This window comes from Drosophila pseudoobscura, chromosome 3 (assembly GCF_009870125.1).
Source record: "Drosophila pseudoobscura strain MV-25-SWS-2005 chromosome 3, UCI_Dpse_MV25, whole genome shotgun sequence".
NCBI classification, from domain to species: Eukaryota; Metazoa; Arthropoda; class Insecta; order Diptera; family Drosophilidae; genus Drosophila; species Drosophila pseudoobscura.
This window is the reverse complement of record NC_046680.1, coordinates 3633688-3688046: the sequence shown is the minus strand read 5'-3', so window position 1 is coordinate 3688046 and position 54359 is coordinate 3633688. Positions and strand designations below refer to the sequence as shown.

General features: G+C 44.7%; 5 protein-coding genes across 5 annotated transcripts; 3 read left to right on the top strand and 2 right to left on the bottom strand.

Annotated features, from left to right (window-relative positions):
* The first annotated feature begins 15396 nt into the window (after nucleotides 1–15396).
* On the top strand, nucleotides 15397–18366 carry LOC6899342 (probable protein phosphatase CG10417). Its single transcript, XM_002136151.3, has 5 exons — nucleotides 15397–15510; nucleotides 15923–16056; nucleotides 16122–17204; nucleotides 17258–17791; nucleotides 17851–18366. The coding sequence occupies exons 2-5, from the start codon at nucleotides 15946–15948 to the stop codon at nucleotides 18253–18255; spliced, it is 2133 nt and encodes a 710-aa protein (XP_002136187.1). The 5' UTR covers nucleotides 15397–15510; nucleotides 15923–15945; the 3' UTR covers nucleotides 18256–18366.
* Nucleotides 18367–21494: 3128 nt separating this feature from the next.
* LOC117183710 (uncharacterized) lies at nucleotides 21495–27923 on the bottom strand. The gene is made up of 2 exons (XM_033378563.1): nucleotides 27401–27923; nucleotides 21495–22450 (listed from the first exon to the last, which is right to left on the bottom strand). Exon 2 carries the CDS (start codon nucleotides 22375–22377, stop codon nucleotides 21709–21711), a length of 669 nt encoding a protein of 222 aa, XP_033234454.1. The 5' UTR covers nucleotides 22378–22450; nucleotides 27401–27923; the 3' UTR covers nucleotides 21495–21708.
* Nucleotides 27924–30564: 2641 nt separating this feature from the next.
* On the top strand, nucleotides 30565–32214 carry LOC4803330 (BTB/POZ domain-containing adapter for CUL3-mediated RhoA degradation protein 3). Its single transcript, XM_033378151.1, has 2 exons — nucleotides 30565–31067; nucleotides 31125–32214. The coding sequence occupies exons 1-2, from the start codon at nucleotides 30899–30901 to the stop codon at nucleotides 31847–31849; spliced, it is 894 nt and encodes a 297-aa protein (XP_033234042.1). The 5' UTR covers nucleotides 30565–30898; the 3' UTR covers nucleotides 31850–32214.
* Nucleotides 32215–38060: 5846 nt separating this feature from the next.
* On the top strand, nucleotides 38061–39271 carry IFT20 (intraflagellar transport 20). The gene has a single exon (XM_001357478.4). The coding sequence runs from the start codon at nucleotides 38776–38778 to the stop codon at nucleotides 39244–39246; it is 471 nt and encodes a 156-aa protein (XP_001357514.2). The 5' UTR covers nucleotides 38061–38775; the 3' UTR covers nucleotides 39247–39271.
* LOC4803332 (INO80 complex subunit B) lies at nucleotides 39217–40389 on the bottom strand. The gene is made up of 2 exons (XM_001357477.4): nucleotides 40247–40389; nucleotides 39217–40189 (listed from the first exon to the last, which is right to left on the bottom strand). Exons 1-2 carry the CDS (start codon nucleotides 40299–40301, stop codon nucleotides 39267–39269), a joined length of 978 nt encoding a protein of 325 aa, XP_001357513.3. The 5' UTR covers nucleotides 40302–40389; the 3' UTR covers nucleotides 39217–39266.
* Between the last annotated feature and the right edge of the window lie 13970 nt (nucleotides 40390–54359).

Here is a 54359-nt window from a genome sequence, read left to right as displayed (position 1 = left end):
TGGACCAACCAAATATTAAAAATATAGTATTAATAATTAATAATAAGTATTAATATTAAGATGACTTTGAAACTATAATACAAAAGCATAGAGGCTGTATGCAGAAAAGAATTCTAAGCTCAATTTATTTGTAATAACCTTATATATATAAACATTTCGTTCGTTCTCTTTCGTAGTGATCAGACGCGTTTTTGTTTTGCGCTCCGCATTTTTTCCTTTTGTTTTGAATAAACAGCCGGTGTTTTCTTAAATAAACTTTAATTAACTTCCTAACCAGCCAACAATCTGGAAACCTATTCGTTTGCGCGAGTGCATGCCTTTTGATTTGTGTTAAAACATTATTTAATTTTTTATTTTTCGGCGTCGGCTTGTCGTGTTTGTGTTATTGCAGTGAGTTAGTACGCATTACATTGCATTGCAGTCGGCTCTCGTCTGGTAGCTTTTGTTGTGTTATCACTCTCTCCCTATCACCTAAACTTAAATAACTGTTCTTTCTCTCTCGCTCTCGTAACTTTCTGTTCAGTAGATCTCTCTCTCTCATTAGCTGCTGCTGCAACTGTTCTCCTCTCCTCCTATTAGCGTTTGTCTGGCACACTGGTTTGATAGCCATTTGTTTTGAAATATTAATTGATTTTAATTTTAATTTTGTTCAAATTTTGTAATATGGAGTTTTCTGTTGTATGTGCCAAAAAATCATGCAATAAGCAGATCACCCAAGATCAGCCGATTATCCCCTGATGGCTCTGTGACAGCGTAGTGTACGCAAAATGCGCTGGATTTTCTGGCCTTGTGAGTGATGCCATTTCAAAGCGTAATGGTTTGCACTACAGTTGCGAGGCATGCCGTGCTGTGGAGAAAGACATGGTAGCTTTTATGAGGCAGACGCGGAGGGGCTTTAAGGAGCTGACCGTTGGTTTTAAAAACCAATACGATCGGCTCCTAGCCAAGGAGTCTCAGTTTAGCTGTTTAAAACTGGTGAATGAGTCTCCGAGGCGCAAAAAGGTCACTCCGCGGGATCTGCAAGTGCCAACCGTCACTCAGCCGTGCGCCGCCGAAAAACTGACTGCGACTCCAAGTGTGCAGCAGTTGATCTCGTTTGCCACTCCAAGGGCAACAACAGCTGCTGGCGATGCAGATTCGGTAGCCGAATTCATCGCCTCGGAGAATGTGTAGCCAAGTACGTTCGCTAGTAGTCCCGTCTATCGCGATCCCACCAGTAAATAGACGTTCCGGACCCCTGGATATTGCCACCACAGGTACTAGGCTGTGGTGACTAAACCACTGGTGGGAGTCCCACCAAAACGACAAGTTTTTGTTTCACGGCTGGCCCCTGAGCTCACATCTAATTATGTAATTGGTTTTATTCAAAGCAAAATAAAAGCAGTGTGCTTAAAGGAGGAGAAATTTAACTTCTCTTATGCCAAGGAGATAGCCTCGTTTAAGATAAGCATCTCCCCAACTCAATTTGACACCATTTGCTCCGCCTAATTTTGGCCGGAGCATTTGGTGGTGAAGGAGTTTAAGGCTAAGAAGAAGTATAGGCCCCCATATCCCTTACAAATCTTTCCAGTGTGCCACCCTCAACCTCTTATAAAGAGGTGGTCAAAGGAATTTGACGACCCCTATATAACAAAGACTCTCTATACCTCGCTTGTTCGTCTGATCTTAGAATACGGCTCCTGTGTATGGTGCCCTCAGTACAAAGTACACCAGGACCGTATAGAATCAGTACAGAAAAACTTTTTACTCTTTGCTCTGCGGGGCCTTAACTGGGATGCGGGTTAAGACTCCCATCTTACTCGAGAAGACTACTATTAGTAAACCTCCCATCCTTAGTTAACCGTAGAAAAATGCTTGGTGTGATATTTATGCACAACTTGATCAGGGATGACATAGACAGCCCTGATCTGTTGAGCCGCATAAGCTTCACGATTCCTATTAGACTGACTAGAAATTTTATACCGTTGTTCCTTCCACTTTGTAGATCGAATTATTCCTTTCATGAACCGTTTAGGGTCTTATGCTCGGACTATAATTCCCTCTACCATATTATATCCAACACTAATTCTCTTCCTCTTATTAAATTACTAATCCTTACACACCTTTCTAGTAATTAGTAATTGTAGTGGTATTTGTATTTTGATTGCATGCTTAGTTTCTTAGTAAGTTTAGTGCTAATTTTCCTCGAATGTTAGTCTAATATCTATCTTTCTTGCATGTTCACGTTCGGTTCGGCTACGTACCGTCGGTCGGTTGGGTGGGAGGAGGGCTGCGTTTTGCCTGGGATCCGCGCGTAACAGCCTTCTGCTGGTTTCACAGGGGCCACTTGACGGTGCAGTAAATGCATCGCCTCTTGCATGTCAACGTCCAAGATAATACAAAAATGAAGATCTCAAATAATGTGTTCGGGCCAGCCGCTAAATAATAACCGTAACTTTAACATTATTATTGTATGAGCAGAGAGAGCCGCCTATGTTGTAAAGCGTTGACTTTCTGCAGAGCTGCTGCGCTCTCCCGCTAAAGGGGCTCTCTGCCGCCGCCACTTCGGCAATTACTTTGATGTGCTGCCGCCACTTCGGCAATCACTTTGATCTAACGCCGTCGTCTATAGTTTAGTTCTATGCTAACCCCTCTGCGCATTGGTTGCATATCGATCTCGCATAAAGTTTATCTGGCAATAGCAAGCAGATATTCCGCTAAGCCACCAGGATTAAATACGAATTATAAAGTTTAGCCCAAAATCTCTTTTCATTTTTGAAATACATAGGTGCCAAAAAAGCTTGGCATCTCAAACATTGGTGACCCCGACGTGATATAAAACCATTTCTTAATCGCGTTCCGTTAAAACACTTATTAATTATACAATATTGTGTTGTTGGGTAGTTTAACTACCAAAAAATACATTTGGGTGCACGTTGAAAAACAGTTTAAAGTGCAAATTCAGTGAGAGTGCGGCTGGAATATTAATAGACAAAGCGTCGAATCTGTCATTCTCTGCAGCTGCAGCCGCGGTTCTTGACTTTTCGTGTCTTGCATTGTCGCTCTCGCGTCTATACATCGTCGCTTAAGCGGTATTTCATTTTCCGTTGCTGTGTCGAATTGCACAACGGTTAACATGGACAACGATCCAAATACAGGCGCGGGCGGAAATATTGTGGTGGCTGATTCCAGACTGAGTCTGTATAAGCGTAAAAGTCAGTCATTATATGATCGATTGCACAGGCTTGGCGAATCCTTCGCGGGGAATAAAATCGACAAGCTGACCGCCGCGGAAGTCGAGGTGCGCCTTGATATGTTGGCAGAAATTCGAGCGGAATTTAATAAGGCCCATAATGAGTTGGAGGCTCTCGATCAAAACGCGATTGGGAGTGAGCTGCGCGAAATCTTCGATACTCTTTTCATATCGTTGAAAGCTGAGTTTCTGGCTGCTGTTGAAGTAAGCCAGTCACACGCCGCTGCCCATTCTACGACTCTGCCAAGCCATTCCGGACATAGTACCATCATCATGGCTCACAAGCAGCGACTTCCTGAGCTGAAGGTGCCGAAGTTTTCTGGTGGATACGTCGAGTTCTCGAATTTTATAGCAATGTTCAAATCGGTGATTGAAGCGGATGCGGATCTCAGTGACATCGAGAAATTCCAGCACCTTCGCTCTTGCCTCGCTGATGCGGCTTTGGATTCGGTTCGATCGTTGGAGCTCTCCAGTGGCTCTGGATATACTTAATAAACGCTTTAATAACAAAAGACTTGTTGCTCTTGCCTCGCTGATGCGGCTTTGGATTCGGTTCGATCGTTGGAGCTCTCCAGTGCCAATTATCGTGTGTCTCTGGATATACTTAATAAACGCTTTTATAACAAAAGACTTGTTTTCCAGGCACACATCAAGAAGATTCTTGGGCTAAAGAGGGTAGACTCGCCTTCTGCTAAAAGGCTTCGGGAGTTTTCGGATGCAGTCAATTTACACATGCGAGCGTTGCAGACATTGGGAACTGCTGAGGAGATTTCAGGATTCATGGTCATCAACATGCTGCTGCAGAAGTTGGATTCGAAGACGCAAACCAAATGGGAGGAGCACACATCGTCGGATGCTATACCTACCGCATAGGAATTCTTCGAATTCTTGCAGCAACGCTGCCAGAAAATGGAGCGATTGGAATATGCTACAGCGACACACGCTAGTAGCGATCAGGTGGGAAAAACCCATTCCTATACGCATGTTAAGAAAACGTTTGTAGCTTCCAACTCTTCCGCCGACCCGTCTGTATGCGTCTTTTGCCACTCAGCGGGCCATGGAATATACTCGTGCAAGATATTCGGAAATCTCTCACCGTTGCTGCGCCACAAAGAAGTGAAGAAGCTTTCCCTATGCTTCAATTGCCTAAAATCGGGGCACCGGACCCGCGCATGCAATAGTGGAAAATGTCGAGTATGCGGCGGTAAGCATCATAGTTTGTTGCACTTCGATAGTATACAGCCCACAACACAAGGCTGCGCAGGTATTACTCCTCCCGATCTGGCCGTTCAACCGGACACTCTTTCCGTTGCTCAAAATTCTGCTAGCAGCTCGTCTCTACCTTCGTCTACCTCTCTTGCTGCCCAAGGTCTTCACTCTGATGTCGTGCTTCTGGCTACAGCCGTGGTTCTCGTGAAGAATCGGTCTGGCGTTTTAGTTCCTTGTCGTGCCATCTTAGATTCAGGATCGCAGCTGCATCTCGTCACATCCAGGTTCGCCCAGCAGCTTCAGCTTAGGAGAACTCAATCGTCTGCACTTGTGTTTGGGCTGGGCGATACCAGCGTTTCTACTGAGGGATCCACCATAAGCATTTGTATGCATTCTCGCACCTCTGCTTACACAACTACGCTTACTGCTCTCATCGCCCCCACGATTACCGATTCTCAACCAAGTACGGCAGTAAATGTATCCGATTGGCGTATTCCATCTAACATTCAGCTCGCTGATCCCGCATTTTTCAATCCTCAACGGGTTGATCTTCTCATTGGTGCGAGCGTTTTTTATGAACTCCTCTGCGTAGGGCAAATCAAACTCACCGATGGACTGCCTCTTCTGCAGAAGACCCGGCTTGGGTGGATCGTATCTGGCGGTGGACAGAAGGTATCAAGCTCGGCGCTTTTGGCCACGCACCAGATTCGATAGCTGAGATGGAAGCAAGGTTGGATAAAACTCTTCGTATGTTTTGGGAAGTCGAGGATTGTGTGGAGGCTGGGTTGAATACCAAAGAAGAAGACGATTGTGAAGCACATTTCGTAAGCCACCTTTCACGGTTGCCATCCGGGGAGTATGCAGTTCGTCTGCCGCTAAATAACAATACTGATCGTTTAGGAGAATCTTATGCTCAGGCTTATCGACGGTTCATCAGTCTGGAGCGAAAACTGGAGCGTAATCCTACACTCAAGGAGCGGTATTCCGCCTTTATGAGGGAGTACATTGATTTTCATCATATGCACCAAGTCAACCCTGATTACCGTAGCCTCTGCAAGTATTTCTTGCCTCATCACTGTGTCCTAAAGGAGGACAGTACGACGACAAAACTCCGTGTCGTTTTCGATGGATCCGCAGCTACATCAACTGGATATTCTCTAAATGATGTGATGATGACAGGCCCTGTTATTCAGCCTGCATTGTTTAACATATTGATTCGCTTTCGAACATATCCAGTCGCTCTCACTGGGGACATTTGTAAAATGTACCGCTGCGTACGAGTGTCTCCACCCGACAATTTGTATCAATGCATCCTATGGCGAGATTCCATCGAGTCCGAGGTTCAAGTCTACACATTAGACACCGTCACATACGGGACGAGGGCTGCATCATTTTTAGCGGTCCGCGCAATGCACCAGATGGCCATCGACGACGGTGAGTCCTACCCTCTTGGCTCAGCTGCTCTGCGGCAGGAGTTTTACGTGGATGATCTTATTTCGGGCGGTAATTCGGTCGCAGAGGTCATGGACAAGATGCATCAAACATCAGCTTTACTGTCCCGTGGTAATTTTAGACTTAGGAAATGGTGCTCCCGTCACCAGGAAGTACTTGAGGGAACACCTGAAGATGACATAGAGAAGTTCTTAAAGTTTAATGATGGAATAATAATTGGCTTCTAGCTCTTGCTTAAGCCGGTTGTGTTTTTTTTTCTTGCACCCGCGATCTCCGCCCTTTGCCTAAATATCATACAACATTGTTGTGACTTTGTTTTGATATATTATCGCATCTCTTTAATTTGATTCTACTTTGTGTTAACCACCAGTGTTTTGTTTGTAAACAAGTGTTTAATATAAATTCAATATTGCAATCGTAACGCATCGGACTCGTGCAGACAATTTGTTATTGTTTTTTGCTCAGTCTGCTTTTCGTTATCGCTTCTTCGGTGTGCACTGTTCTCGCGCATCAGCGTTTGCATCGCCCACACTCTCTCGTGAGCATAAGCGGGCTGCTCGTATTGTTGCTATCACTCTCTCTGGATTGCCTATACTCTCCCTCACTGTGGACTTTTCTTTTGTGTCTCTGCTTTGGTGAGTTTACTGCTCGTTTTCTGCACTTCGTTGGATCATCTGCTTTGAATTATTGCTGCTGCAGCTGATTGTCTGGCTCGCTCTGCTGTCTGCTCTCCTACTTTACCTGCGATCTCACTCCGTTCTTTTATTCTTCGTGCACAGTGATTCTATTGCTGTCAATAATGGCAATCGTTTGTAGTGCAAAGAAATGTGAATTCGGTGGTGTTATCATTGGTGATTCATTTCTTAGCTGCTGGCTGTGCGACAATTTTGCCCACATAAAATGTGCTGGTGGTGGAAATTTTGGCCGGCTGAATGATCTGATCTCGAAACGCATGGGCCTGTCTTGGTCTGGCTTGTCGGGAGATTGAGGCCGAAATGCGCACATTTATGAGACAGACTCGAACTGGGTTTCTGGATGTCCGGAAACAATTTGTGGCTCTCAACGAGAATTTTCTTGCCCTTGAATCACAGTTTCTTGGGCTCAAACTCTTGAGCGAATCGCCTAGACGGAAAATTCCGCATAATGATACCAATCTCTTGCAACCTAATCCGATTGGTACGCCTGCCTCCCACCTTCATCCATCGGCAGCAATTCCGCCAACGGTGGCTCCGGAGTTCTTTACACCGAGCAATGTGGCCGTCACTTCTGACGCGGTGAGTGCTCCTAGTGCGGGTGTGCTGGTTGCTGACGACGTCTTGCCAATTCCTGCTCCAATTCCTGCTCCAATTCCTGCCCCATTTCCTACTCCGATTCCTGCTACAACCATTGCTGCCAATTCCTCTGCCCTTGGACCTAGATCTCTTTTAGGAGTGGCTCCACCATCTCGATCTCGCTCGGGACTTCAACTTAGAGCAGTGGTCCCTCGGAAAGCAATATTTGTTTCTCGTCTTATTCCTGAGGCTACAACAGAGGATGTTAAACAACATCTTTCCTCTAAACTTAACACTTCGCCTGTTGATATAGTTGTGACTAAATTTACATTTAAACATAAGCGGAACATATCATCATTTAAAATTCTTCTCCCTGATTCCTTACTATCCCGTTCTCTAGAACCGTCAATATGGCCTGAGCATACAATTGTGCATGAGTTCCTTCTCAAAGATTCAAACTCGAATCCAAGAATTACCGAACATGCTCCAAAAAACTGATGTACTATTTTTCCATGCACTATCAGACGTTCGCAGTTTGCTGGGAAAATTGCGTCAAATTCATACTAATAGCGCGTCCTTTGATTTCGATGCCATCGCGTTTACCGAATCCTGGCTTAACTCCTCTGTCAATGATCATGAAATTTTCATTGATAGTTACACTATTTATAGAATGGACCGCCCATCTTTTGAAGGTGGGGTTCTGATTGCAGTTAAATCTGTTTTCTCATCTGAGTTATTCCCATTTAATAACATTCACGGAATTGAATTTGTTGCAGTCAAAGTTCGTGTTGGCTCCGCATTTTTCTATTTAACCTGCTCTTACATTCCTCCCAGGTCTGATGATGAGCTTTACTTACACCACCTCTCAGCAATTAATATTGTTGTTTCTGCATTAGGGTGCAATGATCGAATTATTGTCATGGGGGACTTTAACCTCCCATTTCTTTCTTGGCTGCCTTGTGATGACGCCAACCTGTTGTTTCCCAATTGTCATAACGACTTTATCAATGGGCTAACGGATATTTCCCTTGTCCAAATTAATGCCGTTAAAAACATTAGGGACAGACTTCTTGACCTCGTTTTTGTTAACGATGGTTCTCTTGCTACGGTATCAAGAGCAAGCCCAATATCTCTCCCTGAAGATCCTTACCATCCAACTTTGTTGATATCACTGGAGTGTACACAATCTGGAGGTGCTGACGGTTCCATGGCTCCTTGTCACATAAAGTGTTTTCGCAAAACAAACTTTATCGATTTAGATCTTCATCTCTCGCGTGTTTATTGGTCGTTTCTTTATTCATTACCGAACATAGATGCAACTGTTAACTCGTTTTATAGTTCTATTTACTCCGCCCTAAATAAGTTTGTTCCAGATATCACTGTACCTGTATCGTCCAAGCCTCCCTGGATCTCGAAGTATTTGTCATAATTAAAAAAAAATAAATCCCGGCTCTATAAAAAGTACCAGAAGTCGGGCTCCTCGTCGGCCTTAGCTCTATACTCCTCCGCTCACTCTCTCTTCCTTGCCGTCAATAGTCAGTGTTAGAATCATTACCTTTCACAATGTAGTAGTAACTTTCGTAGTGATCCTAAAAAATTCTATTCGTTCGTTAACTCTAAGCGCAAGACAAACGCTTTTCCTCCGTCCCTTCATTACCAGAACAAAACAGAAGCTTCTGCTGTTGGTATTGCAAATTTATTCGCTAACTTTTTCCAAACAACGTACTCGTCTCATATTTACAACGCATCCACTCCGTATCCGTACCAGCTACCTCAAGCTAACAGCATTTTTCTGCCCTTTTTCGAGGAAAGCGTTGTGCTGGAAGGTTTGTCATCTATGGACATATCGTTTTCTGCGGGTCCAGATAAGGTACCAAGTTGCATCTTAAAACACTGTGCCCAGTCCCTTTGCAAACCCTTGACCTTTCTCTTCAACCTCTCCTTGGAACAGTCTTGTCTCCCAGTAATTTGGAATGAGTCCTATATCATTCCGCTTCACAAGAAAGGTTCAAGATCAAACATTGAAAACTATCGTGGTATCGCAAAGCTTTCCGCCATCCCGAAGCTTCTTGAGTTCCTAGTCACCCGGCAACTGCAACATCTTTGTTGCAGCTTGATATCTCCGTCGCAACACGGTTTTTTCAGACATCGTTCAACATCGACTAACCTTCTTGAGTTTTCCAACCTAATCCACCGTGGTTTTCAAATTGGTTCGCAGACGGATGTAGTTTTTACTGACTTCAGCAAGGCATTCGATTCTGTGAACCATGCTCTGCTTATTCACAAGCTCTTTATTAGGGTTCCCAACGAATCTTCTAGATTGGATTTTGTCCTATTTTGTCTCTAACCGTACTCAACGTGTTTTGTTTTCTAACGTGTTGTCAAATACTGTAAATGTTACTTCAGGTGTGCCATAGGGAAGTCATCTGGGCCCGCTTCTGTTCATTTTATTTGTGAATGACCTTCCTCAAGTTATAACATACTCTACTACACTAATGTATGCTGATGATGTCAAAATCTGTCTTTCTTACTCTGATTGGTATTTGCACACACGCCTTCAACTTGATCTAAGTGAACTACTATTGTGGTGTTCAACTAATCTTCTTTTTCTGAACCTTTCCAAATGCAAACTTATGACATTTTAGCGTCGCGCTCCTCATTTTGTCCCATATGTTCTAGGAAATCATGTCCTTGAGCGAATTTCGAGTTCAAATGACCTTGGAGTCCTTTTTGATCATAAGATGTGTTTTAACACCCATATAGCTGCAACTGTAAATAAAGCTAAGGGTGTTTTAGCGTTCATCAAGCGTTGGTCCAAGGAGTTTGACGACCCGTACGTTACGAAACAACTGTACATCTCGTTAGTACGTCCTATATTGGAGTATTGTTCTTGTGTGTGGAGCCCGCAGTATAAAGTACAGCAGGCTGTTATTGAATCCGTGCAAAAGCAATTTTTAATTTTTGCCCTTCGGAACTTTAACTGGGACTCAGGTAGAATCTTGCCACCCTACCGGTCTAGGCTAAATCTTATTGACCTGCCGTCGTTGCACCATCGCAGAATATGCAATGGCGTAATGTTCGTGCACAAGCTCCTTCTTGGGACTGTTGACTCCCAAACTCTCTTGGGTCAGATTGACTTGGCCGTTCCATCTAGACCTACCCGTACTTTTAGGCCTATCCGTTTACCCATATGTAGGTCTAATTATGCTGATTAGGGTTTAATTATAACTAATTAACTAATTATAACATAATTATAACTCCCTCTGTCAAACCCTATCCCCTGAACTGTCTCTTAAACTAATTGCATGCAATATTTATAATCATTTAAATTTAGCTAACTTTTAAGTTATCTTTTTCCGCCTTTAGTAACTAAGTACCATTATTAACAGATAATTTTTAATTTAATAATAAATAAATAAGCGACATAGCCAAAACTCTCGGCTTAGCGTGGGACCCTGCTTCGGATCAGCTGCTTTTTGCCTTGTCCGCACTGGACACAACCTCAAAGCCATCAAAGCGGTCGGTTTTATCTACGATTGCGCGGTTCTACGACCCTCTTGGATTGATAAATCCAGTCATTGTCAGGTGCAAAATCTTCCTTCAGCAGCTTTGGAGAGAAAATTTGGATTGGGATGAAAGCCTACCCTCAGCGTTGCATTCAACTTGGATGGACTTGAGAAATAGTTTGGCAAGCATTTCTCGGATCTCATTTCCTCGCTTGGTTCTTCGTTCTAGTGTGGCCACAGAAGTTCACGGATTCTGTAATGCCAGCTTAGAAGCATATGGCGCTTGCGTGTATGTCGTGTCCAGGGAAGCCCAGTCTTCGAGCCACGTTTTGTGCTCAAAGTCGCGAGTGGCGCCGCTAAAGACTATATCGATTCCTAAGCTGGAATTAAGTGGAGCCCATTTGCTTGCGAAAATCATGCAGAATGTAAAGGACATGGGAATCTTTACAGGTCGGTTCTATTGCTGGTCGGATTCGTTAACAGCATTATCTTGGATTAGGGACGAGCCAGCTAAATTTCAAGTTTTTGTGGCAAATCGAGTGGCATCAATTCAGGAGTTGACGGCAGCCATGGAATGGCGCTATGTTCCCACATCTTTAAATCCTGCTGATATTATCTCGAGAGGCTCGCTTCCCAACCATCTTATCCAGTCAGAGCTATGGTTTCACGGCCCATCTTTTTTGCTAGGCTCCAAGGATAAGTGGCCTGTATCTCCATCTAACAACATAGCAACTTTGGAGCTTCGCAAGAGAGGATTGCTAATCACGTCTCCACATGCCGATCTCACGTCCGGATGCAAATTTGCGAATTCATTCTTTCGCATGCAGCGCACATTCGCCTACATGCATAAATTTATACAACGTCTTAGGCATCCAGGACTCACCGTTTCTGATATTCGGCAAGGAACGCATCTTCTAATTCGACACATTCAGCTGGCAAATTTGTGGATGGACATAAAGGAGATTCGGCGCAATGGTCAAGTCATGAAATCCAGTTCTATTAGTTCGCTCAACCCGTTCATCGATCATTCTGGACTACTTAGAGTTGAAGGTCGTCTTGGCAACTCATCGCTAGGATTTGACGCTCAGCACCCGCTCATTCTGCCAAAGGGACATTCCATTACCTTTGCGCTGATAAGATATTATCATGAAAGAAACCTCCATGCCGGACCTCGCGCCTTGCTATCCAAAATTCGGCTGGAATACTGGCCCATTGGAGGTGTTAAGGCAGTGTCAAGGGTCGTCAGCAGATGTGTGAGATGCTTCAGGACTAGGCCGCACATGGTTGAACACATCATGGGAGACCTACCTAAGGAACGTTTGGAGGGATCTCGAGCTTTTGAAGTCACTGGAGTAGATTACTGTGGACCTTTTTTCTACCGATCAGAAATCCGCACAAGGCCTCCGATCAAGTGCTACATTAGCGTATTCATCTGCTTCACTTCTAAGGCTATACACATGGAGCTCGTAAAGGATTTGACCACCGCATCGTTTCTAGGTGCACTAAAGCGTTTTACTTCCACTCGAGGAAGGCCAAGTCAAATTTGGTCGGACAATGCGACCAACTTCGTTGGGGCCAAGAACGAGCTTCTGGAGCTAAAGAAGCTTTGTCTGAGCGAACCGCATATGAAGGAGGTCCACGAATACTGCTTGGCTGACTCGATCGACAGGCGTTTCATCCCACCTCGCTCTCCGCATTTTGGCGGGTTGTGGGAAGCGGCCGTGAAGACCGCAAAATATCACCTGTACCGCTCAGTTGGACCATCTGTGCTTAGCTTCGACGAGTTGCGCACTCTGATCTGTCAGATCACTGCAATTGTTAACTCTCGCCCTTTGCTCTCGCTTTCAGAAAATCATGATGATTTAGACGTTTTGACTCCTGCTCATCTGCTCCCCATGAGCAAATCCTCGAGCCTGACCTAACGAAGCTGAACTACAATCATCTGGATGGCTAGCAGCGGGTCACCCAACTACAACAAATATTTTGGAGCCGTTGGCGCGAAGAGTATCTCACTCTTTTGCAAGAGCGCGCGAAGTGGCGTACCCCCGCGCAAAACATCTGCAAGAACGACCTCGTTCTGGTGAAGGACGAAAATCTTCCTCCAATGCGTTGGCCACTGGCTAGAGTGGTCGATGTCGTTTTCGGCAAGGACGGAGTGTGTCGTGTCGCTGACCTGAAGACATCCTCAGGAAACATCAGGAGGGCCGTCACTCGGCTATGTTTGCTGCCCCTTAAGGAATCTGTTGAGAGACTAGCTCCCAACGGAGGGAGTATGTTCGGGCCAGCCGCTGAATAATAACCGTAACTTTAACATTATTATTGTATGAGCAGAGAGAGCCGCCTATGTTGTAAAGCGTTGACTTTCTGCAGAGCTGCTGCGCTCTCCCGCTAAAGGGGCTCTCTGCCGCCGCCACTTCGGCAATCACTTTGATCTAACGCCGTCGTCTATAGCTTAGTTCTATGCTAACCCCTCTGCGCATTGGTTGCATATCGATCTCGCATAAAGTTTATCTGGCAATAGCAAGCAATCGGCTTCCGCTAAGCCACCAAGATTAAATACGAATTATAAAGTTTAACCCAAAATCTCTTTTCATTTTTGAAATACATAGGTGCCAAAAAATAGAATTTTTTAATCTCAGGTCATCCGAATTGAAGAAGCTCAAAGAAATTAAAAGCCAGTTAAAACTTCCCAACCTTAAAATGACACAAGATGTTCCTACACGTTGGAACTCAACATACAAAATGTTTCAGCGCTTTTCTATTTTAAAAGATTAACAGCTGAAATTTCAGCAGCGTATAATGTCACCTTATCAAAGGCCACTGTGCTGCAGTAATCCATAGCCAATGATATTTCAAAAGATGATTTTCTACGGGCAGTCGTATGGTGCATGGTGCCCACGTCGGTGCCATGTGAGTGCCTATTTTCTGCAGCAGGAGAAATAGTCCGGAAAAGACAAACGCTTTTAACGCCCAATAAGGTGGAAAGCCTTAAGTTTTTACATAATATTATGTGAAATACTTAAGAAAGGTGTGTATTTTTAAAATTACAATGGACAACATAAGTAAAATTGATTATTGTTTTTCAGCATCGACTTCTTATACAAAAAAATACAAAAAATCGAAGATGAGATAATTGAAACTATTGGTTGTCTATCGATGACGATATCAAGTAGTAAGTTCAAATTAAAATAAATTTAAGAAGTTAAAACGTCAATGAATTGTAGTGCAGTATTTACAAAAACAATTATTAAGTTGAACCACTAACCATACAGTATATAACCTGTATCACTAACCATACAGTATACTGTATGGTTAGTGCCTGTATCCAACCATACATACCGATATCTTTCGGATTCAACATCCCTCAAAAATAATATTATTTACCTCAGCATCCTTTATTGAGAATTATGTGAACTAATAGTCTGAAACCTAGGATTTCGTTAATGCGTTTTTCCGTAAACGCATTTTTTGTTGACATAGGTGAACCATATGTGCATGCTTAGTAGTGCACACTGGGCGTATATCCCAAATAAGTGGAATTCCCAGTAGTGCAGTGGCAAAAATATCCGATTATTTATGCCTTAGAGACAACAAAAAACAGCTGATCCAAAAATAATATGTTTGCGGGTAAACATGTATAGCTGAGAGAGAAACAAATATTTTAGATCAATCGTAGCATTTTAAAAGAGATTTGAGTGAATTCCTATGGCCATACAGACGCTTCTAAGTTTGTGTTAGGAGAACATCGATAGATTTTTTGATGCGAGTAAAAACTCACACATATGCAAACATAGGGAAAATAAAATTATGAATACGCATCTAGTCGATTTAGTCCATTTTCCTTTATTTGTTCAGCTGTTACCATAATGTAATAACGCACATTATGTTAATGGAAACTCCTATACTTCTATATTATGTTAATACGATGCGGCAGTATGCTGTTTACATGGCATGAGTGAAACGGGGCTTACTTTTGCGTATTAGGCTGTCAACAAAATCGGTACGAAAGATTTTCTAACCAAAATTTTTCTTGCTCTGATCAATTAATCTAAGCCACAAAAGCGAAGCTTTTAGTTACGCTTCAAACTAAACAGACCTCTTCTGATAGATCTGTAGTTAGGTAAAAACATTAATTATGAAAGAAAGTTTTTGAGGAAGTGAAAACCGAAACTCACCCGAAGACTTTTTTCTATTCAACTAAAAGTTATATTGTACCCAAGGCGCGTTCAGGATATCTACAAATACTATTCCACATATACATATATATTAATTTTTATATTTGAAAATGTACAAAACTGGAAGCATATTATAGAATTATTGTTGGTATATCTTGCGGATTTAGGTTTACGTAATGGTATAGACATTTGACATTCTCTTTTGGTTTGTATTTTCATAACTTTGCTGCGAAGAGATAGCATGAGAAACAAAACGCAGAATGAGTGTTCTTAGCCGTCTCCAGACACGTCATCAGACGGCTATCATTAATTTATTATTATTTAATTTATTTTCATTTATTATAAACTTTATAAGAAAATGAGAAAATAAAACTTATTTTAAAATCTTGAGTTTCAAACAGTGTTATTTCAAAACCGTGTAAAAACAGACTTAGGTGCCCATCGAAAACATCGATGCCTACCAGCAGCTCTACTAAAAATATGAAAGGTATCAATGTATTAAATTTTTCCGCTCAATACTATCGATGTTGAACCTAATCAATCGATGGTTGGCTAGTTTTGCAACCATCGATAGCGCTATCGATTTGTTGGCAACCCTAGCTACGCTACTACAGGACAAATATTGCAAGTTGCAAAAGTAGCATACATATACATAGCATCATTTTGTAAGAATTGGAAAAAAAGCAGATTTGTTTGTGTTAATAGAAAAATCAAACAATTAGAAAAATTATCTGAATTAAGTGTTAAATTTAGAAAAAAGCGGCCAAAAAAACACGGGCATCGCATATAAAATAAAACCATTTCTTTCCATTTAAAAACAGTTAAATTATGAGATTTACAAAGAAATATATTTACCAACTTCATTAAAAACAAAACAAAAATCGTGAATTCTACTCAGTGAAATTGTTTTTACCGGCGGCGCGAAAAATAATATTTAGACAAAGCACGCGTGCTCTGGCTACGCATCGATTTTCCGCATAGCGCATTAGGCATATGAAATAGCTCAGGAGATATCCGACTTGCCTTTCTTTGCGCCTTGTAAACCAATTCTAACATTGTTTTTCATTTTGTAAGCAGAAAAAAATATTTTATTACTCAAAATGGGTGCTTATTTGTCACATCCGAAGACGGAAAAATCGTCTACGGATGAATTGAACGATTTGCTGGTAGTAGGTGCCAGCTCGATGCAGGGCTGGCGCAACAGTCAAGAGGTAAGAGTGTGAGACATTTATGAATTTATTAAGTGCTAAGAATTTGACAATTACTGATATTACAGGATGCTCACAATTGTATTTTAAATTTTGATATCAATACGTCATTTTTTGCTGTTTATGATGGCCACGGTGGAGCCGAGGTGGCCCAGTACTGTGCAGACAAGTTGCCAGAATTCCTCAAAAACCTAGATGCGTACAAAAAAGGTCAGTTCGGACTGGCGCTGAAAGATGCTTTTTTGGGATTCGACAAAACATTGCTAGATCCACCAGTAGTAACCATACTAAAAATACTGGCCGGCGAGCATAATTTTGTTGATGGAGAAGATGCCGAAGTGTACGAGGAAGATGAGGACGAAGATTTAGCTGAGTTACACGAGGAGAGCAATTTACCATTGAACGAAGTACTAGAAAAATACAAAGGACTTCCGCAAACACACAAAATGGACAGGCTAAAAACCGAGGCGGAGGAACATTTTAAATTGCAAGCGCCTTGTTTGCGTGGTCGTCGCGCTGCAGCAGTGGCTGCCGAAGCTGCTAATAAGGCTGTAATGGATCCAACAGCTAAGCCAGAAGGCTCTTCAACCTCAGCTGCAGCAGCAGCTGCTGCATTTTCGGAGATCCCCGGTCCGAGTTCCAGCCATTCCAAGGCAGCAAAACCTGAAGATGAATCAGCAGTGACTAGTAGTAGCAGTTCCAGCGGCAACAAAAATAAAAATGATTTAATAAACAGTGAAACTGTCACTGATACAACTGATAAAACTAATGGGAGCGGTTCAACTATAAAGATTCCAACTGATCAGAATGGAAGAGTAACTTCATCTGAGGTTATAGAGGCTGGCGACGCTTTATCCGAAGAATCTATAGTGTCTGGGTCTACAGACATCGGTGACGCGAAAAAAAATGGTAGTTTGGTCAGTTCAACAGGAACAAAACTTGACGGCTCCTTTATTTCATCGACCAGCAAGGAATCTGAAAAAAATGCAAAGAAACTTAATACTGCACAAGACGATGAATCCACGGACGATGACGCTGACTACGATGAAAATGGTATAATCGAGGAATCGGAAGTAGCCACTGCAGATAGCTCTGAAGAAGACATAGACGATGGGGCTGAAAACGACGACGACGATGATGACGAAGACGACGTAAGTTCTTAATTATTCTTTTTTTTACCTGTACCTAACTAACATATCCCTAGGACGACGATATAAGTGACGAAGAGGAAGCAGATGAGGATCAGCTAGCCAATGATCAGTTTTGCGCTAATATGATTGAAGAGCCTGGCAAAGATAGTGGATGTACTGCTGTTGTCTGTTTGTTGCATGGCCGTGATCTGTATGTGGCGAACGCCGGCGACTCACGTTGTGTTATATCCCGCAATGGTAAAACTATTGAAATGAGTCTTGACCACAAGCCTGAAGACGATGAGGAGGCCACGCGGATCGTTAAAGCAGGTGGACGTGTAACCCTTGATGGTCGTGTCAATGGTGGCCTAAATCTATCTCGAGCCCTTGGCGATCATGCTTATAAAACAAATTTGGAACTTCCAGCTGAGGCACAAATGATATCCGCTCTACCAGACGTAAAGAAATTAATTATTACGCCTGCCGACGAGTTTATGGTCCTGGCATGCGATGGTATTTGGAACTATATGTCTAGTGAGGAAGTCGTGGATTTTGTCCGACTTCGACTAAAAGATGAAAATAAGAAGCTATCTAACATCTGCGAAGAGGTAACATAATAAAATATTTATACTGTCCTTGCATTATCAATAACAATCTGAACCCTTAGCTTTTTGACAACTGTTTGGCGCCAAATACTATGGGCGACGGAACTGGTTGTGATAACATGACCGCGGTAATTGTCAAATTTCAGTCTAAACTTCAACAACTGCCGACTACTATTAATCCAGCAGAAACGGAAGATGTGTTATATAACACCAGCAAAGCAAATGAACAATCTGCAAATGTCAAAAATTATGAAAACGTGCTCAAACGCAGTGCTTCGCCAGATACCGCGCAAGAAGTTGATCTGGATAAAACAGCCAATAAATCGAAACGTTTAAAGACTGAAAGTGAATTGGATTCGGTGGAATCTCCCGCCGACAAAATTAGTGGCCCACCATCAGTTATGGAACAGAAGGAATGCGTCAGCATCAAGGGGGACAGCGAATCGAATGTCGTCTCATCGTCGTAAACACTATTATTGGATTCAAGCAGTAGAAAGTTCACGTAAATTATGATTATAAATAAAAAATAATAACTTTTTAATTTTTTTTCACTCAAACCCAAGCTCTTAGAGCTAGAGCTAAATAACACTTGTGGAGCAACATTTAAAGATTTTTAACTGCAAATGTATACAAAGAAATTATTTATTTGTACACATATGTACGTATATTTTACTTACACTTAACGATCAACCTTGTAATTTTTTTGTATCCTGTAACATCATACACAAATTCATTAATTTCCTTAAAATGAACCATCCAATATTAATTCATATTCATAAATATATTCATAAAAACAAACAACCATTTTTCAAATTCTTTCTTTCGTTCGGTCTAAATCCTCGTTCTCAGATCAGACCAATTTTTGTCAGCGTTTCGTGATGAAATCTTGCAGTACTTAGGCAGATCAATAAAATAACTAAGAATTCGTAAATATTCAAATTGGCAGAAACCAAAAAGGGAGGAAAGCAAGCCAGCCGGCCAGTAAAATTCAATAATGAAGATAAATTTAAACTTGTCCGAGTAATAGGCTTTAATGCCAATGAGCAGAAAAAATGAAAGCTGAGAAATGCAATATGATCCTCCCTCCGTAAAAGATGTGCTACTTTTCATCATCCTTATCATGCCGATTTGCAAGGCTTTTTACTTTGCTGTTTTGTCGGCTTTGAGTCTCTACAAGATAATGAAATAATATAAACTTTCGACAAATATCTTTCAAAACCATAATCAAATTAGTTCCATATGGATTATGTATGTATTTCAGCTGAGAACTGCATGCAGGCAATCTTGAGCGACAAACAGAAAAATCTTTTTTCGTTTCAAATTTATGTATGTTACAATACCAAAAGATGTAAGAAGTCAAGAAGTTTTTCTGATCAAACACAAAAATATGACAAGTTAAGACAAGACAAGTTCCAAGACAAGTATTGGAAGCGAAATTGTATCTGTGAAAATAAAACGTGTCTAAACGTAGCCACTGCAAATTGATTTGTCCTTTTCGCTATAAAACTGATCCGATCTGATCCAGATTCGGAAATCTGGTAGATGTGGTCATTCTTTATTATTGTGCGTTTTTAGTTTTCTCGTAATTTCAATATTGTCGATGTCACAGACTTTCGTCATTTGTGGGGGCGGATCGAAATTTTGAAATACACGTAATAATGAGATCTAACATGAGTATGGATACAAAATTTGATTGATTTTCAACATAAAGGGTTGGGGCTAAATTTTAAAATAAACTTGTGCAGGTTCGATATCACAGGAGTGCGGTTTTCAAATTTGGTTGCTCTAGCTCTTATAGGGAACGTATGACTGCGCTGCACCTTATTTAGCTTAGTTTGCAGAGCTTCCTATCCATGGTCGGTCATATTTGCCAAGTTATGCGACATCGTGGCACTAATTGCCAAATAATCTTCTGTTAATCTTTGCTCTTTTATGATAAGCTTACAGGTGGCAATTGGCATATGAATATCCTCCTTGTCTTGGAGAAAGGGGATTGTGGTTGCCCTCAATATCCCAGTAGCCCGGGACCCATAGAAGGTTAATAGCAAATCGCTGAGAAATTTAGTGATTCGATCGCATCTGAGCTGTCGCTATAAATGTTTATCCAAGTTGTTATAACGGTTTCTGCTTGAAGTTCAGCGCTTCCTGATTGATATGACTACAGTGATCTGTGTATGGCCTGTATGGCCCCATCTGGGCCTGGATGTCAGTCGAGCCATTTGTCTCTGTGAGGAATAAATGTATTGAAGGGGGTATCTGTGTACTCTTTTGGAACTCGGTAGAATGTTTTTAAACGGACGATATTGCTATTAATTAAAATGGATGAGTGACCTATGTGCTGTGGTGCCTGGAGGAGTCGGTTGGTCGGAGTCTCTCAGAAGTACTGCCATGCCTGCCCGCTCCTTTCCTGCAAGGTCAAGTCTTTGGGGGGCATAAGATAGCATTTAGCGCATCATTTGGGGTGGAGTTCTACTGATGCATAGGCCGGCAATTCGTTGAACTTGCCCAGTTTTTTCGGGGTCCTTTTCAATTGCTCCGGTCACCACGCAGTAACTCCGTAGTGTAGTATTGGCCTAACTATTGCTAGGGTTGGTGCCCCTTTTTACAAAAATGGATTTTGTACATGTATAGAGCGCTGTCGTGGCCTTCGTCACTTTATTTTTGACGTTCAGGTTTATGTTTAATGTTCAGAGCTCAACTATGGACAGTTAAACTTTGTAAAAATAAGAATGTACAAATCATAAAATTAAATTAAATTCTTCATTAAAGAAGATTTTACTTTGGAAGCACAAGTATCAAAGGAAAAAAATATAAACAAATTTATTGTAGCAAAGGCTACGGAAAGATTCATGGTCAGAGTAGTTCGAAGCACAGGAAGACGCAGAGGATAGTAATGCCTAGTCGGGCGGGATGGGACAGCAATATTGATAAGGCTAATGAGGGCCGAAGATTCAACGTCGCCTAGGAGAAGTTTGTGGAGAAACAGAATTCCAAGTCCTACGGCTTTCAAGAGAGTGCAAGTTCATGAGACGCAGCCGACTCTCATAAGAAGGAAGATGAGAGTCGAGAGGGGTACCACTTAAGTCCGCGCAGGGCAAAGATAAGGAATTGTTTTTGAACGGACTCGAGCATATCTTGATATTTTTGGTAATGGGGAGACCAGATACAGGAACCATATTCCAAGATAGGTATAGAATAGTTTAGTGGTTTGGTTTCAGAAAATTCCTTCGACCATCTTTTGATAAAGACAAGGACTCCTTTGGCTTTATTCGAAATATATTTATATGGGAACTAAAACATAAGTTATGTACGAAAATAATGGCTAAGTCATTAACTTTGTATAGGCGTTCCAAGGAAATGTTATGAATTGTGAAGTCAAAAAGGTAAGACTTGTTGCGATGGAGGGTCATGGCGTTAAATTTGGAAATTTTAAGAGGAAGAGCATTAATAATCTACCAATTGTTGAGAGCGTCGAGATCTGATTGAAGGTTACCAGATCGCTGTAGGAAAAACATAGCTTGACATCATCAGCATACATTAGGAGTCGTGAATTAGTTAAAACTTTGGGAAGATAACTTATCAATGATAAGGAGGTTAAATAGTTCCTGGTTGTGCAAATTAGCCTGCCGTTAGGCACGATTTCTGAAGGTTTAATTATACACTGGAATCAGACAGACCGACAGATCAACTTGTGCACTTAATCGACTTTCAATTATAAGTGAGTTTATTCTAAAGCGGCGCCCTCTTCATGAGCGGCTGCTGCTTGCATAGGCTCCGTTCGCAACATGGTATAAGAGCGCATGACATTACAATTTAAGAGCGTGATTTCATACATGTCTCTTAGGTATAATTATAGCTATATATATATATGCAGGCAACTGATTTGCCTTAACATCGGCCGCGTTGACAGCCTATAGGCTTCAATCCAATGGAATAGGCGCCAAACGATGGATCGATCGCTTGTAGACCCCGGCCTTCGTCCTAATCACGGCCACGCGAACCTTCCCGTCCGCTCCTGGGATTGCCTCCTCCACTATTCCGGTGAGCCACATTTGAAGTGGCACGTTGTCCTTGTGAATTGCCACCACTCTGCCTGGCTCCAAGTTGGCGACCTCCTCGGACCACTTCCCTCGCTGTTGAAGGCTGAGAAGATAGTCTCTGGACCAATCTCTCCAAAATCTTTGCTTGATGGCAGACACGAGCTGCCATCGTTGCAGATATGAGAGGCTGCTGTCTGGTCTGGGCAGCTCTGATTCGGGTGGCAGCGAAACTAGCGTTCTGCCGACTAGTAGATGCGCTGGAGTCACCACCTCCCCTTCGTTGGGGCTGCCGCTGTCGACCACCAGTGGTCTGGAATTGAGCACGGCCTCGACGTCCACGAGAACCGTATGCAGCTCGTCCTCCTTGAGCACTGCGCTGCCCACAGCCCTGAGCAGCAGATTCTTGGCGGACTTCATTGCCGACTCCCACAGGCCTCCAATGTGCGGGGCTCGCGGGGGAATGAATTCCACCGGAAAACTGTGAGCCGGAGCATACGCCTTGAGGTCTTCGTCCTTGGCATTGAATGCATCCATGCGCTCCTTGAGCATGCGAGCTGCACCAACAAAATTCGTGGCGTTGTCGCAATAGAGTTTGACAAGAGGCCCACGACGTCCAACAAACCTGGATAAGCACAAAATAAATGTATTAGAGGTCAAGTCTTTTACAATATCTAGGTGTACGGCCTTAGATGCAAAGCAGACAAACACTGCTATGTACATCTTAAGAGGCTGCTTGCCACGAATCCCAAGCGATACACGAACCGGTCCAAACAAATCAACTCCGCTAATCTCGAAGGGTCGATTCCCACGCAATCGATCAGCGGGAAGATTTCCCATGATTTGTGAGAGAAGCTTCGGCTTGTAGTGGAAACAGTGTACGCATTTCCGGACAATGGTACTGCACTCTCTTCGTGCATTTATCAGCCACATGGACTGTCTTAGGAATCCCACTAGTGCCCGGGTCCAGCGTGACAATTGGCTCGATGCAAATAGCTAAGATAGAGGGTAACAAATCTAAAATTTTTTGGCATTAACAGTGGAAATTTTGCGTTATGGGCTAGAGGAGCGTTTAATAGGCGACCACCTACTCGAACCAACGAAAACGAGCATGAGCCCACTTGTTCTTCCGAAATGAAGGGAGTTAGTTTTTGAAGTGATGCCTGCAACTTTGATGACTTTTTTATTTTGTCAATCTCCTGCGAGAATGCGTCTCTTTGAACAGCTTCAACTGCTGCTAGAAACGCTGCGCCGAGCTCTTCTGATGACGGAAAAGTACTACTCCAAATTACTCCTTTCCTTTTGTTTATGAACCGGCGGATATATGCAATTGTGCCTACCACTTTCATATATGATGATGAGTTTTCTATTAGGGTGAGGATGGGATCGTGTTCGCCATCGGCCGCGACAAGCGAAGTGGCTACCTTCTTCTTCTCTAATGACGCGTCCGCTTCTGTCAAACGTAAATGACGATTTTGAGGCCAATCCATGGAATTTTGTTGCAGGAATGACGGGCCGTTAAACCAAAATAGTGAATCTAAGTCTGCTACTGATGATCCCCGAGATACTGGATCTGCAGGATTTTCTTCGGTGGGTACATGTCTCCATGAGGCAGTCGAAGTGATTTCCTGTATCTCTGCAACTCGATTTGAAACAAATGTTGTTAACTGGGAGGGATGAGTTTGCAGCCAATGTAGAACCACTTCCGAATCTGACCACAATATAACCTTCTCTACGGGGCAATCAATAATAGATCGAACTTCCTCCCACAACTTTGCCAACAGATGAGCGGCACATAGCTCCAATCTTGGGATTGTTTTTGTCTTTAAGGGTGCCACCCTTGACTTTACCGTTAATAAGTTAACGGACACTCCATTTGAATGGGACACACGAGCGTAGATGCAGCAGCCGTATGCTCGCGTGGACGCATCTGCAAACCCATGTATTTGACATCGAGTGCTTGTGCTAGCTCCTACAAAACGTGGAATGGTGACTTCATGCAACCTTTGCATGTCCGAAACCATCGACTCCCATCTTTGTTGCAACTTTAAGGGAATGGGATCGTCCCAACCAAGGCTCAAAAGCCAAATTTCCTGCAAGAAGATTTTTGCATTAGTAAACTATTCACCATGTCCATTGATTCATCTTGCTTCCCCCCAATCTGGAAGGAATCGTTTATAATTCCTCTCCATAAAAAAGGTAGTAAGTCTGATGTAAAAAATTATAGAGGTATAGCAAAGTTATCCGCTATTCCCAAATTGTTTGAGAAGGTTTTAACTCCGCACTTGCAACATCTCTGCAAGTCACTTATATCTCCAACTCAGCATGGATTTATAAGGCGGCGATCAACCACCACGAACTTGTTAGAGTTTACCTCTTTCATTATTAAAGGCTTTCAAGGTAACTTACAAACGGATGTTATTTACACCGACTTTAGTAAAGCATTCGACTCTGTAAACCATTCCCTTTTAGCACATAAACTTGACCTTTTAGGGTTTCCGCCCAACCTCCTGAGATGGATTTCTAGCTATCTTTGTTCTAGGTCTCAAAGAGTCCTCTTCAAAAACTCCCTCTCTTTACCAGTAAAGGTTTCTTCGGGAGTACCACAGGGCAGCCATCTAGGCCCCTTACTCTTCACACTCTTTATTAATGACTTGCCTTCAGTAATAACATACTCTCGAGTACTTATGTATGCGGATGATGTTAAACTCTGTGTCCAGTACAAGGACATTTCATTTCATTCTCGCTTGCAATCCGATCTCAATAGCTTTCAGTCATGGTGTTGTGCAAACTTGTTACACCTTAATGCCTCGAAATGCAAAGTTATGACATTTCATCGTTCTAACCCTTTGTTGGCTCCCTACACCCTATTTGGGGGTTCTCTTGAGAGAATTACCCTGGTGGATGATCTGGGTGTTATGTTAGATCCCAAGTTAAAGTTTTCCGAACACATTTCTACCATGGTAAATAAGGCCATGGGCGTGCTTGGGTTTATAAAGAGGTGGTCAAAGGAATTTGACGACCCCTATATAACAAAGACTCTCTATACCTCGCTTGTTCGTCCGATCTTAGAATACGGCTCCTGTGTATGGTGCCCTCAGTACAAAGTACACCAGGACCGTATAGAATCAGTACAGAAAAACTTTTTACTCTTTGCTCTGCGGCGCCTTAACTGGGATGCGGGTGTAAGACTCCCATCTTACTCTAGTAGACTATTATTAGTAAACCTCCCATCCTTAGTTAACCGTAGAAAAATGCTTGGTGTGATATTTATGCACAACTTGATCAGGGGTGACATAGACAGCCCTGATCTGTTGAGCCGCATAAACTTCACGATTCCTATTAGACTGACTAGAAACTTTATACCGTTGTTCCTTCCACTTTGTAGATCGAATTATTCCTTGCATGAACCGTTTAGGGTCTTATGCTCGGACTATAATTCCCTCTACCATATTATATCCTCCACTAATTCTCTTCCTCTTATTAAATTACTAATCCTTACACACCTTTCTAGTAATTAGTAATTGTAGTGGTATTTGTATTTTGTATTTTATTGCATGCTTAATTTCTTAATAAGTTTAGTGCTAATTTTCCTCGAAGGTTAGTCTAATATCTATCTTTCTTGCATGCTCGCGTTTGGTTCGGCTACGCACCGCGCGTCATGCGGCAGCGCCCCTCGGTCGGTTGGGCGGGAGGAGGGCTGCGTTTTGCCTGGGATCCGCGCGTAACAGCCTTCTGCTGGTGTCACACGGGCCACTTGACGGTGCAGTAATTGCATCGCCTCTTGTTAGATGCAGTCATTGCATGTCAACGTCCAATATCTAAATCACCGGACATAGCAGACCCAAGGGATCGAAAAGACTGGCTATGACGGATAACATTACTCTCTTGGTTGTGGTTTCGGACGAGACTATTGGTTTCAGACAGTACTTGAAAATGTCTGCCTGTGGGTTCCACATCAGTCCAAGAGTTTTGCAATCTTGCTGATCTCTACTCGAAATAACCAGATTCTCTTTCTGACTGTCACCTAGTTGACAATTAGCAGTCCACTTCGTCAGCACAAATCCGGCTGGCTCTAGGATTTCAACTAACTGTTGACGCAATATCCGTAGTTCGGATTTCGTGTCTGCGCCTGTAAGAAGATCGTCAACATAGAAATCGGAAGCAAGAGACTTTGAGCCAAGTGGATGCGAATTGAAATGAGTTTCGCTTAGATACTTCAAGCACCTGACAGCAAGAAATGGTGCGCTGGCCGTGCCATAAGTTACCGTATTTAGATGAAACACTTGCAAGGGATCCGAACTTGCACGTCTCCAAATAATTAATTGGAATTTGCGATGCGCCTCATCAAGTTCGACTTGACGGTACATTTTTGTAATGTCTGCTGTAAGAGCGAATTTGCGACACCGAAATCTTAACAACGTTGCGTATAGGCACGGCTGGATGGTTGCTCCCACCATGAGTAAATCATTAAGCGAGACTTGACTCGTTGTTTTGCACGACGCATCGAACACTACTTTAAGCTTTGTGGTCGTTCCACGCATTGATACGGGATGAAACAATGCGGCTCTGCCGGGATCGAGTTTTCCAGCTTGAGAAGCCGAGCCGAGCTTCTCAAGCTCGGCTCGAGAAGCTAAATCTGGGTTGACATCCTCAATTTCTACTTGGAATTGGAAAGCCCGTTCAATGTATGACTCTAATATTTCCATGCGGCACTCCAATTGTGCCTTTGAAAAGGAAGACTGTTTATCTTTAAGAAGGCTCCATGTACGATTGATATCTTTCTTAACTGCACTCAGCTTGCGAAGAGTGTCTAACGACTCCACATCGTCAACCTCTGCCGATTGTCTAGACATTCCTCGCCGTTTTCCAGGCATTTTAGTTCTATAAAATTTTTGTTTCTCAAAAATGGCACTTGTCCCACTGTCACACTCAGCAATTACACTCACAAATTTTTTCTGCCTGCTAACAGCCCAATGCTGTTACCGTGCTAGAGACTACGAGAGAGAGAGAGAGAGAGATGATCGCCAAAATGCCTACAAGCCAACGCTTTCGATTTCGAGTCGAGCTTGTAGTTCACCGAAACGCAACTTAAATGCGCGTATATGCGTATGCTGCTTTAGCGACCGACCGACTAAACCACAAGTAATGGTATGTGTAATGTATGTGAGTGCTACATGGAGACAAGGAGAGAACACGAAACGATAAAGAGCAAGCGAGCGCTGAATGAGAGAGCTCAAAAGTGCAGCTGCACTGTAAAACGAAGAGCGTCCAGCAAGAACCGTTCGCGCAATGCAGAAACGAAAATTTATGACGAAGACGGGCGAGGGGGGAATGATGCGCAGCGGTTAGAGCTTGCGCGCGAAACTATTGCCGTTTCTCCTTTGCTTGTCGGCTCTTTTTGGAAATGTCGTTGACCACAAGTACAGTGATCACTCACTGTATAATCAAATAACTTTGAATGTGTGTACGTACAGATACCTGGCCGAATCACTTTTGAATAATTTATTCACAGGCCTTTTTTATACGTAGTTATTTATATTTTTTGATGAAACAATTGGGCACTTTGATTTACCTGTGGCACTGGTTGAGGGTTGTTTGAACACCGATGCATTCCCTCCCACAAGTTCATACCAACCAGGAATACCCACGAGCAGCTCTCAAGAGTAGCTAAGTTTGAAGTCCAGCGGGCCACCAATGACAACTGCAGGAACAGCAACAGCAACGAGCGAGGGATGATATCCAATGGGGATATCCAACGAAGCGCCAAGATTAATCCAATCCAACTTCTGTCCAATCCAGAAAATCAGTGTCCACCCGGGGGCGCCAAAAATGGTTGTGCAAATTAGCCTGCCGTTAGGCACGATTTCTGAAGGTTTAATTAGACACTGGAATCAGACAGACCGACAGATCAATTTGTGCACTCAATCGACTTTCAATTATAAGTGAGTTTATTCTAAAGCGGCGCCCTCTTCATGAGCGGCTGCTGCTTGCATAGGCTCCGTTCGCAACATGGTATAAGAGCGCATGACATTACAATTTAAGAGCGTGATTTCATACATGTCTCTTAGGTATAATTATAGCTATATATATATATACAGGCAACTGATTTGCCTTAACAGTTCCAATTCAACTTTTTGCCAATTACCAACCATAAGTAAATGCCACTGTTGCTGAAGGATATCCTGCATCAATTTAATATGGGGGTGTTAGGATAGGGATCTTCTATTTATTTGTGAATACTGTCAGTCCGCTCGATACTGTCCATTCGACAGTCCCGCAAGCTTTGCGGTCTTTAAGTAGTGGAGTGTTTGGAGGTATTTCCCCAAGAAAATAATTGCAACTTTGCATGTGGATGTGATCCATCGAAGTTACCGCTCCCTCTCTAGGGAGGTATGCCGGTTCGATGGTTGTACACCCGGGAGAAATGCGTGTCTAATAAAATGGTTAGGGACTCCTCACTGGAGTTAGTGGGTAGTTTTCGCGGGGATCTTGCGTAGCCCTGCGGGCTCTGATGTTTCCTCTATTTCTGATTTTATAGCATGTATGTGGCCTCGGGTTTTCCGTAGTGATATTTTAATCCAGGACGCCAGATCTTATTATAATTAGGAGCTTGTGCACGAACATAACGCCATTGCATATTCTGCGATGGTGTGACGACGGCAGGTCAATAAGATTTAGCCGAGACCGGTAGGGTGGCAAGATTCTACCCGAGTCCCAGTTAAAGTTACGAAGGGCAAAAATTAAAATTGCTTTTGCACAGATTCAATAACAACCTGCTGCTCTTTACACTGCGGGCTCCACACACAAGAACAATATAGGACGTACTAACGCGATATACAGTTGTTTCGCCACGTACAGGTCGCCAAACTCCTTGGACCAACGCTTAATGAACGCTAAAACACCCTTAGCTTTATTTACTGTTGCGGCTATATGGCTGATAAAACACAACTTATGATCAAGTAGGACTCCTCGGTCATTTAAACAACCAGGGTATGATTTCCTAGAACTTATGAGGCAAAATGTGGAGCGCGACGGTAAAATGTCATGGTTGCTGGACTAGGACTACGTCCGCTCCGCTATCGTCTAAGCCGAGTATTACTATGGTGCATAATAATAATAATAATAATATCGTAATAATACGAACAACAAGCAAAAAAAAGCGCTTCTAGTTGATACGGTAGCTAATATCAAACTATTTTATTAATTTGTTTACTTAACTTCCGTTTGATAGCCCTGGAAAGGTTTATATTGAAAATCGCGTTGCTGATTTGATATATATGTTACCTAAAACCATTCGGTATGACTGGGTGATATGTCAACATTTTTGTGTAAAATACAAACCAAGAGAGCATTTTTACATACATTTTTTTACACGATACTCAAAATGAGTATTGGGGTATATTAGATTTGTGGTGAAAGTGGATGTGTGTAACGTCCAGAAGGAATCGTTTCCGACCCCATAAAGTATATATATTCTGGATCAGCATCAATAGCCGAGTCGATTGAGCCCTGTCTGTCTGTCCGTCCGTCCGTCTGTCCGTCCGTCTGTCCGTCCCCTTCAGCGCCTAGTGCTCAAAGACTATAAGAGCTAGAGCAACGATGTTTTGGATCCAGAATTGTGTGATATGTCACTGCTACATTTTTAAAGATACGATAAAACCAGAATCGTAGAGAAAGACCATAACTTTTAGACTGCAGAATCTGAATTGGATCGTATTATTTTTATAGCCAGCATCAAGAAAACAATTTCATTTTTTCTCGCCCTGTCTCTCTCTAACACACACGTAGCATAGGCGGCTTTGGTTAGAGTAAAACATTAGCGCCTAGATCTCAGAGACTATAAAAGCTAGTGCAACCAAATTTGGTATCCACACTCCTAATATATCGGGGAATCTGGGGATATTCACAAATCTCAGAGACTATTAAAGCTAGAGTAACCAAATTTAGTATCCGCACTTCTGTTAGATCTCACTATAAAACGTTTATCTCAAAATTTCGCCCTACCCCCTTCCGCCCCCACAAAGGACGAAAATCTGTGGCATCCACAATATTGCAGTTTCGAGAAAACTAAAAACGCAGAATCATAGATAACGACCATATCTATCAGATTGCTGAATCTGGATCAGATCAGATCATTTTTATAGCCAAAAGGAACAAATAAATTTGCAGTGGCTACGCAGCGCCCGACGTCACGCTCAGACTGATTTTCTGTCTCTCTCGCACGCACTCTTTGTCGTGTCGTTTAATATTAGCGGCGTCTGCCGGAGGAGAGCCATACTGACTAAGTATCGGGTATAACTGTAGAGTTGCGGTGTCCGCAGCAACTCACAACGTTCCCCCTCGTTCTTTTTAAAATTAATTTTTTCTTTACTTTATTCAAAATGAACGAAGAAGCTTAACAAAATTGATATTTAGAAAAAAATGTTGTTTCTTCGTAAATAACTGTGATAATAACAAATGAGTATGTACTTTTGTTTGAAATTAAATTGATTTAGCAACAAAAAAAAATATTTTAAATTAGACAAATAGATGAACATTTGTGAAAACTAGAGAAGTCACAAATGCATGACATTTTAGAGTGCGCCTTTTTTTCCCCATGTGTATATATGGCAAACTGTCAAATAAAATATATAATTAAATTATTCAAAATTCATAACAGGAAATTCACTATATTGCGCTAGACAAAATATTCCGATGCCAGGGATGAAAATAAAGAAAGTATCGGAAAAATAACTTGTTATCGATATATAGTTTTATTGACTGTCCGTTTTGATGTAGAGATAATTTTGCAAACTGATTTTCTTTGTAATCAAATTGGATTTAGTTTTTCATCGTGGCTAATACATTCGTCAAAATTGATCCCTTAGCGCTTGAGGATTGTGCGAGCGCAAGCAACGCAAAAGATAGCGTTTGCCAAAGCTCCAAACAAAAGGGCGTTGGTGTCATAGGTGCACCAAAAGAAATAGCTTGCTGTATTGAAGACCTGGGTTCCGCTCTACAAGACAAAGTGATTTTGGCACCTGCAGAAAGTAGCCACCAACTTGTGCTTCATGCCAAGCAGTCTGAAGCCATGTCCGGTGATCAGAAAGTGCTGTTAAAAGGGCATTCGTCTCAGTATGTCAAGCTAAATGTTGGTGGTCGCTTATATTATACTACAATCGGAACACTGACGAAGCATAATGATACAATGCTAAGCGCTATGTTTAGTGGTCGCATGGAGGTGCTAACTGATTCAGAAGGTAATTAATTTACATTGAAATTATTCTGTAATATGTATGCAAAAATTCACGTTGCAGGTTGGATACTAATAGATCGCTGTGGAAACCATTTTGGAATCATACTGAACTTCTTGCGCGATGGCAGTGTCCCATTACCCGAAACTAACAAAGAAATAGCTGAGCTACTTGCAGAATCAAAATACTACTGCATTACCGAGCTTGCATTGTCATGTGAACGGGCACTATATGCACACATTGAGCCAAAACCTATTTGCCGCATTCCATTGATAACTTCGCAAAAAGAGGAACAACTTCTAATCAGCGCGTCTTCGAAACCGGCTGTTATTTTAGTGGTGCAGCGACAAAACAACAAGTATTCATACACAAGCACATCCGATGACAATTTATTAAAAAATATTGAACTTTTCGACAAGCTTTCTCTGCGTTTCAACGAACGCATTTTATTCATCAAAGATGTTATAGGACCAAGTGAAATATGCTGCTGGTCCTTTTATGGGCACGGAAAAAAGGTTGCTGAAGTGTGTTGTACTTCTATAGTTTATGCAACTGATCGAAAACATACTAAAGTGGAATTTCCTGAGGCACGTATTTACGAAGAAACACTTCAAGTGTTGCTATACGAGAATCGAAACGCCCCTGACCAAGATCTAATGCAGGCCACATCTTCTGTACGTGTGGGGGGTGTTAGCGGAACAAGCATGCATCAGTATACAAGCGACGAAGAGGAAGAGCGAACTGGACTAGCGCGGTTGCGATCAAACAAACGGAACAACCCCACATGACACGCATAGGTTTTTTATAAACTTAGTTTTGATGGCGTTGCCTATCTACAAGTTCAACTCGTTGCTGACTTCTAGCGTCAGTAAATGTATAAAACGCGATCGGATGTATAGTTCATTAATATAATTTTTTAAATAAAAATTAACCCTATCTGAAACTGTTTACAAATAAAATTAAAAGAACTGTCGCATAACCTTGCAAATATTTATGGATACATACATATATGTTTCGTTTTCCAGTATAAATATACATAGTAGAAACCAACACTGATATGAAATCTTAGCAAGTAAACAAAATAATGTAAATTCTATGTTAAAAAAACGTTTGCTCATTTTTATAAAACGGTCTTCAAGGGTCTAAAAATGAAAGGTAAAGAATAGCTTTCTACGTCTAGCAACCTTCAAACTTCCGAAAATGTTGGTGTCTTGATTATATTGGTTAAAAAAATAACATCAAAATAAATTAATGACAGACCAAAAAGAAAATATATACCTTCAAACGGAGGGTGACCCCATAAAGAAATGGGCCAGCTATCACAGCCATCAAGTCATCTAAATACGTGCGGATCCACCTGGACAACCACACTAACTTGGAATAACTTAAAAAGTTATATCCTGTAGCTGTAAAATGATTCTGTCGCCTTTGATCAAAACCGCACCCCAAGCAAAGCTGTAGCTTCCTTTATAGTGTAAATATATATACATTTTGGTAAATATTAATTTTTTTATTGTTATCCTTGGTAGGAATCTCTTCATATTGATTTGACCTCGCTTTAGGAAACCAAAACTTTATTGGTTTTGTTTTAGCTTTTTTTCTCAAGCAATTAAATATATAGAAGAATAGAAAAAATAACAGATTTAAATAAACAAGATTTTTTCCTTGTAACATTTACATCTCTACTCTCGCTTTCGGTCTGGACAAATTCCATCCTGGTATCAAAACCTATGTACAAATTTCAGTGTCCTAACAGATCCAACTAGATTACCAATCACCACTCCACACACGAAGACAGCAGTCAAAATACCACTTATCACGCTTTATCAAAGCAAGCTAATGTATTTATGTACGAGGGTGGTCTGATAAGTACTTAGCCTCACTGCCCGATGGTGCAAAAGAAGATTTACTCTCGTGTAGCTCAATCTTTTAGACGGCTACTGTCAACATTTCAGCCGAATCAGACTCGTACTTTTTTTTTGTGACCACGGGTGAAAGCGGGCTTGTCCGCCGATTTTATACAAATGGAAAATGAGTAATATCGGGCTATGAATCGATTCTCATTTTTGGATGGGAAATCGCGGAGCGAAATTAAAGAGCGCTTGGATGCTGTAGCGAAAATGGCTTCAACGGAGGACAACATAACAAAAACCCTCGATCTCGTATTGGCAAACCGCCGATCAAAGGTGCGTGAGATAGCTACATCAATAAGCCTCTCAAAAGAACACGTAGGTCAAATCGTGCATGTGATTTTTGGCATGAGAAAGCTGTCGGCGTAATGGGTGCAGCGTTTTCTCACTCCGGACAAAAAGCGCAACAGTGAAACCACTTCAGAGCAGTGTTTTGACGCTGTTTAAGAGCAATCCGAAGGAGTTTCTGTGTCGTTCTGAAACATAAATCCAATGGTAGACACCAGAGACCAAGGAACAGGCGAAAAAGTCGACTTTACCCGGTGTACATGCTCCGAAGAAGGCGAAGACTGTAATCGGCTCACACCACCGCCGTCGCCACGGCCACATTGGTCGAATTGCACTGCGTACTGCCCCATCCGCCGAAATCTCCAGTCTTGGCCCTGACTGAAAAAAGTCACTTACCGGACATACATTTGAGAATGAGAAGGGCGTCGCCGCCACGACGGCCTACGTTACAGACCTCTAGAAAACGTATTTTTCAGATGGGTTACAAAATTTGGAGCATCGGTGGTTCAAGTATATCGACCTAAAAGGAGACTATATTGAGAAATAAATCGCCACTTTTCCAAAATTTTGGTTTTTTGTTTTGTAGGCCAAGTACTTATCAGACCACCCTCGTTATTCATAAAACAAAACCTTATTTTCAAGAACCAACTAGAAACATAATATCAATCCCTTATAAGGCTTCCAGGACACAGCCAAAGTAAAAGATACAGTTAAATTACAGGTAATGAACACATCAAATATTTCCTTCTGACTTTTGCGAACTTTCCTTTAATAAATGAGAGAAATTCTAAGTCCGCAGACTCGAAAAACATGCGGGAATTGTGAGTCGCAGCTACGGTCGCGGCTATACATATGTATACACCCGATACTCAGTCAGTATGGCACCCCTCCGCCACATTGAACGACAAATAGTGTGTGAGAGAGAGACAGAAAATGAGTAAGCGCGTGACTACGCTATCGAAGACAATGTAATATCATTTGTTCCTTCTGGCTATCTATCCGATCTGATTTAGCATCCTGGAAGGTATGGGCATTCTCTACGATTCTGCGTTTTCGGCTTTCGCAAATTTTCAAAATTGTGGGTGCCACATATTTTTGTCCTTGGTAGTGACGGAAGGGGGTGGGGCGAAATTTTGAAATACGCTTGTACCAGCACAAGAGTCTGGGATACAACAATTGGATTCTCTAAGAGCTAGAGCTAGAGTCTCAGAGATCTGAGATCGAGACGGACAGAAATACATTCTATATCGACTCTGCTATTGATGCTGATCAAGAATATATATACTACTTCATGGAGTCGGAAACTTCCTTCCAAAAATATAATATAAAAATGAATCGCTTCTTGTTTTACAAAGTACAAATCTAGGGAGCAGCTGAACCGATTGCGCTAATTCTTTTTATTCCAGATACTCAAAATGAGTATTGGGGTATATTAGATTTGTGGTGAAAGTGGATGTGTGTAACGTCCAGAAGGAATCGTTTCCGACCCCATAAAGTATATATATTCTTGATCAGCATCAATAGCCGAGTCGATTGAGCCATGTCTGTCTGTCCGTCCGTCTGTCTGTCCGTCCCCTTCAGCGCCTAATGCTCAAAGACTATAAGAGCTAGAGCAACGATGTTTTGGATCCAGACTTCTGTGATATGTCACTGCTACAAAAATATTTCAAAACTTTGCCCCGCCCACTTCCGCCCCCACAAAGGGCGAAAATCTGTGGCATCCACAATTTTAAAGATAAGAGAAAACAAAAAACGCAGAATCGTAGAGAATGACCATATCTTTTAGACTGCAGAATCTGAATTGGATCGTATTACTATTATAGCCAGCATCAAGAAAACAATTTCATTTTTTCTCGCCCTGTCTCTCTCTAACACACACGTAGCATAGGCGGCTTTGCTTAGAGTAAAACATTAGCGCCTAGATCTCAGAGACTATAAAAGCTTGAGCAACCAAATTTGGTATCCACACTCCTAATATATCGGACCGAGACGAGTTTGTTTCAAAATTTCGCCACACCCCCTTCCGCCCCCGCAAAGGATCCAAATCTGGGGATATTCACAAATCTCAGAGACTATTAAAGCTAGAGTAACCAAATTTGGTATCCGCACTTCTGTTAGATCTCACTATAAAACGTATATCTCAAAATTTCGCCCCACCCCCTTCCGCCCACACAAAGGACGAAAATCTGTTGCATCCACAATATTGCAGATTTGCGAAAACTAAAAACGCAGAATCATAGATAACGACCATATCTATCAGATTGCTGAATCTGGATCAGATCAGGTCATTTTTATAGCCAAAAGGAACAAACCAATTTGCACTGGCTACGCAGCGCCTGACGTCACGCTCAAACTGATTTTCTGTCTCTCTCGCTCACACTCTTTGTCGTGTCGCTTAATATTAGCGCCATCTGCCGGAGGAGAGCCATACTGACTTAGTATCGGGTATAACTGTAGAGTTGCGGTGTCCGCAGCAACTCAGAACGTTCCCCCTCGTTTTTATAATATTCCTTGATGTACAAAAATTTTTCGTACGGAGAGAAAATTTAAAAAAATTAAAATCTTAATTTACAAAATGGTGAAGAAATTTATAATCAGGCATTGATTTCCATTGATTCCATATGTGCTTGATGATGTCAAACAAGCTATTATACCAATTGGGGATGGTCGCGCCTAATCGCCCAATGCACGATGCTTTTCATTAAGAGTTACAACGTGAAAAGTCGTATGATTTCAATACTTTGAAAGAACCGATTCAAATAAATCTTCCACTATAGAACAAAGAATAAAAATAATGTATTTTATAGTCTTAGGAAAGTAATAAATGATGGAGCTGCAGGGATTTACTTCTTCGACTTCTAATTCGCTCAAAAAATGAAATTGCTCTAGTTATTGCTTCGTCAGGCATTTCAGCAACTTTGATTAAAGGCGGTCGAATAGCCCATTCAGCTCTAAAATTGCCATTGAATATGCAATGCAACGAAATTCCAACCTGTAACATTTCCAAGAATTCGGCAATGGCAAAGCTTTTGCAGCAATGTTCACTAATAGTATGGGATGAATGCACGGTGGCGCAAAAAAAATCTTTAGGGTCTTTAGATCTTTAGATCTACGGAACGAACAGAATCAACTTGCTGTCGCAGGAGTACCGGAAGGCAGCGAGTTTGGGCCGACACTGCACTGCTTATTCATCCACGACATGCCAAATCCCTTTACTGTCCGAAGGCAAATAGGGCAGGCCCTCAAGGTGGTAACATTTGCTGACGACACAGTAGTACAGAGTACTTTAAGAATGGACTCTAGCCCTGGTGTCTTCTTGGTTGGGAAACTCGTGGAGCTGCATAAGAATCACACATACCTCAGAGTTACACTGGATGCACGTGTAACTTTCGACAGTCACATCCGTAGCGTAACCAGAAAATGTTCTAGCTACTTAAACAAAGTAACAAGCTCAATTTTAATAACAAAGTCATGATCTACAAAGCCATACCTGACCCTGCCTAACCTTGCGAGGATCATGACATTCCAGAGTAAATTTCTGCGTAGGATCTCCGGAGCTGAGTGGAATATCCGTAAAATCAAGCGAAGAGCCATTTTAAGCTCAGAAGCCACCTCAATGTACTGGCGAGGCGTCTTGCGATATCCAGATACTGGCGTACGCTGGCCAGAAAACACCCAGTCGACCTGCGCAACAGGATGATCTATGAGGAGCTCTATCCTAGAAACCTGGACCTCTAAATTCTTCGACCTTGAGGACACGCATGTTTTTAATTTTTTTTTGTGACTTTTTTCCTGTGACTTTTTTAACGGTAACAGCAAACAACATAATTTGAATAATTCATATTATTTTATAATCAAAAATACAAAATACAATCCAAATTATAATAAAATTAACAGAAATAAACAGCAAATAATCAGGAGATTTTCGGAAAACATTGCCAGTGGTTCCACATTCAATGCAAAGTGATGAAGTGAATGCAATCTTTAAAGTCCTCCATTTGTAGAAACATTTCAAGGTATTACATTTAAACAAGAATATGAGTGTCATCTTGCAAAATGATCAATCTGGAGACATATTTTCTAAGCAATGGTAATGGCCAATTTCCTATAGATGTGAATACTGGCTGCATCTCTTTTCGTGAGTGTTTTTGTAAGTTAACGCAATCAAAAGCTGAATTCATTCAAAAAGTGTTTCCAAATGTTGCTCAAAACTATTTGTTCCATGATTGGTTGAGCGAATGAGCTATACTAGCTGCGAAAAACAATGATGTAAATTAATTAAATTTCAAAATTCATGATGACATTCCTGGCGAAATGAGGACGTATGAATCAGTTGATACGGTTACTAATAAACATGATGTCGTGAACTATCCACCGGAATATTTTAAACTCACTTTATGTGCCAGGATTGCCGCCTCACAATCTTCAATTGAAGGTTGTATCTGTAGTTATAATGTTGCGAAATATTAACTAACCGAAACTTTGTAACCGCACACGAAAACCGATTCAAAAAATTAAGCAATCATATTGAAAGGAAAGTATGAAGGAGAAGACGTTTTGGTACCCTGCCTCCCAATGATGCCGACTGATGTAACATAGAATAAGTACAAAAAAAATGAAATATAATAAGTAGCTATCATGATAAGAAATCTGAAATTATTATTTTCATTGTGATTTATTAGTGATTATGGCTGGCAAAAACTCTCTAGCTGAAGCCTACACGAGGGTGTCGGCTGGGCAATGGACACTGCATTACCCCGGACAGAGCAAGCGACAGTGCATTACCCTCGCCCGGGATAATGCAGTGTCTAGCTAAGACAATGGTCCAGCGTCTTCCCGAGTCGGGGGAACTGAACCAGGGCCATGGCTAGAGGTGCCTGGCGGCCAGGTGCCAATTAACTATCGAATAACTAACTAACTCCAGATATGATAAATCACAAAGAAAGCTTGTATTTTTGTAACATTTTTGCTTTGAAAACTTGGCAAAAGTCGAAAAAATTAATTTCTTATGTTGGTTGTTTGTTTTTTACTGACACCGAATTAATGTATCTATGCAACAAAAACACAAGGAATGCATTTACTTCACCTTTTCCAGAGTTTTCAAAGTTGAAATTTTTTAAAAATATACCACAAAAATGATACATTTTGAATGTTAAATATTTTTCAGCTTAAGCTAGGTTAGGATTTAAAGCTGCATTTATCTGCTTTTTAGAATTGCAAAGTTCAATACAACCAGATGCAATATATGTACTTAAGTTATGTGAAAAAAGGACTACCTCTGGCAAAAAGAGTAAAAAAAAATAAATACCAAACTAAAAAACTGCACCCAGAAAAAACTCATTAAACAGTTTTAAGACCCCAAATCCTTAAAAAATGTCGGTTTGGTTCACATCGGAAATGTGGTGTTTCATAGTGTCATCTGTGTAGCTGTAACAAATATGTACATACATACATATGTACGTATGACTGTTCGTTGTCTGTGACAACGAAGGCTTGCCATAACAGGAAATGTTTATATGGCAGAGTGCTTGGATGTGGGGTTATACTCAAACAAAAATCTATTGTTTTTGTTAATATTTCCTACAATAGTCGAAATGGAGGAATTGAAAAAATTTGGATTGTTCATAGACGATATCTACAGACTGCGAGTTCAGGATCCCAGCATTGCCACTCAAAAAATAGAGCTGAGACATGAATGCCTGGAGTATTCAAGAAACCTTCAACAGTTCAAAAGATTAATTCATGACTTCTATAAAATATCAAATACTTTTGCTAAAGACGTCGAAGTGGAAAAGCTCCGTGCAATTGGGACACAAAACCAACTTAAATCAATGTCGCAGCAGCGACAAGCTGAGCAGCAAGTCTGTCAGAGCAAGATTTTGGAACAGACAGTCAAACTAGAGCGTTTGAAAAGCGAGTACCAGTACTTGCAACGTACAGAAACGGAGCAGCAGGAAATCATAAATAATTTTTTATTGAATCAATAAAAACAGCTGTATAAAAACATTTAAACAATACGGTTTGGATTTTTTTGTTCTAGTTTTGCGGCTGTTAGATGCTTACGGTAGCAAACTAGACTACAAAGGGGAACATTGGTTTTGGAGCAGGAATATGCCTTACGATTTTTGCAATCACTAATGCAGCAAAACTGAGCTGGTGGCGGAGGGCGTGATACTTTTGCTTCCATGGGAAACTCATGACCTGGAGGTACCAAGATGTAGGAACCTTCAATAGTATTCATATATGTAAGTTTTGGGTGCGAAGGCTTTTGTGTTTGCTTGTTACGAACGCCGGAGCGTTGTTTACTGCTCTCCTGTTTCTTCAGCAAGCGATCCATGGTTTTTTGTTTATCTTTTTCGCGACGTTCATCCGCCTGTTGCTTACGTTTTTGTGACTTTAAAGCTGCTTTTTGGATTTCTTCCGCAGTTTGAGGTTTTTCCTTTTCCTTATATCCACTGGGTAGTGCAATCAGTTCTTCAACAAATCCAATCATATTAGTATCAGCATCTTGTGTCCGTTCATACATAGCTCGTTGACGAGCTGTCATTAATTTGGGGTCTTTAATTTTTTTTAACTCTTCATCGACATCGTCTAGCTTCCCAGTTTCAATGGCATTAAGCCAGCGTTCTTCATCACTAGAAGTATCACTGTTTCGTCGTCGTTTAATCTTCTTCATTGCATTACTAGGCGATGTTGAGGCCTGCACCGTTTTTTTTGTGTTCGCCGGTCTTGTGCGATTATTTACAAAATCAATGATATTCACATTTCGAGTCTGGGCCTCCCTTTTTATAGAATGTTCCACAGGCGGGAAAGATTTTTGAATCTCTTGAGCGAGGTTTGGCGGTGGCTCGTTATTGGTTGCCACAGATGAATCTGTAGGAGAAGCAAATCTGGCTGGCTTTTGGCGTTTTGAGCGTTTTGAGCGTCGATCTTAAATATTAAAATTTATAATAGCTACATAATGAAATATAAAATTATTAATACTACCTTCAACTTTCCCCATAATTTCAAGATAATTTCGGCTTTCAAAAATCATAAACATTAATCATCTTTTAGAGAAATTGCGGATGGAAGATAATTGCGATACCATAAACTGCACGATAGTTGAGAAATCAGTCCACATCGGTGTAGAAAATAATCATTTTGATACTTTTTGCGTTCGAGTAAGGGCACTCCCATAAATGTTCAGACACTGAGCTAATTCAATAATGTTTCCACTAGACCATTTGAAACAATTCGTAGGCTGTAGCTACCAGCAATAACGAGCGGGAGGGATGAGAACCGTGTCTGGGGCCGCAACTCTACATTTATACCCGATAGGAGGAATGAGTAAGAGCTTGAAAGGCGTTGCGTAGCCACTGTAATTTAATTTTATTTCTGCTGGCTACAATATTAATCTGATATGCGTTTTTGGTTTTCTCGTATCTTTAAAATGATAGACGCAACAAATTTTTGTCCCTGATGGTGGCGGGGACCGGGGCTAAATTTTTAAATACACTTGTAACAGTGTGATATCACAGGAGTCGGCACACGAACGGACAGACAGAAATGGCGACATCGACTAGGCTGTTGGTGCTGATTAATAATATATAAAGTTTACGGGGTCAGTATCGGGCAGAGCTCGCAAGAAGTGGACCCTTTTTGCAGGAAGGCATACAAAATTCATAAAAAAAGCGAAAAGATACAAGCAAAAAAGTGTCTTTGCAAATGTATGTCTGTGTGTACATATTTTTCCCTTCGTCTTACGTGCTTTTTCTGCGATCAAATACAAATCAACATCATCGACTACAACAAAAAATACAATTTTGAGCATAATTCTCAGCTGTTGAGCACCGAACGACGGTCTCTTCTTCAACGTGTTTTCATAAGAAAGCTGCATGCGTTTCTCTCGCAGATCAGCATAAAAGAGAAACCACGAGAGTAAACTAATACTCTGTCTGTTGAGAGAGTGATCGATTTTACTTGATTCTTCTCAGTCTTTTCGGCAAGCAAAAAGCATAGAAAAAATTGCTTGAGCATATTTTCGAGCTCTGGTATTAGTTATATAGACCAATAGGTGAGAGCACGATATACATATGGTAGCAGCGGTCTATTCCCATTGCGACCACATACCATCGTTTTCTGGGATGTTTCTAAGCCGCACGGTTCTATGCGATATTTAGGCGATGCTTTTAAGGTGCAACCTTAATAGCGTTTTCCCCACACAGCGCATCTACATGGAACGGGGGACTTTTGACAGATGTTAAACCTCGACTCCCACTGGCATCATCCACCCTCTACAATTCATCAAAAAATAATCCATCGAAAACATTAACAAAGTATTTGCATGAATTGTGATATTTCACAATTTAATTGGTTATAATAAAACTGTACTTATAAGTGGATCTGTCCTGTCAAATGTTTATGACAAAATTTTCCATCTCCGCAATCCACAGCAATTTGCGTGTATTTGTTGTTGAATTAAAATGAAAACAAATGCATACATACATATGTACATATATTGATTAAACCACTAACCATACAGTATATAGATGTGCCAGTTCATACAACGAAATTGTCACACACCGACTTGCGCTATCCGTACCCCAGAGTGACGTCATCATGAGAGATAGAGCGCAGAGAGAACATCTTTATGGTTAGTGATTAAACTCACCACCACCACTTTCAGCACTCTCCATTTTGTATTGTTTCCGATGAATTATTTTAATTTTTTTGGTCTTTAGCGATTTGATATTTAAAATAGAACTTAAGATATGTCTAGGCGGTAAATATTTTTTGTTGTCATGCATTGTTTTTTAGTGTTGCATTTGAAAACCATCGTTTAAAGGCTCTGCACACTAAGCACATACTTGGCGAATTTTTGACAGAGGTGAAATCCCGATACACAATGACAACATCCACCATATACCATCCGTCAAAAAGCAATCTGATGATCATAAAATTTCCAAGTTTTGCTCGGAATTGTGAATTTTCACAATTTTTAGTTAGTAAATTGTCAATTTTCTTGGCTATAATAAAAGAATCCGAAAATGGATATTGCGCTCGCAATTTGCTGAAGTATCTGTCGCATTGTTTCCTGGTGCTCATTCAAGCAAAAATATTCTTAATAAAGTGTTAAATATTGCTTAAGTTCATGCCAACTAGCCGAGGCACCGAGGACTAAAGACCCACGGCCTCTAGAGATCCGGGAAAAATAACGCCAAGATAACCCAGACCTCGCACAATTTCCAGCGGTGCATGCTGCGCAACGAGACAACAAACGCGAGCAATAAACGAAGCAATTGAATCCCACACAGAGGAACAGCCCGGTGAGTACTACCCTGGAGAATTCGTTCCAGGGTGACCGGTGACAAACCCAGGGGTGAGTACACGCTGGAAATATAAACGCCGCCGAGAGGAGCTGAAATCTTTCGCGGAGGAATTCGGATTCAGCCGCGAGGGTAACGTGAAAGATTTGCGGAGAAATTTCGCCGAACAACCGGGCCCCTCGAACACGACGCCTGGGTCAGACTGGCGGAGATCGAGCAACAGTACACCAGATCACCAGGACGGGCCAGACTACAGCCGACTACAGAGCGCCTCATGGACTGAGTTTCGTCAGGAATTCCTGACCTTCTTCCTGCCTCCCCGGTACTTCGAACTCCGGTTGCTTAAGCACCATGCCGGGTACGACGCGGCTAAGGAGCTCAACCGGAACTATGACAACATCCTCCCATCGGACCAGCTATACGAGGGAAGACACGAGCGGAATATCCTGGCAACGCCCATTCCCCTCGACAGATCCTCAGGTACGCGCGGTCAACGGTGCCACAGGCGGAAAGCGAAGGCGGGGTGAATCGGAATCCCTTCCGAAAACCCCAGTGGAACCCACAAGGAGGCCACACCACGCCGGCGCTCCAGCCCGGGAAGCTACGCATCGAATGATCACCCCCCCTCGCCAAACCAAACGCGGCCTGCCACCGTTTCGGAGAAGCTGGACATGCTGCCCGCGAAGCTTCATCAATGCCAGCCTCGCCCGCCAACTCGACCACAACAACAACCTGCGGGAGGCGTGCATCCAGATCCGCCTAGCCGACGGCTCAGCATGCGAGATAACCCAGGCTTTACCGCTCTTAGTACTACCAAATATGCTAGAGCAAGTCATCGTGGGGATGGATTTCCTATGCGCCATCGCATCGCATCGCACCCGCTTCCATCTCCAAGGTCACCAACGCTCAGCCCTAAACGCCGGTGATCACAGCCAGCCAATTCACGCCCCAGGACCCACGAACTCAGGACCCCGCCGGCAACGAATCCCCCGAAACGAAACGAGACACAAACACAAGAAACAAGGAACACAAAACCCACGACCGCAACGAGGCACACTAGGCCCAGGCGCACTCCAAGAAACCCAAAACCAAGCAACGTAACGAAGAAAGCGAGCCGGTCCTCCGAGAGCACCGACGCGGTTCCACCAACGAAGGGATAGGAACCCAGGACGCCTCTCCAGAAGACAGCATGGCCCCACCGGCAACAGCCGCCACGCAGCAGCCAGACGCTCGAGGTACCCAGACTGGCCCAGGACTGCAGCGACAGCGCCATCGACACAAGACACAAGACCTCTACGACAGAGACCGACCAGCTACTCCCGCGTCCTCTCAAGCAGGAACCGGGAAAGGCGACCACCGCCACACGTGCCAACCGGAACCTGTAACCATCATGCGAGCGATCGTCACTGACGTCATGGAACGCCTCCCAGGCAATCCCACGCCTTGCATCAACATGCGGCCCTGCAACACGCCTGGAGACATGTCGGTAATTTTCTTCGCCCAAGCTAGTCGCTGGTCCAACGCCAGGACCGTCATCGAGACCCGCACGTTCGTACATCACGCCGAGTACGACGCTACACAAACATCCCCCAAGGAACACATGAGCAGCCCACCCACGATCGACGAACCCGCTGTCGTCGCCAGCATAAGCGAATACGCTCGCGAAATCGAGCCAACAAGCGCATTCGACACAACGATTCTCCCCGCAAACCCCGATCATACTTGCGACCCATTAATCGAAGAACCGTCCGAGGACGATTCAGAACAAATTTCCGACCCATCGCCCCCCGACATCGCGCCAAAAATACAGGAAAATACAGATCGGAACGGAACGGAATGGAACATACCATCGTCAGGAGACACAACCATAAAATAGCGGTACTACCCGAAAAACCCAGCCAAGTGGCGGATCATCGACGAACAGGTCGACCAACTGATAGCCTGATCGACAGCTCAATTAAAGTTCCATTCCATACGCATATCCGCTGCCCAGGATAAACTACATAAACTACGAGAACGACTCCGAAACGCGCATGTCATCACGACCCTAGACCTGAAAAACGGATACTGGCAGATACCCATGGCCCGCGACAGCCGGGAAGCCACGGCATTCACGATTCCCGGCAGAGGACTATACCAATGGAAAGTGATGCCTTTCGGTCTACACTCCGCGGGAGCCACGTTTCAACGGACCCTTGACGCCGTCATCGGCGCGGATATGGTCGGGAAAAACTTCACGGCAGCCAAAGAGGGAGAGGAATACACCAAGAATCGAAACCCAACGGCACCGACACAGCAACGGGGAGGAATACACCAAGAACCGAAACCCAACGGCACCGACACAGAAACGGGGAGGAATACACCAAGAAGCAAAACCCAACGACAACAACGCAGCGGAAGCCAAAGAGAGAGAGGAATACACCAAGAGCCGAAACGGTAGCCAACAGCATCAATTCAGCGACGGCCGAAGACGAGAAGCGCCGAAAAGATAAGCCGCCAGCGTCGACGCAGCATCGAAGCGCCGAAACGGTAAGCCCACAGCAGCAACGGCAGAAGAGAAACGCGGAAAACCAAAACCGAGTAACGACGCCACAGCAGCGAAAAAAAGAGACAAAAGTCACCGGTGCAGCGTAGACGCCGAACGACGGCGCCAGCCATCTGCCGCCGCGAGAATGACGACGCTGACCGCCCACGCTGACGCTGGTTCGGGAGAGTTCTGAGGCTGGAGGGAAAACGTGGATAGAAAATTCGATTGGGAGCAGTCGTAGGAGTCGGACGTGTTCGCGGAAAAAATTCGAGTGGCTTGGAAAAAGTAAAACACGTGGCGGACCGGATCCACGCCAATGCGATCAGTGACACGAGGAAGATCCTGCATCGACGCTGCGCTTACGGGGAGAAGACCCTGCATCGATACTACACTTACGGAGAGGAGATCCTGCATCTACGCTGCACCCATGGGGAAGAGGAGGCTTTCGACGAGTACAAGCGTGGGAGTTCAGGGGTAAGCGAGTCTCTAGACGTGTATACGGGCTGCTGAGCGGTGCGATAGGTAGGGAACCAAGAAAGAATAAAGTGAAATGTATCGAATATAGCAGAAACATAGCCTGACCACCAACAATCTATACACTAGGGAACCTGGAGGCCCGGGGCTTCATCTTTTCTGCCCTTCCTCACGCCTCTTGCCCGAGTCTGTGTGATTCCATCCAGTAGTTCGTAGCCCGACAGGATCCTGAGGCCGCTATCCGGCGATTGCCTAGGCACTCTCTTAATTCTTATTGCGACCGTGTCCCGTAAGTGCTATCTGGCGATTGCCTAGGCACTCTCGGCGATGCTTGTCGATATACCCGACCCTCGTAGTAATTCTTAGGCCGACAGGGTCCTGTAAGTACCGTCCGGCGATAGCCTAGGTACTCTCGGCGATACTTGTCGGTATTTCCGCATAGCAAAGTCCCCCTTTCCGCTTCGTAGTAACTCTCAGGCCGGCGGGGTCCCGTAAGTACTGTCCGGCGATAGCCTAGGTACTCTCGGCGACACCCGTCGGTATTATCGCATAGTAAAGACATCCGTATTGATTCTGAGTTCGGTGGGGTCCTGAAGGCGCTATTCGGCGATAACCTGAGTGCTCTCTGTAAAACCGACTGCCATGTCCCACGCTACGATCGCTCCCGTCCGCGGGACTGCCGCCCCGTCCCCATCGTCGGTCCGAAATACGGAGTCCCGGCAAATTATAAATATTACTGTAATGTCGACCCTGGAGTAGACTGAGATATGTACCCCCGCCCAGGATCGCTTCCTTACAGATGGCGCCCGAGCAGTGACTCCGGGATTCCGTTATGTTTTGGGGCGCTAACGAGTAGCAGGGGGAATCGGGACTGTACCATGCGCAAGCACGGCCATTCGGAATCGGCCAAGAATAGCTGTATATCTCTGTAAAGCCGCACGTGAGGCCGCCCATCATTCACGTACAGCCGAGGCTGGCTTCCCTAACCTCCCTAGCCAAAGCGTCAACACGTGGCCGCCGCGCCCACACGAGGAGGGGAGCGCCGCGGCAAGATGGCAGAGAAAGGGAACCGAGCCGAAGCTGGGCAGAAATCGCTAAAGAGAGAGCGACACGTACGAGCAGCGCGACGTGAGCGGTAGAGGCCGAGCGAGCGTCGGAATCCTCCCGAAGACCAACCAGCCCGGCTATATATTTCGTACCCAGACCCAGAAGAGGAGAGTAAATGCCTGGCCCTCAGCGCGAGCAGTTATTCAATGAACGGTCTTCAGCGCGATCACTCAATGCCCGGCCTACAAAACGATAGCCGAGAGTAACCGCCCGGCCTTCAAAGCGATCAGTCAGCGTTCAGCCATCGACACGGGACGAGATCCAGCGCTTAGATCAACGAATTCAGCCCGACCAGGACCACAAAGACAATTCCAAGGACAACGATAGCAAAGACTATTGACCGGCCTAGCAAGGATCAACAGTCAGGACAATTCCAAGGACAACGATAACAAGTACTATCGACCGGCCTAGCAAGGGTCGATCCCCAGGCTACTATAAGGACCAACGACAACCACGACCATTGACCAGGACCCCAAGCAGCAAGGACGCCTCCACTAGACAACCGTGTTAACCGTGCATACGCCGTGCTTCCGTGGCTAGCCCCAAGGACTCCGGTATTCAGTGCGTTACTTAAGAAAAGATTCTACCGGAGGATCAATACGTGATACTACCGTCGGAAACGCGATAGATCTCGAAGTGCCAGTTCGACCACCGTACTTCGACATGGGGGTACAGTGGATTTCGTATCGGCGCAAGGACGAATTGCAGGCCATTGCCGCCGAATTCGGCCTCGGTGAATCCGGGACAGTGGACGAACTGCGCAGCCGGATCTCGGCCTTTATCTCGCGCGGTGAGCATCCGACTGCATCCCAGCCCGAGAAACCCGAGGAACACGTCCCCGTCGCCGGGACCGAGTCAGCGAGAGCGGAAGGAAGCGATCTGTGCGGAACAGCCCTTATCCATCATAATAATAATTCCCGAGTTCCCGCGTGCAGCTCACGACGACTCTGGCCGGCTTGAAACCACGACTGACTGGCGACATGGTGACAATCACCACCAGCACCGCTTCCCCGAGGAAGCCGGAACTTCGCGATCCGGAAGAGAAGAAATTTCCTTCGCCGCCCTGACCGATAAGCTGCGCAATTGGGGTCTGAAGTTCGACGGACACTCGGATGCGCTGGCTTTCATCGAACGGTTGGAAGAAAGGGTCGACTCATATGGCAGAAGCCCAGCACAACTGCCGCGATACATCTCCGGGCTACTAACTGGCAAGGCAGAAGGATGGTTTAGGACGTTCCAGATGCAAGGCAAGCCATGGACCGAGTTCCGGAAGGAGTGCTTGGAGTTCTTTCTACCCCCGCGATACTTTCAGCGCTTGGAAGATACGTATCGCTCCCGTCACCAACGACCCCGAGAAACTTTTCAGGACTACTTGATCGACCTCCGACTCATGATGCAACGAGCTCAGTATACTCCAGACAGAGAGCTGGACAGGATCTACGAGAACCTTCGGCCAGAATACCAACTGTTCATCCGTAGACACGAGTTCGAGACGTTGCGAGAACTGACCCAATTGATAGTAGCGTACGAGACAATGCGGGTCCGCGAACAAACCCACCCAGCTAACGACCGCCCAAATACGAAAGCCAGAACGCCATCATACCAAGGACCCGGATTATCCACCCCACAGCATGCTCCTCCAAACGACACCGGGCCGCCCGGTGCGCCGAGACGGCAAACGGCGTAGTGACCCAGGATGGAGACCGGCCGGTGAACACACGCCGGGCCTGCCGGAATTGCGTGGGAAGGTCATTTCAGCAGTTCATGCAGGAATCGGCGAGTGCTATTCTGTTGGGAGTGTGGCCGCCGCGGCATCCGGACGATCGACTGCTGTAGGCTATCCGAGTCGGGAAACGGGCCAAGTCTCCGCTCGTCAGGGAACCGATCGGAGACATACCTCCAGGGCCCCCAGGAGTAACTCATCCCTTAAGTTTGGAAGGAGGCAGGATCGCCGCGCTAGTAACCATCGAAGGAGTACCGCTCACAGCTACCCTCGACACGGGAGCAACGCGGTCGTTCGTTAGTCAACGCATAGCCCATGAAGTAAGTACCGGAGGGAACGCACGGAACATAAGGACTACCGTCCGCCTGGCGGATGGTACAGCAAAGGAGGTGACGCAAGCAGTTCCGGTCAAGGTATGTCTGGATCAACAGAACACGCGGGTGATTCCATTAGTCCTACCCATGGCAGTGGACGACATCATACTGGGGCTCGATTTCCTTTGCGGCGTCCTGGCCATAATACAATGCGTACTTGCAGTTGACCCAGCGGGCGATCCGGGAAACCAACCCGATCTTCACATCATCCTCGACTCGGCCCCGCATGGTCACTTTTAGTGACGAAAGTCCCGCGACTGCATACGCTGCTCCTACCCGCTCGACCAATCCAACGGCGACCCACCGGACGAAGACAACGCACCAGAATCCCGACCACGCCAGACCCGGCAATGTACCAGTGACAACGCACCAGAATCTCAACCACGCCAGACCCAGCAATGTACTAGTGACAACGCACCAGAATCCCAACCACGCCAGACCCAGCAATTTACCATTGACAACGCACCGGAATCTCGAACACGCCAGACTTATCAACGTAACCATGACAACGCACCAGAATCTCAACCACGCCGGACCCAGCAATGGACCCACGACAACGCATCAGGATCTCGAACGCGCCAGACTCAGCAACGCCAGAATCATCAACGAAGCTACGCCGGAGACGACTGCGACACCGCTGGCCACACCCAGGGCCAGTCCGTCTACCACGAAAACCACCCAGAGTATCCCTAACAGGACAACGCTTCTAAGCCCCGACCACGCAAGACCCAGCCGCAATACAATTACAACGCTTCTAAGCCTCGACAACGCCAGACCCAGCAGCGATACAAGGACAACGCATCTAATCCCCGACCGAGATGGACCCGGCGGCCCTAAAAATATAACACGATCGACGCGAGCCAAATCAGACACGTCCAGCCGTGCGGCGCGGCCAGTGCAAACGACCCCGCGGGAAACCATCCTCGCTCCACAACCCGAGCCGTTACGCCTGGAAGACGACGGCCCTGAAGGACCTGGACGGGTCAAGGTAGACCACCTTGCATCTAACCGCCCAACGGATTATAAACTCGCCCCTTTAGCCGATGCCGTGGCCGGTCGACAACGCAACCCTTTTCGAAGATCAAACTCGACTGACCCTATCACCATGAACCTCGCCTTCATAACATGTGCTCTGCTCGAAGAAATCTCGCCACCGACAGCCCCCATCACCGCACCGCCCCTTCCGCCGTGGGAAGCCGAGTTTTTGAAGCAAGAATTGTCCAAGTTCGAGGGATTGGAGGGCGTGTCTCACATAGCTGAGCATAGGTAGAGGTACTTCCCCAAAAATCCGGCCATGCTGAAAATCATGAATGCTCAGGTCGACGAGTTGCTGCGAGACGGGCGAATCGAAGCTTCAAAAAGCCCACACAGCGCTCCCATCGTACTGGTGGGAAAGAAGACAGGCGAGCTGCGGATGTGCGTAGACTACCGACAACTCAACGCGCAACCAATACCCGAGGCCTACCCACTGCCCAGGATCAACCACATCATTGAGAGGCTCCGTAACGCGCGTTACATCTCGACGTTGGACCTCAAGAACGGGTATTGGCAGATCCCTATGGCCGAGGGGAGCCGAGAATGTACCGCCTTCACCGTTTCGGGCAGAGGACTCTTCAATTGGAAGGTGATGCCGTTCGGGCTGCACTCAGCATCGGCCAGGTTCCAGCGAGCATTGGACAGCGTCATCGGACCACAGATGGAACCCAACGCATTCGCTTACCTTGATGACATCATTGTCATCGGAGCGGCGTTTGAGGAACACGTCGACCATCTGCGAGAGGTGTTCCGGAGACTACGGGAAGCAAATCTAAGATTGAACCAAAAGAAATGCAGCTTCTTTCAGAAAAGCTTCGTATACCTGGAACATGTCATTAGTGAGCAGGGTATACACACCGACCCAGATAAGATCGTCGCCGTCCGGAAGTTGGCCCCACCCAGTTCAATAAAGGAGCTTCGACGCTGCCTAGGGATGGCATCGTCGTACCGGAGGTTTGTCCCAAACTTCGCGACGATTGGACAACCAATGACTAGCCCCCTGAAGAAGGAGAAAAGGTGGATCTGGAGTGACGATCAGCAGGCCGCTTTCGAGGAGTTGAAGGAGAAGTTAAACCAAGCACCCGTCTTAGCTTGCCCGGATTTCGCGGAGAGGTTCGCTCTACAAACTGACGCAAGCGACTACGGTCTAGCGGCAGTCCTGACGCAACAGATCAGCGGAGAGAAGAGGGTCATAGCCTACGCCAGTCGAAGGCTCATGAAAGCAGAAGAAAACTACTCAGACACGGAAAAGGAGTGCTTAGCCATTGTCTGGGCCATCAGGAAATTACGATGCTACCTGGAGGGCTACCACTTCGACGTTATCACCGACCATCTCGCCTTGAAGTGGTTAAACTCGATCAATAATCCGACCGGTCGCATCGCCCGTTGGGCTCTGGAACTCCAACAGTATCGCTTTGACGTACTTTACCGACGCGGAAGCCAAAACATCGTAGCAGACGCTCTTTCCCGGCAACCTATCGACACCATACAGCGAACCCTAGAAGACCTGCCACCTGCCCCTGGATAAAAAGGTTGCTCAAACGTATCCAGTCACGACCTGAGGAATGCAGAGAATTTATAATCGAGAACGGACAGATCTACCGGCAGCCTGGGCACCGACCAATCGAGGAAGAATCTCACCAGTGGAAGTTATGCGTCACCAGTGGCCATCGTAGACGAGTGCTAGAAGAATGCCACGATCACCTGACCGCCGGACACCTAGGAATACGGAAGACTGCCACTCTGGTAGCCCAATGAAATTACTGTCCAGGACTCTACAGAGACGTGTCCCGATACGTGAAACATTGCGAAAGCTGCCAAAAATTTAAGGTGAGCCAGAGCAAACCCACAGGTCACATGTATACGCGCCAGGCTAAGGGCCCGTTCGACATCCTTTGTGCGGACTTCGTGGGCCCACTATCCCGCTCAACGCACGGCAACACGATGCTCCTCGTGTTCTTCGACTCATTCTGCAATGGGTAGAACTTGTGCCACTACGGAAAGCCACAACCGCCCACTTGGAGAAAGCGTTCCGAGAGAGGATACTCTGCCGATTCGGGGTCCCGTGGAAGTTTGTGTGCGACAACGGAGCACAATTTACTAGTCGGTCCTTCCGGAAATTTTGCGAGGTGGCGGGAATGGAATTCGAGCACACCGCGCCGTATACCCCTCAGTAAAACCCGACGGAGAGGGCAAACCGGACCATCAAGACACTGATTGCACAATACTTCGACGGGGAGTTAACTCCCGTCGACTCCTCCCCGAGTTAAGCTTGGCCATAAACAGCAGCACGTCGAACACCTCGGGCTTCAGCCCGGCCTTTTTGGTACTCGGACGAGAACCAAGGCTACCAGGAGCCTTGTACGACGAAGTGACCCAGGATTAGGAAATGAACCAGAGCCTGCGCACGAGAAGGCGACACGACTGCAGGAAGTATTCAAGGTCGTACAGGAGAACACCCAACGGGCATCCCAAGAGCAGAAGAGAACATACAACCTCCGACGGCGCGAGTGGCGACCCGAACTAGGAAGCCTAGTCCTCCTTCGGTCCTCCAAAGCCGTCGACGGTTTCGCGGCAAAGTTGGCCCCTAAGTACGACGGGCCGTACAAGGTAACCCAATTCTTATCTCCCAACGTAGTTCGACTACAGATTCAACAAGGCAAACGGAGGAAAACAGCGAGTTTAGCCGACTTAAAGGCGTTCCACGGAGTGGACCACCCCGAGAAGAACCCGACGACGCTGGAGAGACCCGAATGACCGGCCGACTTCGCAAGGGCCACTTACGGTAGCGCGCTACCATAATGTCCTCGCCCCGTAATGGGCGCGACCTACGAAACCGTAAGCTACGTATACATCCCCTTATGGGATTGGATAAGTACTACACCAAATGTAAACATCAATGTAAATACTTCTAGTTAAGACAGGCAGGTTCTAACCGACAGGCATTTTCTCCCTAGAATCGACTGAAGACATGAAGCGTCTAAGAGACGGAAGGCAAGATGGCCCCTAGGGGCAAATGGTGATACGCCGGGACACCCTAGCGGAGATCAGCAGCCTGAAGTCCCGACACGTGCCGACGAACCAACGACAAACCGGACTCGCGGCTGGATCGTCGACCCCAATGGGCCATCCACCTCCCGTCAAGCCCAGCTGAGGCGGGTCGGAGAGGCGACACTTCGACAACAGGACAGGATGCCATGGGGTCAGCGCGCGGCAGCCATCTAAGGGTGGATCGACCAACAAACCCAGGACCCGGGGACCGACGCCGAAGAGGAAGTAGAGCCCGATGGCCGCTTCGCAACCGCTGGTGTCTGCTCGGCGCCCCATCACGATGTCGCCGCCCTGAATCGCTGTTGGCTCGGGAGTTATGGGGCCGCCATAGACGACAACAACGCGGCCATGGACACCGACGAACACGAGACGATAATACGCGACGCTCAAAGCCTGTCGTCCACGCTGGAGGACGAAGGGAACAGACACCCACTGGCTCGCGGAAACGAATGGGACTTGCCCCTTTGGGCCGAGTGGAACGTGGCCGGTCAAGGTCGGTCAGCCACCCCTCCAGCGGTGCACAACGAGGACGAATCCGGGGACGGTGCTGGACCACACTACTCCGACGTGTCCCACGCAAGCGATGTAGGGGAAGGAGTAGGACCCCAACGCAACGACGTCCCGCCTCCCCTCGTAGCCACCCACGCCGGACTACCCCCACAACGTACCGATGAGGGAGTACCGAAGAGAGCCTCCCGCTGGAGTATGGCGAGATGCCAAATCGGCGGTTGCCCCGGGACCTCATATCCAACATCACCGTATTCTTACGCGATCGCGCCTACCGATTGGGAGTCCAGCGACTGGAGGTCCATGACGGCACTTGCTTTCGCGTAAAAATTACCCGCAGCCGGGCCGTCACCGTCACCCTTCGGCACCCACCAAGTATGGAGGGGGTGTGAGGGAGCGTACGCTCCACCCACATTTTTCCGCCCATCGACTCGCCGGCATTTTCCCATCGGAGGGACCTGGACCTACTTTATTTGAATTAAGATTTTTGACTTTCTTCGTTTTCTAGGTTCAAGCATTGACTTTTCAGTGCAAGGAAGCGATCCTGGGCTGGGGTACATATCTCAGTCTACTCCAGGGTCGAAATTACAGCCATATTTATAATTTGCCGGGACTCCGAGTTCTGGGCCGTCGACGGGACAGGGAGGCAATCCCCAGACGGGAGCGACCGAGAGGAAAGGGAACAGTACGGGGCGTGGCAGTGGCAATCGCCGGACAGCGCTTACGTGGCCCTGTCGGACTAAGAATTACTACGAGGGTCGGGGATATCGACAGGCATCTCCGAGAGGGCTTAGGCAATCGCCGGACAGCGCTCTCGGGATCCCGTCGAACTAAGAACTACTACGAAGGTCGGTGCTATGCGGGGAAACCAACATGTATCACCGAGAGTGTCTAGGCCATCGCCGGATAACACTCACGGGACCTTGTTGGACTAAAAATTGCTACGAAGGTCTTTGCTATGCGGGGATACCGACAAATACCACCGCGAGTACCT

Coding starts and splice junctions, on each gene's coding strand:
- LOC6899342 (XM_002136151.3), top strand. CDS start 15,946: ATGGGTGCTTATTTGTCACATCCGAAGACGGAAAAATCGTCTACGGAT. Junction 16,057..16,121: donor GCTGGCGCAACAGTCAAGAG/GTAAGAGTGTGA, acceptor CTGATATTACAG/GATGCTCACAATTGTATTTT. Junction 17,792..17,850: donor TATCTAACATCTGCGAAGAG/GTAACATAATAA, acceptor CTGAACCCTTAG/CTTTTTGACAACTGTTTGGC.
- LOC4803332 (XM_001357477.4), bottom strand. CDS start 40,301: ATGTTTATGATTTTTGAAAGCCGAAATTATCTTGAAATTATGGGGAAA. Junction 40,190..40,246: donor AATTATGGGGAAAGTTGAAG/GTAGTATTAATA, acceptor TTAATATTTAAG/ATCGACGCTCAAAACGCTCA.
- LOC117183710 (XM_033378563.1), bottom strand. CDS start 22,377: ATGCTCAAGGAGCGCATGGATGCATTCAATGCCAAGGACGAAGACCTC.
- LOC4803330 (XM_033378151.1), top strand. CDS start 30,899: ATGTCCGGTGATCAGAAAGTGCTGTTAAAAGGGCATTCGTCTCAGTAT. Junction 31,068..31,124: donor GGTGCTAACTGATTCAGAAG/GTAATTAATTTA, acceptor TTCACGTTGCAG/GTTGGATACTAATAGATCGC.
- IFT20 (XM_001357478.4), top strand. CDS start 38,776: ATGGCAGAGTGCTTGGATGTGGGGTTATACTCAAACAAAAATCTATTG.